Raw genomic sequence first — 70289 nt, 5'->3', positions numbered from 1 at the left:
CCCCTTCCCCGGTGCTGCCATCCCAGCTGCTGGGTCTCCAGCCTGGGCCCGCAGTTGGTCTCTGATGGCTACTCATACAGCAAAGCTTTGGGACATGAGGCCAAGGGAGCAGGAGGGGGCCCTCCATCTGCAGTTCTGGAGCAAAGAGCTGGACCTGGAACACGTATTTGTGGGTGCTGATGGAAACTCTGAGAGCCTGGAGGAGATCTCTTCCCTGATCCGTAGCCTTCAGACAACCTGTTGTAAATCTCCAGATCACTGGCAATTCATTTAATTAAAAAACAGGCTGAAATGCAATGCTACTGAACGTCCTAATTATCGCTGAGCATTTTAGAGAACGAGGGATAACAGTTTCAGTGCTGGCCTTTTTATTTTTGCAGGGTTTCAAAGGCGAGCCGGGAGAGGACGGCCTCATGGTTCGTATTGCCCAGCAGCATCCGCGTGTGCGTGCCCCTTGCTTTACACCACCCTTCAGCTCACTGCAGCAAGTGATTTTGTGTCATTGCTTACGGAGGCCAAAAAACCCCACGGGAAATTACAGATGCCCTAAAATGGATGTTTGTCTATGGGTACCTGTGTCAGTGGGGAAGAAAAGAGGCCACTCTTTGCCCCTTTGGCTACTCTGGAGGGACGTGCCGCTCCTGCATCCCCACTTTGGCTCCTCTGAAGCCTCCTGACACTGTAACTTCAATTCATTAAGGTCTAGCTTGGATAAAAAGGTGCTTGTTATACATAAAATACACAAGCATAAAAAAATATTTATTGTTTACTGGGAGCACAGATAACTTACAGCTGTATTTGTAAGGGAAGCTGAGAAACTGGCATCTGCATTGGTTTTTTCATGGGAGTTAAAATACTCTTGGAAATGTTTTTGTTCTGTTACACTCTATTGTCAAACCAGTATACCAACTGCTTTTACATTAAAACAGGGTGCCAGGGGACCTCCAGGACCAAAGGTGGGTAATAAGCAGTTTCTTATTTGTCTACTTTTAACACAAATTCTTGAAATATTGCTGCATAAGGGGGGTGGAGATGAACATACGTGTTTTGCACTGGACTCGCACTCATCTGTATAGATCAGATTCCAAAATTTCTAAGGCATCACATTAGCCATTGACTTGGAGCTGCAAATGTCTGTCTGAATGTGTCACCTTCACAAAAAGCACAACCCCTGCCCACGTTAAAACCTTGAAATGGGGTGGAGGGAGCCACGGGGGCTGGAAGCTGCTGTGCTGTAGGATTGTGCTTTCTTGCATTTTTTAGGGGGTAAAGATGATCAACACAAGCCAAGCATTTTAGGTTTACAATTAATTTTGAGTATCCATACAATTGGTCTTATTTTCTGTTACGTCCCTAAACTACTTTCTCTTCTGCGTGTGCTGCTGTTGTAGGGTGAGCCTGGCATCCAAGGCAAAAAGGTAAAATGGTGGTGTTCTTTTTTTTTTTTTTTTTCCTTTGCTTTGCTCGGTGCTCGACTAGGGAAACCGTTGCCAGAGACCGATGGAGAAGCCGTGGTCATGGCTGTCTATACCAACCCCTTCCTTGTGTTCCCCAGGGTTTCTCACCCATGCAGCCCCGAAGCATGGGCATGGCTGTGCCTGCAGCCTGGTTTTCATTACCACGAGCAAGCCAGAAGCTGCAATCACATCTGCCCAACAGACAAAGAATAAAATAGCAAATGCCAAACAAAGCAGTAGGTCCTGAGCCTTTTCGCTCCAATAACTCAAGCTGAACCGAGAAGCGCCTGGAGGCTGTTATCTGCCCAGGGGCCCCCGGGATGGGTTTGAGGTTCCTGGGATGGACATCACCACGCAGCACCTCAGTCTCGTGGGGTTTGCCCACTCTCTTAAGGACAGGCATGCTGCTTGGGTCGGGTGTTGAAGACTGCAGGAGATTCACATGTCCGAGCTCTCCACGTTTTCTTCTGGTGGTGCCATCAAGTAGTGGATAAATTACTGCCTTTAGCTGAAGCCAAAGCGCTGACACGGCCCAGCCTTTCCCTCTTACTGCTTTGTCCCAAAACAGATGTGGCCATGGGTGTTTTTCAGGCCAGAGTTTGGCTTAAAAATTTCATAACTGGCCAGTAAAATTAACCTCTTCAGCACCTACAAAGTGGTTTAACTCCAGGAGAACAATGAAGCATGACAAGTGAAAGAAAATCTCCTCCGGCAGATGGGCGTGCTGGTGACTTGTGGTGAAGTTCATGAGGATGGGTGGCAGATTGCAGGAGGTCTTTAGGACCCAAAAAGCCTAAACGGATTAAATATCTAATTTCTATTAAAGGTGGGAGAGCACGTTCGCCAGGGCCTGCTGTAAGCAAATTCTGGGAGATGCCCATCCACTGCCCTGGGAGCAGAGGAAGCAGAGGCAGAGCTGGGTGGGAGCAGAGGACCATGCTGGAGCCTCCTGGGCTCCTTACTGCAGCTTTGTCCCAGCCTCCTGCAAACCTGAGTGGGTCTCAGGTCTGTGCAACGCACAATGGGGTCAAATAACGTGCTGGATCCCAATGATACGTGTGTAAGAGCTCTTTGTATTTCACATTTTATATTTTATTTCATCAGGGTGATGATGGGATCCCTGGGGAACCAGGACTTATGGGCCCTAAGGTACGTTCTGCTCTGTGTGCATCTAATGTACATGCTTGGCAGCATCTTTTGCTGACTGGTTTCTTGGCACAGTATCACAATTGGGGCAGGTTGAGAAGCACATTCCTCCCCTGACATGGAAAAGGAACAAAAAAAAATGAGAGAGAAGCATAACCCACCCCTCTGCCCCAGTAGCTCTGCCCAGAAGTTTGCAAACACAACTTTTTGGTGGAGAATTGCCATTTATAGATGCTCCTCTTGCAAAAGTGAATTGGGGAGCGCTGCTGGGGGTGGCCCAGAGCTGGGGTTCGGGATGTGGGTTTGCAGTGCCCAGATGTAGGGCGCATGGGCTCTCCACGGGAGCCTTCTCTGGCCCCTGTGGTTTTGGGGCTAACTTTGCAGCTGAACATACCACCCGCAGCTAAACGATTAAGCCTGAAAGCTTCATTTTTATCTCAAAAACTCCCCTTTCGCACCTAGGCAACATGACGTCTTTCAGGCCAAGAGCAGAGCTTTGCTCACTCGTGTATGTAAAAGGAAAGATAAAGCAAGAAAATTCTAACCTGAAGAAACCTGCTTGCCATCCTACCCGTATAGCATTTGTCTAAATTGTCTTGCTTTCAGGGAGAAAAAGGAAGCGTGGGTCCCAAAGGAGAGAACGGCACAGATGGCTTGCCAGGACCCAAGGTAAATAAAAGTCCATTAGCCGGGAAGCGGGGCACAGCGCTGCCGAGGCAGAGGGCTTCCGCTGAGTGGGTGTTTTAAGCCTTTGCTTTCTAAAAGGCTCATAAAATGCCCAAACTGAAACAAAACAGGTGGATGTTAAGAAGTATTTTACCTTTTCTTGGTGATTTAATGAAAGCTGGATTCAAGCAGAGATCAGTGTAAGAGTTTTTTAAATCTCGGGTGGCCCTTAGCCATTTTTTTTCTAAAACCATAGTAGCAATGCTGTTTTTTCCCCTTGGGACCTGCTGAATTGAATTCTTCCTGTGAAGAGTCTTTGTGTTTATACAATTTTTCACTTTTTTGAGGGCTTTAATTTAGCCAGCAAGTAGATTTCCATGGGTATGGCAAAAGGTACGTTTTTGAATCCTGAACTGAATTTCAGGTCACTGCTCTGGGAGTGCTACAGCTTTCCAAACCTTCCTAATTTTCAAAAAAAAAATAAAAGGGGGAAAAACAAAAAACAAACAAAAAAAAACCCCAAACATTTGGCACAGCCCTTTTCCTTAAACTCACCCTTGAAAATGGTTTAAACGTGTCGGCTGAAACTTTCCACACGCAAAATTCAGCCTACAGCAAAGAGAGCCATGTGAAATCTCAGCACAGAGAGACGGAGCTTGGCACGCTCGGAGCAGGCCCGGCCCATGGCCCTGATGGGGAGCTCAGCCCCGAGCAGGCTGCTCTGCTCCCTCTGCCGTGAGACTTTTCCTTACCGTCAACTAGCTCACACCCATGTTGTTATTTTTGCAAAATAAATTTGCTCTGAAGATTAATATTTTTTTTGCTAGGAGGAGGAGTTCCTTGTTGGTGCCGTACTTTTTCTTAATCTAAAACACATCTTGGCATCTCATGTAGTCACAGTATTTTTAACACAAATATCCTGTATTTTCCTTGGTCTCTTTGAACTAAAAATGTGATTTTGATTTTTCAGGGTGAACCTGGCGAGAAGGGAGGAATTGGCTCCATCGGACCTCGGGTACGGATGTTCAGGGTTTTGCTTTTTCGGTTTGGAGTTGCATATTTGCCTTGATCTGGGCTGTTCCCCACCACCTCCCTGTGCTTAATATGTGCCTGAATCACTTCAGGATCAGTTCAGTGCTAGAAAATAGAGATGGTATATTTATATATTTTTAAACAAATCGTTATGTAGATACCAGACGCTGCCGTGGGAGATAGCTCTGGGAAATGCAGTCAAATCCCATTTTCTTACCAGTGTGACCATCCTCTGACCCTTTTTTTGCAAGAGGGAAGCTGTGAATAGAGTCATCAAGTGAGGAGGTTGATGCACTTCTCAGTTACACAAATCTGTGCCCTTTTGAGGTTTGGTTGGGTGACGGTTACAGCTGTCAGACTAGGAACTGATTAAATCGATGGTGTTTGTAAGGTGATAATCCCCAAACGCCTGGGTGTCAGGTCTTGGCTTTCACACCACCTTCTTCTCTGGTGCTGCAAAAACTAAACAGGATTCGTCCCCGGTTGCAGGGTCCCCCCGGCCTGAAAGGGGAACAGGGTGACACCGTAGTGATCGACTACGATGGCCGGATCCTGGATGCGCTCAAGGTAAGCCCCGCACCAAGGCCGTGCCGATTCCTGCGCGTTAGTGGGAAGGGACTGAAAAACTGCCGAGCTCCGCTACAGTGACGTTGTGGCACCGTGTCTGTCCCTGTCCTAATTCTCCTTCCCGAGACCTTGGTCTCAGCACAGAGCTGTCCGGGAGGGAAGAGCTTATTGCACCTCAGGGCTGAGGACATTTAGGATGTACCAGCAAAAGCAGTGGCAAAACTCGAGGCTGTGAACTCAGGCTGGGTACCAGGCTCGTGGGATCCGGCTGTGGGATGCGAGTTAATATTCTGCAGGTAAAAGCACCCCGACGCAGCCTGTGACATATAAACACCTGATGCAACGAGTGTGAGCAGCTGAATTACAGCTCAAATACTGCTGGCTGCGGGGTGTTACTCCCACGGCACAGTGCAGAGCCGCGGCTTTCGCTGCGCATCCTCTGGAGCTGTTTTCTCTGCAAGCAGTGGTTGGGATGCAGGAGGAAGGGAAACGGTGCCCGAGCCCTAACCTGCCTGACCGAGCAGCGCCCTGCTACGATGAAAGAAGCTGAATAGAATAATAGAATAAAATCCTTAATTACAGACATATTTGAGAACCATCCTAATTGTTTTATAACAGGCTGCAGGGATACACAAAGTGATGGTAATTACCGTTTGCCAGATGTCTGCATGGCATGTGGCTTTGTGAGTGGAGTTTGTGGAGTGCAGTGGTTGGAGAGGCTCCATCAAACATCTGGAGACTTTGTCTGTGGGGCCAGACCCTCTCCCATGTGCTGCATGCAGAGGTTGCCGAGGGACACGTCATTAAACCTCACTAACTTTGCCGTTTTCCTGCTTATTAGCTGTTTTCAGTGGTTGCGCCCTGACCTGTCTCACGGGCAGAGCTTTGGAAAGGGGTGGCTTTTTATGCAGCTTCCAGTGTGATTAAATGTAACGGTATTTGAGTATGCAACCATGGAAAAAGGTGCTTGGGGATGTGACACTGTGTTGTGTTTCAGCTGAGCGAGTTTTGCTGCTTGAGACAATTTGCAAGTTGCAAAATATTTGTTCATCTCAAGACGTTTCATGGTCTCTGCACCCAGCAGCACCCAAGAAAAAATAGCTTATTTATGCGTGCAAGGTTTTCCTGCTGTTAGTGCTCACGCAAACTCCTTCATTTCACCTCTTTAATTGCACCTCCCCAGCTGGTCGCTGCCATTTTCAGCAGGATGCTTCTCCCCAGCCTGGCTGGCTGGAGAGGGAAGAATGCAACAAGAGGAGCCCAAATTTGGGGCCGCACCTCCAGCTAAAGGCATTTTGCCTCTTAAACACACGTACTGCTGCCCGTGTACACCCAGCTACCTCCGGTTGTGTTTTCTTTTGCATGAGTATCTCCTGTGCTGGAGGGGCCCTCGGGTCGCTTCGTGTCAGCAGAGCTCATCACGGCATTTGGGTAACCTCGGGTCGCACGAGTGTCTGCTGTGGATCGCAGTCGGGAGCTGCTCCCAGCTCATCCCTGGCAGCGCAGGGATGCATCGTGTGCCATATTCATGTTAGTCATGCTCATGCCCATTTTGTTTGCTGTGTTTCAGGGTTCGCCGGGTCCCCCAGGGCCACCAGGCCCCCAGGGCACTCCAGGTCCCAAGGTGAGCCCACCCTCTGCCATGCAGACCGTGTTTCTTAGCTAGCGATGTGGTCATTAGTGGCTCTTCACACAGCAAGTGTCTCCCAAGCCAAACTAAGGCAGGCGATGCTGCCTGTGGGACTTGAGGCTACACGTGGTAAAGGAGATGTTATTTAACCCTTCGTCTGGCTGAAAAAGGAGATTTTTCACACAAAAGCCAAAGTTTTGTTGACCTGTCTGTGGTCTCCAGCCTCTTCCAGAGGATGTTGTTCCAAGAACAAATCCACTCCCAATCCTACACCTGACAGGTGAAATCCCGGCCCTGCCGAGATCTCCTCACTGCACACAGCGGGAGGCAGAAGTAAATGGGAGAAGCAGTTACCAGGAGGGGCCGGCAGTCCCAAAGGCTGTGCTGAGCCGCCTCCATCCCACCCGCCCCGCGTGCCCCTTACTGCCCTGGCACCGTGTCCGAGCGGCACCACGCTGCCCTCCTGCTTCATAAGCAATAGCCAGTAACCTACAGTCAGCTGTAGTTTCTTTAAAAGAAGAATTTAACTTGTTGAAAAGCATTTCTTGGAAGAATGGGATGGGGCAGGGTTTCGGTGCCTCTCAGTGTCTCTGTGTCACCCAAATTCAGATGAGCTGGTAACGCTGACACATCACTGAAACCTCGCTGCTGCTGCTCCCAAGCCTGGCAATGCCAAACCCATAACCACAGCAGCTGGTACACATGAATAACTCATTTCCTTGCAAAATGCTTTCCTGAGGTGATTTCCTGATTTAACTTACTGTTTCTTTGTGTCACTTCAGGGAGAGCTGGGCTTGCCGGGTCCACCTGGGCTGGATGGTGAAAAGGTGCGTGGGGCATGGCTGGGTGGAGCAAGATGATGCAGGAGCCGAGTTAAAAAGGAGTTTACTGCGTTTTCGTGAGAGCTGTTGCTGTGAAAAGCAAATCTCAGCCTGCCAGGAGCAAGCTCTGCCCGATAACCATCAGCTGCATCTCCTTGAATTAATCACCCGTTGGTTGTGTGCTCAGCCATGAATGTGCAGATGCTGCTCGTGTCCACATCTGCTGACCTAAGGGGGCTCCTTTTACGAGTGGTTTGTCAGACACTGTCTCAAATTCTGTGGTAAACCTTCCCAGCCCTAAATGGCTGCGATCCCTGCTACGGCCCCGCCAAATTCTGCTGTGCCCACAAAACTGGTGTATGTAAGTTTTAATGTTAAAAGATGTTTCCGTGAGCTCGTGCTGCGATATGGAGAGAAACAGCAGGAAGGCAGAAATGGCTGTTGTGGTGAGGGGGTTTAACAGTTTTCTCCTAACTAGTTGTTTTCTGTAAACTTCCAGGGTCCCAAAGGAGCGAAGGGTGACCAGGGCACCGCGGGGATCACGGGACAGAAAGGAGAGACAGGAGAAATTGGTTCAGCGGGTCCACCGGTACATCCCTCTTTCTGTCCCCATACGTCTGCTGCTCAGTTTTAACGCATCGATTTCTGCGAACGCTCGGTATACGGCCGGGTTTGCTGAGCTGAGCAACGGCCTGTCCACACCACGTCACTGCGGGGCTGGAGGACGCGGGAGCTTTGGATCTTCTTTGCTGATAACAGCTTATTCAGAAGGTGATCTAAGCTGGTAGCAAAGAGGAGAAAAATCTTTTCTCCAAGTCCCCTGGAGATGAACACGAGCTTTGCTTGAGCCACGGCTGGAGTTTAGAGGAAGACAAATGTATTTTTCTCTCTTGTTTTTGCTTTTGTGGAAGATGCCCCACATCAGCGTTACATCTTTATCTTTTAGGGAGCAGAAGGGCCGAAAGGAGACAAAGGAGAAAAAGGAGACACCGGGTCACCGTGTTTGCAGAATAATCACGTAAGATCCTGGCGCCGTAAAGCCTCCTCGACGCAGGGTCAGGCGACGTCGGGGGGTGCAGGCTGGAGCCGCTGCTTCCATATCCATCGGCGTAGCGGAGGGGAGCAAAACCCAACTGTTTTCTCCAAGAACTTCCAGATGCATCTACATGGGGTTTGCTCGTTAGGGAAGAACGCTTTGCACACCCAGCACTGCAAAGTTACTTTAGGTTTTGCGTTGATGGCTGAGACGTTGGATGCTGCTGTTCCGATTACGTTTTGTTCTAAAAACCTATTGGGCTCCTTGCAGTTTTATAGGATTTCTGCATCCTTTTTTCTTTGTTCATGCCTTTTGCTTTAAAAAAAAGAAGTGGTGAGTTTTGGTATTTTTTTGTTAATGACCTGAGAGCTCTAATTTTTGTTCTTTTTTTAATCAAAAAGGCTGGATTCCTGTGGTCCGTGCAGAAAACGGCATCGTTTTTCATTACATCCATTTTGCGACCCGCCAATACACAGCATAGTGTGGGTCACATCTCTCATTTCAGAGGCTAGCTTGAATCGTGTGCTTATTAAGATTCATTTATTTATGAATCCTACAAGCAGCTCCTTGATTAGAAGATATTTTGATTAAAGCCGTGAAATCAGAGGGCATTAAATCCTGATTCTGGGCCGTGTGAGGTTTCCATTCCCAGACTATCTTCTCTCTGTGCTGATGCTGTGCCCAGCCCCGTTAACATGCCGTTTAATCCCCTTCTGCAGATCATACCCGAGCCCGGACCCCCTGGATTACCTGGCCCTATGGTAGGACTCTGGAAAGCAGCTTGTGCAATTGAGCGTCACTGTAGATTTCTTATCGCATGTGATTAGCCAAGGATGAGGGTGGTTTACTCTGTTTAATCATTGTGGGCTGCTGTGAATCTAGGAAAAAAAATCAGGGAAGAGCTATAGTGTTGTGTGCTGTCTTTGGAGGGAAGGAAGCGCCTGATTTAGGAGAGTCCATCAGTGTTTGTGGCACATTTTGCATATATCCAAGTTGCTCCTTGGGGTGGGGAAAAGATAAGACCCCGTGGGATGGGAAAACCTGTTCCTCCCGTGATGGTGTCTGTATTCCCACAAATTTGCCCAAGTCGATAGGTTTTTGCCATCAATTGCAGCGGGAGAGGAAGCGGGTGGTGATAGACACACGGAGCATTTTTGATGCAGATATCGAAGGTGTTTGGTACCTACGATGCTTCAAAAGGCTGAGGAGCTGTCAAGGGCATTGGGAAGCTCAGGATGCCTCTGATGTGTCCAAGAGGCACCTGGAGAGACCGCGCTTCAAAACCAGGCAGCTTTCCAGGTGGCATTCATCACCCGGGCAGCGTCCCCAGCCCTGCCTGGAGCTTTTGCTGTCACTTGCTTCAGCAAAGCTCTCGCAGCGCTCGCTCCCCAAAGCTCCTGTTGCAGAGCTTTATTGTTGCGTGTTACACAAAGTGGCCCTTTTCAGTTCCTCTTCCCTCTGATTTGACGTTGGAGAACCACATAAACTGCCACCTGTCTTGAAAAGAAATATTTGGCCATTGTCAGCCCATAATTTGAACAAGAAATGGTTTGGGAAGCAAACTTTGGGGTTTGTTTTTTAAATTCTGTTTTTCAAATGCACCATTGTCTTTCCTGCAGGGTCCTCCAGGAATCCAGGGGCCTAAAGTAAGTCAATAAATTAAATGTCACCCACTGTTTCCAGGCTGCCAGTGCATTATTTACAGGCTCACAAAGGCCTTTCAGCTCTGGGGACTGATTTTTTTGTCACTGTTTGTGACAACACATCCCTTGGTTGTGCAGCAGTTGGCGTTTTGGAAAACAAGCTGTTTTTCCTTCCAAACACATTTATGATCTTAAACCCTCCTCCAGCATGGAGTCCCGAGGGCTGGTGGCACATATGAGTCAGGGTTCCCAAACCCACAGGCTTAAACCTGTATTTTCACCTACTTTCTTGCACGGTCCGGTCAAGAGGAAAATGTTAACGGCGGTGTGGGTATGAGCATCCCCGAGGTGTGGGAGGAGGTGGTGGACGTGCGGGGTGGCTGTCCCGGGCAGAGCTGCCAGGTCTCCTTGGTTGATGCTGTTTCATTCATGCAGGGCTTGGATGGTGCAAAGGGAGAAAAAGGCGACAGGGGCGAGAAGGGGGACCACGGCGACGCCGGACCCGCTGTGAGTTGTTTTCCCGTATCTCGTTTCTGGCCGTCAACAGAAACCTGCCGTACAGCAACTATCCCAATGCCTTGTTTCTTTTTTCTTTAAGGGTCTCCCGGGTGCTCCAGGGCTCATCGGTTTACCCGGTACCAAAGGAGAGAAGGTAATCATCAGTGTGGGACGGGAGTGGTGATGATGTGGTGTAACCCTAAAATAGGGGCTGATAAAATCCCTGCTGCAGCGGCCCCAGACAGAACTGCACCACTGGCACTATCGGGGTGCGTGGCCAGGCGCTGCCTTGAGTCCCAGGAGCTGCTGGGCGATCCCATGCTGTCACTACCACAGTATTTCCCCAAACTGGATATAAGTTTGCCTGCAACACCCAACTCAATACGGCACGTCCTAATTTTTATTTTTACAACTGCAGGGAAAGCCGGGGGAGCCAGGATTGGATGTGAGTATGGAAAACATTAATTGGTATGTAGAAATGTGAGCAACATGCATGTAAAGGTGATCAAATTGCTTGAGATTGTTGGAAAAATATGTAGCTAACACTGTATAGATACTGTCCCTTAACCATGGTGCCTGCAGAAGTGTCTGTAGGAAAGGGCTTAATTCAGGCCTGTTGCCAGACCACTTCCACTGCACAGCAGCAACTGCTCAGCTGAAGATGCCGCAGGAGCTTCCCTTTCCAGTTGAGAATATTTATATTGGATTCAGCGAAACAAAAATCTCCAAAATAGATGTAATGTTACTGGGGTAGGTAAAGAACTAGCTTCTTCACCATGGGAGGATGGGTTGATCGCTGGAGATGCCAGGATGTTCACACACTAAATTTACAAACCTCTTTTTTTTTTTTTTTTTCCCCCTCCCCAATTGTTGTGATAGGGTTTCCCAGGTCTCAGAGGAGAGAAAGGAGAGAGAAGTGAAAGAGGCGAGAAGGTGAGTGGGTCATGGCTGTAGAGATGCTCGCGGGGGCAGGACCGGCCGCTCTTTTGGGCAGGCAGCGCCTCTTGCCTGGGGTGCCGGTTCCCTCCCCAGCCTGGCAGCGTTTCTGGGGTGGCTGCTCTACGGCCTGGTCTGTGGCACAGGGATTTGCATGGCCCCAGGCCAGGACATGCAGTTAATTCCTACCCGCTTGGAAGTGCTTTCTGCAAGCCTGCTCCCCCAACCCCAGCACAGCCGTTGTGGGGCAACAGAGCAGCCTGACAGCTCCAGGTTGTGAAGAAGAATCACTAGCTTTGGTTTATAGACCTTGGAAATAGATTCAAGTCAAAGGGTTTGTTACAGGGATCCTTAAATAAAAGGGTGCCCAGCTGGAGGCAGCAGCGGCTGAAAGCTGGTGCTCCCACTTACCGCCAGATACCAACCTGGTTCCTAGCAGAACCCAATCATTTAGTCATTCTGTTATAAAATTATCTAATAAAATATCTCCACCCAGCTTTAACTGAAGATTTTCACAGTGATTTAATTAGTCAGTGGAGGTTACACTGATGCAAACGTCCCTACTCTGGGTGAGGCGTGGGACCCTGCAAGTGCTGTGCGCGTTAAAGCCGAGGTGTCACCCCTCCTGTTCCTGATATTTTCCTGTTGTGCCAACAGGGCGAGCGAGGAATCCCGGGGAGGAAGGGAGCCAAAGGGCAGAAGGGGGAACCCGGCCCTCCCGGACTGGATCAGCCTTGTCCCGTGGTACGTCTTGTATTTCACTCATCCGAAGCGCGCGTTGCCGGGACTGAAAGGGGACGCGGCTTTGGAGGCAGGGAAAGGGAGGGAGGATTTGGTAGTTCTTTATTTCGCAGTAAATCAGAGCAGATGGTTATTGTTTTCTCACTTTTCTTAATGGTTTGTTTTATCTGCGCTGCTGGAAGTTCACTGCTCGCTGTAAGGGCTCATCTGGCTGTAAGGCCAGATGGGAGCAAGCCACAGCAGTAAAAATAAAGAATCTTTGTGTAAAGACCTTCTTATTGTAGTTGGGAACAATGGGCTTCAGTGAGGCTCTTCGGGAGATAGCGTGCCCTCGTGAAGCTGCCGGCCTGGCTTTTGAGTACGTTTGAAATCAGGGAGTAACTCAGTGCAGTGGATGGGAGGTGGTCTGAAAACACGGTCGCCTCCAGCCCTTCACCTCCGCAAACCCAGCGAGGGACGAGCCCGGCTCCAGCTCTCCCGCGTGGGGCAGCGGGTGGGAGTCGATAGCATCTTAGTGCTGCCGAAGGTGAGCGATGTATGAGCTGGAGCTCCCCGGGCTGCCAGGAGGTGCCTCTGGGAGCAGAGCCCTCCCCGTGTTTCTCAGCCTGAGACAGCAGCTCGTGGCTCAGGTCTGTCCCTTCTCGGACACGTCCCAGGCCACTGGTGTGCAGTGTGTACGCAAAGAGGCTTTCTAGGAAACCTCCTGGGGGCTTGAGCCTGAGGAAGGTGGATCTCCCAAGTCCACTTCCAGAACCTCTCATCCCTTTGATGGGGCCCAGAAAAAAAAAAATCTCTACTGGTTTATAAGAAGTTATCTGGCCCAGTAAAACATACCTCCTTTTCATTACTGTTTTTCATATGACTAAAACCAGAGACATCCCTTCCCTAAAATGCTTTGAGGCTGCAGGATGGAAGAGTGATTTGTATCCACTATTGAACTAAAGCTACTTAAATGTAGCTGTTAGCCCTAACGGCTGTTCAGGTGCACCTAACTAGCAGTGCCAAGTACATGCTCCAAAAAACCCATTTCTTTTCTAAATGTGACTTTTTCTCACCCTGCCAGGACAGCTCTGGCAATCAAAGCTATTGTATAGCTCCACTATACCAGCAAAAATCTCCTTCAGTCAATATGCTTTATTTTGCTTGGAGATTGAATGTGAACTACAATTAATTATTTAATTTCTGATGGATTACCCTTCCTCCCTCAACATGCTGGATGATTTAACCCTCATCTTTTTCACTGCGCTGTTACAAACATGAACCTCTGGTTTGTGTATAGAAGATCTTTCCCAGATGACAGACCCTACGTGTCTGTGAATTCCCGACCGTAAAACATCTCTGCTCACTTGCTGCGTCATCACAAATGGAGGTGTAAAGTTCTGGACCTGTCCTTCTCCTCCTCCACTGAAACATGTCTGGCTGTCTGAGCAACTCCCATGTCCTTTATCATTCTCAACAAGCAGTTATTTTTTCAAACAGGGAGATCGTAGCATTGCAGGCAGCAAAGGGGACCCAGGTTTACCAGGCCTGGACGGGGTGAGCGTGCCCTGCCCTTTGGTACGGTATCTGCTCTCTTTCTTTCTTGCATGGCTTGTGTGTGTGTGTTTCTGCTGTGGCCAAGCCCTGTCCCGAGGAGCGAATCCCTCCAGGGAGAGGAAGGACACCAGGCAGCAGAGCTGGAACAACATGTTTGACTTTGGCACGCAGGGAAGGACACCAGTGTGTTGTGCTGCCCTCCTCCCAGTTAACAGTACTTTAGATAAGGAGCGTAAGCCATGGGAGATCACGTCAGGGATGCTTCCCCCTTTATGTAACAGATGCTACGCATCAGTTCTGGTTTCTCTAAGCACCTATGGCCCAGTTTGGTTCCTCTTGTGCCTGTGCTTCTGCAGCCCTGCCAGTCCCATTCCCTGCTGGGCTTTGAAAAGCTTTCCCCAAACAAACGGCCAGTTCTGCGGAGCGGTGGCTGGGGGGAGTCACCGGCACTGTGGGCAGGAGAAGGGCATTTGTGCCAGCACGTAACTCTGCCCTGCAGAGCTCAGGTCGAAGCCCAACGCTTACGCAGGGAAGGTTTGTGCTCTGCTCCCCGACACGGCAGTGCACGACTAGCTAAAAAGAGGTCATTGTTTTATTTTCATTTTTTTAACCATAGAAAATGCTGCATGTCAGATGATTTGCAGTTGTCTTCAGAGAAACAAAAGGGCAATAAGCTGTCTCTCTTTCAAAAAGTTTAATTACTTTCATATGTGTCAAAGAAACCAATTACTAGCAGCAGGCCTGCTTCAACTCTCCATATTTACTCCCCAGAGATGTTATATTTACCAACTATTTCCCATCTTAACTATATAGAAAACACAAGACCTATCTGTAGTGAAGGCATTGTAAACTGCAGGAGGTGATTTCTCCAATACATAACTACCAGTCAAGGAGCACGAGCCTTACATGCAGGTTGCAAAGCTCTTTTTTAAGTTGACAAGTCATTTTGGAATGACTTGAGTGAAACATGGTAGAAAGGCGTGGAGTTTTATGCTGGCCAAAATAAGTATTTTGAGTGCACGGGAAGGAGAAAAAGCCCAGGGCAGAAATCAACCCTGTGACCGTCGGTGTTAGGATGTGCTTTAACAACAGGTCAGGATGTTTCTAAGTCAAACAACTGCTCTGCACCTTGTCCCCTTTACCTTTCACTCCCAGACAACCCTGGCAAATGTACAAGTTGCACTTTTTTTTTTTTTATGAATAGTTATGGACCAAAATATTGGCTGGTGTGAGCAGAAAAACGTATATTTTCTAACTAATGTTATAGGAAAGCACGTGAAAATAACTTGACCTGTTATGCTGTGAGTAGCTGGAGAGGGTAACCTTACTTCACTGCATCGGTTTTATTGGGCATAGGCTATTTTACATATAAAATCAATACAGAATACAAAAAATGTGATGACTGACATTTACAATAAAAAATGTAAAAATGCATTTTGACCTGTACTTGCACTAGCAGTTATCTCCGCTGCGTACACATCCTCTGGCTTCCCCCCCCTAGTTAATTTGGAGGTGGCTCTGAAGGAAGGGTCAGTGCATGTGTGCTCTCTGTAGCTCTACATACAGAAATTCATGCAATCAGAGATCCAAGAGCCTTAAAAAAATCCAGCATCAGAAAAGGCAGCTGAAGTCAGCTAGTTCTTCTAAAGTATCTTGAAAGAGTTGGTCATACGTGGTCCATTCCTCTTCTAAGGGGCTCCTTCCTTTTCACTGTTTTCCTCCTCATAAGTAAGCTCTTCTGGCTTTCTGATTTCTCTGTTTGTTGTATCTCCATCAGAAAAAGACAAATATTTTCACTCCCTTTGCATAGTCCACAACTCATCTTATTTCACTCAGTTCAGCAACTCAAGATTTTTTACAGAAACTAAGTACTGCAGGATTGAATTTAACACACTTAAGGTATCAGCCAGAAAAAAATTACATCACTGTCCCCAAACTGAAAAGCACATATTAACAAAAAATACATTTCTACATCATGCTTTCCATAGATAAGTTTGGTTGCAAAAACCATTATATAAAGCAGATTATAAAGTTAATTAACTGAGGTTCCAAATTTTTATATTTGTTCACGTTTTCTTTTTTTGTTTAAAGGAAAAAGGATGTGTGTGGGTTTTTTGGGGCGGGTTGGTTGGTTGTGGTTTGGTTTTTTTTCTTTTTAAGCTGGGGTGTATTCAACTTTGTGTTGTGCGTGACACACGGATTATATTGCCTGCATATTTATTTTTGTGCATATACAGTAAATGGGTTTTGCATGGTAATTAATGGTGCTGCTAAACCTTTCATTGTTGTGAAGACTGAGCTTCGGGTTTTTGGGTCTGACACTTAAGTCGCTGCCAACAGAAATAAAATCTGTAAATTCACCTTTGCAGGGACCAGACGGACTGCCAATAGCAGGATGTTGGCATAAGGTACAGTAATAATACTAATTGTACATCCTTGAGCAGATCCTGAGTACCTTTGTTTGCTGCACGGTGATTGTTTGTACTGTTGCACTGCCTTTGGGCAACAGGGTATCTGCCTGGCAGGGATAACGTCATGCCTTGGGAGAGCAGGAGTCCATCTAGCTTCGTGTCCTGTTCCCCACAGCTGTAGACTGGGGCTGGGAACACCGCTCCAAACCCTTGCTAAGCGTGAAAAATCATTCTCGTTAATACTGTTGGTAGCAATGCTTTTTTTCCAGGCTTGCTCAGGCTAGTTCTCTATTATGGCCCGGGCAGTTTAGGAACCGCTCGTGCAAAGACTGCACCGCTCTGTAAAGTGTGTGCTGGTGTGACTTAGACCATCCCCTCTAGCTGAGACTGTCACAGCTGGTTACCTCTTTGTCGCAGAGTTACAAACATACATTTCCAAACAAAGACTTTTCTGCCATTGTTGTTATAATCCACAACCACGATGCTGCTTCGGTGCTCAACTCAAAAAAAATCTGGGTGTGGGTGGTCAGGTAATTCGTACTCACACCCCCAGAACAGCCAGGGGTTGTAAGCGCTCAAGGCAGCCCAGGAGAATGAGGAGAGCCGTGTGCCCCCATAAGATGAGGATCTGATCTAGACCTGGAGGAGGATGCTGTCACCTCATTCTCCAACAAGGGTATGACACCGAAGCTCAGGGGAATTCCTGACCCAGTTTCAAACATGTGGTATGTGGACACAGTTCGAGTTAATAGCAAGCATGTTACTAACTGGTTGCAAACCCTCCGTTAGAATGTGAGCACGCCCTTAGCATATAAAAGTTTTAATTCTGTGGTGAGTTGTTTGGACACACTGTTAATATTAAAAGAAACTTGAATGCCAATCCTTATAATATTAAGATTAGTAAGTGTAAGGAATGGAGCGTTTCTCTTTGATTAAAATGTTTGTCTGTGTGTTCTTTTTCAGTGATCTCTAAGCATGAAGCACAATATGTACATAATGTGATATATTTTGATCTTTTTAATTTTTGTATAAAAAAAGGGAAAAAAAAAGACTTTCGACAGTAATATATTGACCTTTTTTTATACTGGATTCTGTCAATTACGGACTTTGAAAATATTGTAAAGCTCCCAAACCCGTAAGATAAACACGATAACATCAGGATTTAATAAAGGTGCCACTGACAGTAGCTGGGGATGAACAGTATTCACTGCTAACGTGGCTGCGTGAACTAACAGCACGGAGACAGCGTGTTGCCTTGTGTGCCTTATTGCATGAAGAAGGGAGAAATCCCTGTCCTGATCTGGCTCTCAACTCTGTTTGCATTGCACATGCACATTAAAAGGGTGAAAAAACCTGGCTGAAAACAAAGAAAAAAAGGATGCAGCCCTAGAAATGAAAGCAGCTGCTGTATACCACCTGGTCAAACGAGAGAAGGACTTGCAACTTGCAAAGGAAACACAGCTCCGTTCATTGCTACCTGCTGTCGATACGATAGAAACAGCAAATCTTTGGCTAAACAGAACCTTGACTACCTGTGGATATTTCTGCTACTATGAAGAAAAGCTTTTTTTTTTCTCAAGAGGAAGGACCTCTGAGTCCTGTTCTGGGATCTGGGGCTGAAGATGTGCAAGAGCTTTGTTACTGTGGAACCCAAATTCCCCAAGAAACCTCCGCTGAAAAATTTCAAACCACAAAAACCTAGTAACACTTTCAGTGTGGAGTGTTGCAGGACAGGGAAGGCTCTGCTGTAGGCTTTTCTTAAATTACAGAGCACATAATGTTGCTGTTGGGGTTCCCAAAATGTGGGAGTTTGAAGTATTTAATTGTCTTGGTTTGTAGGGTTCATTTGCGTTTGATTTTTCTTGGTTTATGTGGTTTTAATTGTAAACTCTGTAACGCTGCACACTCCTCTCGTCCTCCTCTTCCTCTCTCCTTTTTCAGTCTCTTTCTTTAGATTATCTCGGGCACATCCCACGCAGAGCAGGGTAATGAATACAAGGAGGATTATGATTTTGGTATCTGCATATGGCGTTAAGTGAGATCAATTAAAAAATTGCAAATTATTCCACAGTTCATATTTTTAAAGATGTTGAAAAAAACAGAGATTGTGCAGTAAAGAGCCATAAAACATTATTTCAGGGAGAAAGAAAATGGCTTACAGCTGAGTCTGTTCAGCTTACAATGAAGATCAAGAGGCAACCAGATTCCTTTACAGGGGGAGAAGATACTTTATATTAACAAGTTCTTAAACTGAACAGAGAAAGATGTACAAATATCCGTGCAATGGGTAGACACTGAAGCTACACAAAATCAAACATTACTAAGCCATGAATTTTTAATGGTGAGACTGGTTAATCCTAACCAGACCAGTGATGTAATCCCCATCACTTTAATGCCTTTTTGATTTAACAGATCATTTCTGGAGGAAATACTTTAGCCCAATGCAAGTTGCTAGGCTCTGTGTTAGGAGTCTTAGGTGAAATTAAGAGCCTGACCACAGTAACAAACCAGATGGTATCAGGGCTCTTTATGGCCTTGATCTTAGAGAATACAGAAGGGAGTTACTTTTGGGGCACTGAGTAGATCTGAACCCTCTGTTAGACCCTTGTTCCACTGCATCTCTTACGGCAGCTACTGCCAGAGAGGACTTGAGAGCGGGATGCGACTGTCCTGGGGCAATCTGCCCTGTACGAGCTGACCTAGCGCTAAGGTAGTTCTTGCTCCAATATCCTGACGAACAGGAGGAACGTGCTCAGTGCTCCACGAAGGTAGGCTGACGTTTGATGTCTGTGAGTTCTTATCTGTGACCAGGTCCTAGGTGCCCTTGAGCTTATCCTTTTAGTCAGCTGGGAGCATGTTATCTGTTGGTAAATGCTGAAATGGCCATCTCGCTTGGTGGATGTGGACACAAAAGACTTACGGCTGTAGGCAGTGAACTTTTGTTACCTGTCTTTGTTAACTTTTGTTACCTGTCTTTGTTAGCTGCTTAGGGTCTGCACCTACACATTGCTTGCTTTGTGGCTATACTTTGCATCTTTACCAGTTACTGACCATTTTCTTGGTCACCATATAGATTAAATCCATGTAAATTCAGATCAACTAACAAATCAAGAAACAAGAATTATGTAACTCAAACCAGCAATGAAAATGCATTTTATTTACTTCCATTTCATGTTGTTAGCTATCACTTTTGGTGTAGGGGTTTTTAAAGGCATAAGGAGCAGCTGAACAAGCTCCCACTGGCTTTTAGTGCTTTTGAAAAACCCCTTTACTGTCCCAAATTAAAGCTAAAAATCTTCTTCTGTGGAAGGCTGAAGGCAAATCTCTCATTGATGTCACCGGGAAGATCTGTAATTGTTCCCTTAATGTACAGTTGCTCTTCCCATCTCCCCCAGTCATCTCCAAACTAAAAGCAACTCACTACTCCAAACCACACAGTGGGCTTCTACGCTCAAACTCCTGCACGTGTCCTGTTCATGGAACCTCTATTGATATCAATGAGAGTTCAGTCCCCAGAATGACTGCAGAAAGCACAAGAATCTGGAAGTGTCCACAAACAATCTACAATGCAGATAGAAAAGTCTTGTTTTACATACGCTGGCAAAAACTAAACAGCTTTCTATCTAGCTCCTACTTGAAGAAGTTTGATATCACTGAAGCTACAAGACAAGCTAACCTCCAAAGCTTATGAAATTATATTAAAATTTATATTTTCTCTGAGGAAATACCCCGAAGTCCTATTATCTTCAGGTAAACAAGTCAGTATTCCGTCTTCAACTTGTGGAATATCCAGTGCTTGTAGGCATCAACTGTGACCACTGCCAGGCCTGCAAAACATTGATACAGAATACCAGAATAGTGCTTTACCTATTGCTCTGCACGGCAGCCGTCCCCCTCCCAACACAGAGCCTCTGCTGCCACAGAACCCAAGACATTTGTTCATAACGGAGGAAGAGAGCTCCTTTGGAATCAACTAAACCTCTTAACCAGGGTTGTTCTTCCCCATCCCCGAGGCACAGCCTGACCACTCACAGCACTTCATGCCAGCCAACGAGAAAGGCTAGAATTATCTTCCTCACACAGGACCACGGCTGGTACCCATACCCATCAACGCTACCGCCTCAGCTGCCAAACCTTTTAGTGATCATCTTTGAAAAATCCCAGGCAAATGCCCTCTCTGTGTTGGTTTATTCTGCATCCTGAATACGGTGAGTCCAGGACATACAAAGGAGATCTGTCTGCACCTGGAGCAAGGCTGAGATGTTCAGGACTTACTGCACTCGTACAGATCAGCAGCCTGTGTGCTGGAGCTTCTCTGGACTTCTGCTGCTGACATTTCCATTAGAAATGCTGGCAGGTACGGATCCTGCTGTCCCCAGCGCCTATTGCCACTTCAGCTACGAGGAACTAACCAGTAGATCTTCCAAGCATCTGCTGGTGGTACATCTGCTCCACCAACCCCTTCCACCACCAAAGCAGCTGAGACCTGTGGAAAGCAGAGCTCCCGGGAACAGAGCGAGGCACAGATCCCTGGGCAAAGCTGCTGCGGGGGGCTGCAGTTGTGATCTGCACTTGAAGTCCTTCACCTCGTCCTCAGCGGAGATCGGTGCATTTGGCCTTTATATTCTGAACCCCGGTGTTCCTTATCAATCACATCATGCAGATCGACAGACTGAATTAGAGGAACTGTTGATTTTGTACTGATTGCACAGAGTCTCAGAGGAAATCTGTTTAGACTCCCATGTGCTTTCCACACATGCGTATTGAGAAGAGTAGGTTGTGAAATGTTAAATTGTTTCAGAGCAGTCATGATCTTATTGGGAAGGGTTAAAAAAAGACGTGCCTTGCTCAGCAAATTCATGCCAGATCAGTTGATATCTGCTCCTTCCATATGAAAGTGTTTATGTAGGTCTTTTTGAATACTTTGAGTTTGCAAATAGCTCATGAAGATAAATTTCACTTTTAGGTAGTACTGACAGTCTCACTCAAAGCCAGTAATTATCGCAGCCTCTCACAAAGCGTAGTGCATTTTTTTCCCCTAGGAAAGCGCTCTCTTTTTTTTTTCTGGTTTGAAAGAATGCAAGATTGTTTTACGGGAATTCAGAAATGCAGCTAAGTGTTACCACTACATGTCAGCAGCAATGAAGATGACTGACAGGGAGGCAGCTAATGCTTACGAAAGGCAGGTCAATAGAATTATCTTGATCATTAGAGTATTTAGTGTGTTAGCTTCAGGGATTCATCAATAGACAGTCTGGTTAACATACTTAAGTTACTGATCTTGGAGGAGTCTGAAGCCCAGCCAAATTTATGTTTTATCTTTGTTTTCTAGTTTACAAAACAAAATTCCTTAGTCTAATGTAACTGACCATGAAAGCAGGGTGATTGCCATTATGTTAAGATAACAACGGCTGCCCGCTGCCCAGGAGCAGAGGACAAGCAGCTTCCTTTAAGGCTTCTTCTATTTATAATTGTAGGTAACGACCATCTTTCCAGTTACTGCCAACATCCTCTCTCTAATGTACTGTAGCCTCACCAATTTTGGAAACAAAAGTTCCCAAACTGAGTCCTAAGGGCACAAGAACTCACTGCAATCCCTATAAAGCTGTCCATCCCCAAAGCTCTGCAGGCAGGACCACCTTGCCACAGCACCGAGCAGATCCATTACGTGACTAACGCTCGAGCTTCTGCTCGCTGTGGTCGTGGCGGTGGTGTCAGCCCTGGCCCCTGGTGCTCCAGGAGCCGGCTGTAGCGTGGGGAGCTCCATACAGCTGCTGGGGGGAATGGATCTGGGGGGGAAGGGAACATGGCCACATCACCCCCATGGCTGTAACTCCGGCTTGGTGCTGAAAGTGTGCTGGCGGCTCCAGAGAGGCCCCTTGCCAGAGTGGCCTGTGCTGATGGGGACAGGTGAGATGAATTAGGGTTTTGTAGCTGAACTGTGTGCTAGGCCAGTGAGTTCAGGGATGTTTCTCTGGATTATGAAACCGGTGGCAGAGAAAACCCATCTGACTCCAAACTGAAACTGTTTCCGAGCCTTAGTGCACTGGGATTTTAGTTTGGTTTTTTTGGGTTTTGTTTTTTTTTTTTTTAAATCAAGACATTGCCACATGCTTTGTTTTATTCTCATGGGGGGAGTTGCCTTTCTTGTACACACTGCTTCTAACACTTGCTGTATATATAGTGGTGATGAATTTATTTCCATATGGATTTTTCTCCTGTGTATTTAAAAATAAGAATGTTTCTTCTAACGATAAGAGACTTTCTGATGTGTTTTCTTTTTAGGAAACCAATAGATGAAATATTTAGGTGAGCTTTTGTCTTCTGTAATTTCCTAAATTCAGCATTTGAAATCCTTAGGCAAACCAGCAAAATACGTGTGAGGTTTCAGCAGTTCAAGGCATCCTATGCAATGATGAAAAGTATTCTATGGAGAGTGACACAGGTCATTACCTGTGGTTTTAAGATTGTTATAGTAACCCAGTACCCAGGAAGCACGTTTGCGATGACCAAGGCTTTCATGCCAGCAAGCCTGTGTTCTGGTTTGGCTCCTTCTCCTCCCCTCACGTGCAAGCGTAGTGTCCTGCTTCAGCTGCTGTAACTGAGCACAACTGTGCTGGCTGGAAGTGCTGAACTAGATTACACCAGCCAAGGTTTCAGTCTGCAGCGTTTACTGTCTCGCCAGCCCACAGCTCAGAATGAATCTGTGAGTTTTTATATGTTGCACATGGTTTTGCAATCAGCCAAATATAGGAGACTCTTGGGCCAGAACTAAAGAGCTCACTCACTTGTAATGTGTGCCTTAATTATAATATGAAGATGCCAGAAATTTCCAGCTTTATTGTAATGGTAAATAACCATCCTCGGTCTATATAACTGTGCCTTATTAGCCTGTAAATTTAGTATGTATTATAAAGTAGAGCTTAGGTTTCCTGGTCATTGAATACTGATTTAATGCTGCCCTCTAGAGGAGATCTTTTCTTAAGCGAGAGAAACAAATTTTATGCAAATTTTATGCTGTGACACTGTCCCTTAATTGCCGGCATACATAGGGATGGATGCACCTTTTGCATAACTATATATGGCTTGAATAGATATTTGTAAAACTGGAGCTCACGGACAGAAACTTTAACCTTTTTTCCAGCTCTGGTATTTCTTGGGAAATACCATCATATTCTTACTTCCTTTTTGAGTCCCAGTGTTGCCCAGACAATTTAAAAGTGTTATACAAATAAAATCTATCTGTAGTAGCTTACCATTCAAGTTTCCATTTTAAAATTTTAGAAAGCAGAAGCTTTGAATTATTTTCTTTACAGGCAACTGATTTATATTTAAGATATGCAAAAATATTAGTAGTAACAAATGATAAAAACGTAAAAATTTTAAAAGTGTCCCCAAACCACTTATCCTGGACAAACACAGTATGTATGTGGCCAATTGTAGATCAGTGAGATTGGTTACAATTTGCACCAGCACAGCTAGGAGCAGAGTTAGTCTCGGTGTCCGAGGATGGATGGGGTAGAACCTCGGTACTGCTTTACCCCATTTGAAGGCCTTAAGTTCTACCTGGTAAGTATTTGCTGAGATGCTTAATAGCCCGGCCAGCCTATTCCAGTTGTTTAACCAGGAAGATTTGTCAAGTGAGAGATGAAATATTTGGAGAGATTTCAAGAGGCCCAAACCACTTCAGCTTGCCAGGGCAATCACTATGGCATACACTGACCGTGGCAACCTTACAGGACAGCATTTGTGTAAGAATATTTCTTGGACCCTTTTGCAATAGTGATTTAAAAAAACAAAGGAGGGGGGAAAGAAAACATCTAGTCACTCTAGGTAGTCCAGTCTCACTGGAGTGACCTGCCTTTTACTTGTGTCCCTGGCACTGCGGTGAACCTGACCGTAATTAACGCAGTTCAAAATAATTCACAGCTCCGCTTCGGGGAATTTATTGCACACTGAAGAAAACCAGTGAGTAAAAATCCATTTCTTAAACTTTGTTTTCCTTGATTATAGTTTACATTTGTAAGCTAAATTACTTTTAGTATTTTCACATCCCCAGGTGAACTACTGCAACTTTTCTGTACGCTTGTGTACCGTTAGATGGCACAACAAAAGGGGATGTCTGTCTATTGTGACAGTAAGTGCCGAAAACCTATCGCTTAGAAATGAATGGAAGAAGGACTTAATAAATTGTATGACTCTCTACTACTGTAGAAAGCCTGGGGGAAAACCACAGAAAAGCTGAGAAACATTAGTTTTCAATGCATAAAAAGTGGTGTTATTGACAACAGAGTAGAATAAGAAATACATTATTAACATTTGCAGTTTTCCTATGTCTAAGGACAACAATCGATCCCTGTTCGCTAAGTTCTGGTAGAAGTTGCCTCATGGAACAGTCAGTTCACTTGTGTGTCTGTGTGTGGTTTCTTATATAATGTAGATGTTAATCAACGGCAACTTAAAATGGAGCCGTCCCAAGTATCTGTAAATGACACTAATGCCACTTACTGCTTTTTTATACACTGTTAAACACCGCGTTGTGTGCTTAGCTTTGGAAAGTGCATTTTACATGACACTATTAAGTAAAGGTAGGTGCATATCAGACTTACATTTCTGCCATTCCATAAAAAAATCAGGACCTGGTTTTGCAAAGCAGAAGCACCCACGTTACCCACTGAATTTCCAACTTAGGCAGAAGAGGTAGTAAATTGCTGATAGAATGAGAGTTGGAGGCCTGTTGTGTTTGCTGGTTAGTCTCAGAGTGCAGTTTTATATGACAATTTCATAATGTAGCAACTTTTTGCACTACTATTTGGGCTTCTTTGTTCTGGTATCTTAAAAACAATCAAAAATATTCAATATGATTAGATGTTCAGCTCAAAAATACCACAGTCAAAACTGAAAGCCACCTGCTCTGTTGCATTAAATTACTTAGGACAGAAATGTTTTTAAGCTGGCATGTACACTAGCATTTCTGAAACAACATAATTTGAGAAACTATACCTGCTGGTATTTAAAATCTAAATGAAAATCTCATTTATATGCAGTTTAGAAAAATACACGCAATATGTGCTTTATCTGTCCATAAGTGTTTTGAAATTATGCTGATAGGGCTTAATCCTCTACCATGTTATGCAAGTGTCCCTATTTATGTGAGTGGTTGCATCACTCCAGTAAGGCTGTTCAGAGGAGACAGGGCTATTCGCGTGTGTGCGCAGTTTGGACACCCTGCAAAAACTAGTTTTGTTTTGAATGTATTTACATGGTGTATTATACAAAGCTGACTAAATCTCTGTAAAATGTATCACCTTTAAAAAGAAATATATAGAGATACTAAAAATACAGAAAACGTACCTAACATCTTTATTTGCAAACTCTCTGTGATTTTTTTTAATCGTGTATGTGCCAGGAAAAGTATTCTCTTTACTCATTTCTTTGGGGAACAACTACTTTAAAAATGAAGGCATTAATAACAGTATTTCTTATCCATTGTTTTAACATGTTAAAATGGTATTAATTAGCACTGCATCATGTATTTCTACTTTAAAGCTGTAATGGACAGTACATTAGCTTGAGACCTCCAATAATATTTTTTCTTGTGCTTTCTGTAATAAAAGCAAAGACTAGATTTTTTAAAATGGTCTCTCTGTACAGATCGCTCTTACAATTGTGTGAATATGTATAATGAACTCTGCATTTGTAACCAAGAGTAAACTTTCCAAATTGTAAATGTTCAGGTTGTTATTATAAATAGCTACTAAATATCTTAACCAGACAAGAGTTCAAATAAAGATTAACAGCCATTATTAACCTTTCCTCTACTGTCTTTTGTTACTTAAAACCTGACTTTCATGCAACAACTAAGTATGACCTCCATAGTTCAATCTAAGTTCAAGTACATAGCAATTTGGTTTTGTATTCTCCGTATTACACAAAATTTAAATTGCTCCTTTGTTTATCAAATAACTGCAACTACAGATAATTATTGGTGTCTCTGTTTAGTCAGCAACAAAGTCTGCCAAGTGTGTAGTTTTAAGAGAGTCTGCTCCATTTTCTAGTCTCCTTAACAGTTATTGTCAGTTTAAAACAAAAGAATGTGAACTTATACTTGGAAGGAAAAAAAAAATCTGGCATCTTTTAGAATGAAGCTTGATTGTGAACTCAGTTATGGATACAACACCCGCAGTAGCAGAGGACTCAACCCATCCCAGAACATCTTTTCTGGTTCTTTATCTTCCTATTTTTCTTTAAGTAATTCCAATCTAACAGGAACAGAGGAATAACCATTCTCATCTGATGATAGCATTTCTTCGTTTAATCCGAACTAGTGCCTATACTAGGATTGGCTCTTAAATACTCAGTCAGATCTACCTGTCACCGACCAAACACAGGAGTACAACAACATAAATGGCTTGGTTTTCCTTTTGCTTAAATAGTGAAGTATGTGTTGAACAATTACTACAGTTGTAACACCTAGGCTACCACCTCAAATTATTTTTAGCTGTAAAAGAAACTTCCTGGATGTGTAAGTATTTCAGAAGAGAGAGTGTTAGTTAGCATATAGCTGTAATAATGATCCTGAAGAGCCCTCGAAACCATGTTATCACCTCTGAGGTGCCTGGTAACCGGGTGGGATCTGGGGCTGTATGCCACCCCCTGCGGTGTAACACCCTGAGCTAGTTTCCACCTGAGCTGCCACCAGCCTTGCAGGAACCCAGTGGATGGAGCTGCCCCTGTTTGTGCTATGGGACCTTGGAGATGAAGTCGCCACTTCTGATACTGTAAGTGAAGAGTCCAGCCCCGCAGCCGGAGGAGCCCCAAGGCCCTGGTGAGTTACTGCTGTTCTATTGTGTAATCAGCTTGCCCACAGCTGTGTTGTGGTTGGTTTTTGGGAGGCCAGGGGCTGGGCTCTGCCACACGGGAGGCGTAGCTCCTGCTGGATGCCCCGTTAAGGCGCTTTTTCCCGCAGCCGTGAATCCCGCGGTAACCGGTACCGCTGTCACACCGCCCGCTCCCCCGCAGCCCGGCGCGGCCCGCAGGGGGCGCCGCGGCGGCGGGGCGGGCCCTCCCCGAGGGCGGCGGCTCCTCCCCGGCCCGGGCCCCTCCGAGGCGGCGGGAGCGGCCATGAGGCCGGCGCAGCGCTCCCGGCAGGAGACCCTGGCCCTGCGGCGGCAGCTCATCGGGTAAGTGCCCCGCCAGCTCATCGGGTAAGTGCCCCGCCGTCCGCCCCTCGGGCCGGGAGAGCGCTGCCGCGGGGCGCCTGACGCGGCTGCAGGGCCCCGGCGCTGCCCGCCGGCTGCTCCCGCCCCCCGGGGCTGCCTGCGCGGCCGCCCGCACGTCGGCAGCGGCGAGCTCCGGCCCGGCCCTCCGACACCGCGGCTGCTCCCGGGGCTAAAGCTGCCCAGTGCCTGCCTCGCCGGGATTTTAGGTTTAAACTAGCAGCATCGCGGGTAAAGCCGGTGCTGTTGGCGTGCAAAGCCTGATTTCACTGGTGTAATTAACAGTCATTAGTGTTTCTTAAGGAGGGGGGTTACAAAACTAAAGTATAAAATCTGTATGATACCTAGAGTGCCTGTATAAACTCTAAAGTGCTTAGGAAGCATTTCCTGCCAGCTTGGCTGAGAGCAGACATGGAGCTGAACTAACCCACGCCCGGAGGCTCGGCAGCGGCACTGCCCGGCCATGCTGCGCTCCGCAGAGCTTCGGGCTCACCCAGTACTACAGCCTGTCTTTCAGAAAACTTATTACACCAAAAACGTGACAGAATTAACACGTCTGCCCGGTTTGATAGAATTAAGACTCAGTTCCAAACTTCTGATTACTTGTGTTGCTTCAACTGACCTAAAAAAGTTCTTAGTTCTGTAGATGGCTACCAGGAACAGCAGCGGAACTGCTGCATTTAACTTGTGGGAATGCTTTCGTATTGTACCTTACTTTTATATATATACTATAATATTAAAAAATAAGGCTGCTTTAACCTTTATGTGTTTTATGAATCCAGAAGTTGGGCTGAAAGTAAATGCCAGAATTAGAATTGTGCCAGTTACACACACCTGAAGAATACCACTGTGTGTATTTAACGTTTTTGTAACTGATTTGCCCTGCCACTGGGAATAAACACCCAGCCTCTGTAAGTGCTTTCTTAGCATCTCCTGAACAGTCAGGATAAGCTTACAAAAAACCTGACTGTTTTACCATTGCACTGCTAGCTCACACAGGCAGTGCAGGATTCCTGTAAGGGAGGGATAGCAAAGCAGTTTCTCATTCTATCATTGTCTTTTGTTGTTCATTTGACAATGATTTTGTATTTATGGTTAAATTATTTTATTTTTGTATCAGCAATCTTTTACTAAATGAAGCATGCAAGTTTGGCATTGCCCTTCAGCATCAAATCTCTGCAACTCCTACTCAGGCAGACGTGTTTCAATTCTACTTGTTTGGCAATTGATTTAAAAAGTCAAACAAAACAAACACACTTAAGTAGACCCAGCCTCCGAAAATCACTCAAGGTTTCAGCTGAGGTTAGTCAAGATTTATACAGATGTAACAATCACCCGTGCCACAGAATCTGGAAAATCAGGACCTTAGCAAGAATATAATAAAAACAACCACAAGGTAAGAGACATCAAAGAGGTATTCAGGAACAGCGTAGGCAGTAAGGAACCCCAGTTCAGCCTGGATGTAACTACAGAGTTAACTCCTATCTGTGTGCTGCAGCTAGACTCCTAGTAGAGGATTTTTCAGTTCTGGAATATGTTGTTTCCCTGCAAGTCTAACAAAATTTGACTTGATTTAGAGCACAGGGCCTTGTTCTCTTCCCCATCCCACGTGCTGTTTTAGGGGCCAGAAGTAGGACACAGCATGTGCTGGCAAACTGGGGAAATGTCCTTCTCTCGATTAACTGACTGAACTGAAAATATTACCAGCAGAATAAACTATGCAACTTTTAGAACTCACTAAGATTTATTTTGCTTTCTGATGCTTTCCCTAGCTCTTCTTGCAAGCTGTTTTTTTCTAATGATCCAGTGAAGATTGTGAAGGCAAAAGGCCAGTATATGTATGATGAGAATGGAAGACAATACCTTGACTGCATAAACAACGTTGCTCATGGTAAGTTAAAAGTCACGTTATTTGATACCATGTTTTTCTAAGCAGAACGAGGAGTACGTTTTACCACTGTTGTATTGTGTTGGGGAAGGGGTTGTTTCATTAGAAAAGCAGAAGAAACCTCTCTTGAGCCTATAGTTCGGTAAATTACGGTTCACATTTGAATTTCTGTACGCATGAATGTGCTTTCCAGACTTGCTTCCTGTTCTGTCTTCCTAGAAACATACTTATTTAAAACTTACAGATTTTTTTTCTTCCATGAAAGCTCAAGTAAAGCACCTGTGAGACCAACAAATGGCTTGACAGTTTGTTCTATTTGTAAAAGTTGCTGCTAAGGGTACTGTCACAGGACCACTGCTCAGTGTGGAGCCTTATCTGTATAGTCTGAAGTAGCTGTTTCTTTCTTACAGTATTTGAAATCTCTCTAACCCGTCAGTGCTGTAGCTGCACCCTAACAGGGCTAATAATTCTTTGATGGCAAAGCTTACCTGCACATACCTAAACCCCTACCTAAATTATTCGAATGTCTAAATCCAAATACCAAATTAGACACTGCTTGTTTTAGCATATCAATTTCCAGTATTCAACTACAAACCATAAAATACAGTAATAGGTAATTTCAGACTTTGAGCAAAAAAAAAAAACCCTAAGTGAAAGCTTTCACAGCGTACCGACGTTGTCTTCTGCTGCCAATATCATTAATGCCCCACTGATGAAGTACGATCAGTGATGATACCTCTGTACTAACAGAGAACTCTAAGCGGTCAGTTAATGAACACGCTGCATAACGTGGAAGAACTCTCAACCACTCTCCCTGCTCTCTTGCAGTTGGACACTGTCACCCTGATATAGTAAAAGCAGCCCATGAACAAAATCAATTGTTAAATACAAATTCTCGTTATCTTCATGACAACTTGGTTGATTATGCAGAGAGACTTTCAAAAACGCTACCTGAGAAGTTGTGCATCTTTTATTTTTTGAATTCTGGGTAAGTTGGGTATATTAGACTTGATACTATGTTTTCACTAGTTACAGACAAGTAAAATACTTCATTATCAACAGCAAACTGCATGATCTGGTGTGGATAACTAGATACTGACAAAAAACATGGTTTGGGGTTTTTATTTTTGAAAAAACTGTAGTCCTTTTTAGAACTTCACGTTTAGCAAGCTCTCTATTGGAAAAATAAACTAGCACTTTAAGAAGGGTTTTATTCTGTTTATAAGGCCTTTGACTACAAAACCTTAATGTAAATATTTACTGTATTAGTTTCTGGTCTGACTTGTCTTCTGAACTTGGAATTACTTGTATCATCAAAATTAAATGTAACAATGCATATTTATGCTTGGGTCGGGGGTTGTGTTCCCAGCAAACTACAGCTAAAAAAAAAAAAACAAACCTGTTTCCAAAGTAATTTCTATACTTCAGCTTTTTAAGATGGATTCTGTTCTAGTGAACAGTCCTACCTAATGAGTGCTGATTACTAAGGGATCTGTGAGTAATGTGCATCGAGTTCTGTCTGTTCTCTGCAGATGCAAACAGCATTGCAAGGGAGGTCAGATTTCAAAACTCAGACATCCACAATGAAACACTTATCAAATTTTTCAATTGTAGATCTGAAGCTAATGATCTTGCCCTCAGATTGGCACGACAGTATACGAAACATGAAGATGTTATCGTTTTAGACCAGTAAGTATATTGGCAATTTTATCTACTGTGGGGTACAAGGCTCAGTTTTGGTCTGTGGTCAGAGCATTTCTGAAAAACCTGGTGTAGTAGAAAGACTGTAACCAGGAAGTTGAGGGAAGTAATTTTCTTCCCCCTCTGTTCAGTATTTGTGAGACCAGCATCCAGGTTGGGCTCTCCAGTACCCAACAGATGTTAACATACTGAAAGGAGGCCAGCAGTGGCCTGCCACAATGGGTAGGGAGCTGTAACAGGTTAGGAAAATTGGATTTGTTCAGCTGTCAAGAGACAGATCTTACTGTAACTACAACTATCTAATGGGAAGGAGCAGAAAAGATAAGAGGCAGGCCTGAAGGTGTATGGTGACTAGAACATAAGACAATGGACATAAATTTAAACCTGGAGGAATTCTCATGAGATGTAAGGAAAAAATCTTTTACCATGAAGGTGGTCAAATATTAGAACAGGATGCCTAGAGAGACTGGAACCCCCATTGTTGGAGGATATTCAGAAGTAGGCCAGACATGTCCCTTCCAGTTGTTCTGCACTCTTGTAATACTGCTCATGCCTTACATTGCTGTGATTCTAGTCACTGACCCTGGCAAACCAGTGCCAAGGAGTACTGTCCCTCCGCATCCCCTGTATTCACATGTGCGAAAAAATCCAAGTATTACTAAGCTGATTGATAGAAATCTCGGAGCTTGATACTGAGGAAATTACTGTTTAGTTCTGCTAATTGTTTTTTAAGTGCTTACCATGGACATCTGACATCCTTGATTGACATAAGCCCATATAAATTCAGAAATCTAGAAGGACAAAAGGAATGGGTCCACGTGGTATGTACTTCCACCTGTAACTATCAACTACTTGTCAATTTAATGAAGCCTTATTTACTATATACTGAATAAAGGATACTGTTCCTTTGCATAGGCTCCTGTTCCAGACACATACCGAGGACTGTACAGAGAAGACCACGAAGATTCAGTAACAGCCTATGCTAATGAAGTGAAAAATATTATTGAGCAAGCACATAAGAAAGGAAGAAAGGTAAGAAGTGATTTCCCTACCCATTTGTCTTGCCTTAGAAATGAGCATGGCTGACTGTCAATGCCATTCAGGATTACTGAGCTAAGTGGTATGGACTCATCAAAAAGCAAAGATCACGTAATCACGCAAGAACCATCTCATGACAAAGAGCTTGCTAATTGTTTATACAATTTCCACAACTTTCTGTATTGCATTCAAAACATTACTGCTACGTCTGTTTCAGATTGCTGCATTTTTTGTTGAATCTCTGCCAAGTGTGGGTGGTCAAATCATTCCACCAGCAGGCTATTTTCAGAAGGTTGCAGAGTAAGTGGTCATTCATTATCTTAACTTTTTAAATTCAACATGCTTACTAAATACAGATTATAAAGAATTTCTCTACCTGCTGTAGCCTATAGTTTGATAGGCAGGAAACAGCCTATGCCTTCATGATAGAATGTAAACTTTGTATGGCAAAGACCTACTTTTAAACACATGATATAGAATATAGACCTGTACAAGTTTGTTTCCTGGAAGTTTGCAAAGTAATGCTTTCTGTGTGTTCTTAAACAGTAAATATTATGTTCTGTTTCCTCTTAAGAGACAGTAAAATCTGTTATGTTACAGGCACGTGCACAAGGCAGGAGGTATATTTATTGCTGATGAAATTCAAGTTGGCTTTGGCAGGGTTGGCAAGCACTTCTGGGCATTCCAGCTTCAAGGAGAAGATTTTATACCTGATATTGTCACTATGGGGAAACCAATAGGAAATGGGCACCCTATTGCCTGTGTAGCAACAACAAAAGAAATTGCAGAAGCATTTGCAGCCACAGGAGTAGAGTATTTTAATACAGTAAGTAAAAAGTTGACCAAACTCTCCTTTCTCTACAGGAGTCTGAATATTAAAATTACATAATCATACAGCATTTTTATTAATCTTTATCACCCACATAGTTACTGTTTATATTATTTGTATCTTTCTAGTATGTAACTATTTACTGGTTCCATCTGATATAAATGGCAGTATGCTCATCGTATCACTGGGGCTACACTTCTAGTGACAAGGTTGCATCTTTCTTCCCTTTCCCTGTACTCAGTTTGGAGGAAACCCTGTTTCATGTGCGATTGGATTAGCTGTGTTAGATGTGATTGAGAAGGAACACCTTCAGGCTCATGCCACAGAAGTAGGAAACTTCTTGATGGAGCTACTTAAGGAGCAGAAAATCAAACATCCCATCATTGGCAATGTCAGGTATGAGTGCCTTATTTACATTTTTAGCTGCTTTTTGTTTGGTTCAAACAGCTCAATCCAACTGATAGAAGAAATTCATTAAATCTGTGTTCTCAGCAAAAATCAAGAGCCTGCTGTACATTAGATCAAAACAACTTGAGCTTATCAAAAGTCTGATATACTTTGCCACTCTAGGCCAGTACTGCTTTCAGTACTGCTTTACTGATTTATTAGTTGCTAAAGGAATTCACTTTCCTGTTTGAACTCTTACTTTAAGTGCACAAGGAACAGAATTAATGAGCTGGATGGAAAATACGCTTAACACCATGTCCTGCCCTGCCATTCTGAGCACGTAAAAGTCTGTACTGTGTTACTACATATGTTCAGAACAGCAATACCTTTTCTATCACTAGCCAAAATCAGGTAATTCTCATGCAGTAAAGGTCTGGTCTCACAAAAACCTTTCTCAATTTTTCAGTTCACTTGCAGTTCCTTCCTCTGACACAGACAGACTATTTTTTATTTCTTTTAAAGGGGTTCTGGCTTGTTCATTGGAGTGGACTTAATCAAGGATCAAGCAGAAAGGACCCCGGCCACAGCAGAAGCAGAATATCTAATATCAAGGTACAAGGGACAATCATGTGGTTCCTCAATGTGGGAGGCAAGCACACAATTACAAAGTAACCTTGCCACTCAATAGTTGTTAAAATATAGCCAACTGGCAGAAAAAGAAACCAGCCCAGGCAGAAAGGCATTGTCTGGACAGCCTGCATGCTGATGCTTGCAAGTTTTTCTGAATTACAGGCAAAGGTAAACATAATTCTTTGTTATTGCTCTTTCCAGACTTAAGGAAGAATATATTCTACTGAGTACAGATGGGCCAGGAAGAAATGTGCTTAAATTCAAGCCTCCCATGTGCTTCAATATGGAGGATGCAAAATTTGTTGTGGACACAATTGACAAACTACTAACAGGTAGTACAGATCAAAACTGCTTTCTACAGGGTTGCTGTTGAACTGCCTTGAGGTCAATGCTGAGCCTGCTTTTCAGAGGTGCTAAAATAGAGCCAAGATGGTAGATGCTGAGCACACAGGAAAATGAGTCTTAATCAATGCAAGTTTAGCCTTCACTTCTAAATTATTCTGTTTAACGTTCTCTGTCTCATCTATTTACTCCACAGATGCACATGCCTTTTAAAATAACTTTGCTCTGGCACAGGCTGAAGTGTTTACCTATCTGAATAAGGGCAACTGGTAAAAGCTGTCCAAGTTTCAGTCTTGAAAGCCATAATCTGCATGCATTCGCCACTCAGCTTTTTATACAACTTCTGCACACTGTATTAACCAAGTTAGTACAAAAACTTGTCTCAAAGTCATAAGCTTGCTAAGTTGTTGCTTATTCTCTCTCCAGATATGGAAAAACGATGCCTGAACCAATAGAAAACATCCACTTGTTCTACCTGGGTGCAGGTACTTATCTACACTCACTCTTTACTATTTAAAAGCCAGGGTTCCTAAACATAACCTCACAAGCACTGTCACTGGCAGTAGAGCAGAACCAAGCTTCCTCAGAGATGCTTTTACTTGAAGTTAGTTTGCAGGACTTTCCGACAGTCTAGGAGCATGGACCAGACTTGCATACATCTGGCATTCACAGCTCCCTTCTATGAGTCTGACACTTCTATTAGCACTGTATGTGTTCATTTGTTTGCAAGCTAGGTCCAACATGTCCCAGAAATGCGGACCACTAGAGAATGCTATGCTTGCCTGGGAAGCTTTAAAGAGTGACTGGGTTTAACCCTTGGCATGCAAATGACATGCACAGCAAGATAAAACACAGCTTTTTTGCTAGCTGCTCAGTGCCTTAAGTCTCCAGATAGCTGTTGCAGCTGCATACAGTGTCTAGTTAGTCACCCGCATAACTACCTCTCACCAAGTCTCCCCTTAACTGCCCTTAAGGCCAGGAGCACTGTACATTCTGCCTGCCACAATCTGGGAACCTCCACTTACACTAACAGCTTTATGAAGAGCTATAAACAGCACTTTTACTACGAGTCCTGTTTTACTTAACATTTGATTTTGAAATAGTATTGCCTTCTGTTCTCCTCAGCATTTTTGACAACTTTGTAGGATCATTTCAGGTTCATGGCTCTTATCTCATACTTAAGCATCAATTTACCCCGTACTCAGAAGTCTGTGAGATTCAGCAGTAAGCCAGTCCTGTTAAAGACTTCTAAGCCTTGCAAATCTTAATTATCTGTTGAGGTCCCTCTATAGTTTGCTTACAGAGAACATCCAGCTGCAACTCATTTTGCCACACACTTGAGCACAGTGTACACATACAGTTAACACCTCGATAACAACACCCTTTGGTACAGTTGTTAGTACTTCTTCAACCTACTCTGACTAAAAGACAACCTCGTGTTTTTTAACCAAGTGCCCAGTAAAACTCTAGGTACCTGGACAGGAATGTACCCAATGTAATCAGTGTAATCACTGGTGGCCTCAACCCCCATACCAGATTCACAGTGCCAGGGCCCTAAGCTAAGGAGAAACATGCTTTTAGTTCAGTGCAATATTAGTATAGCAGGCACAAGAAAAATGTGTTAATATTTTATTTAGCAAGTTAATGGAAAGACATACAGCTGTTTGTACTCCTTATTCTTGAGAACAAAAAGATTACTCAACAATGCCAGTTTAACTTAGAGACCTAGTGACTTAATGTGCTTGTCCGCAATCTAAACTAAGCAAGAAAAACGCCTTTATTTTCTACAGGAAACCAAGAATGCAAAAAGCCTCTTACTAAGTACAGTACTAGTACAACACTTACATATAATGTAAGCGAAAATGAGGCAATGAAGTAGATTCCTTTTAATGATGCTTTTACAAAAAAACCCATAACATTCTTTTCTTTCCATAGGTTTCAAACAATGTTCAAGATCTACTACTAAGAAACATTATTCTACTATAATAATGCACATTTACTTTTCATCCTACCATGTCTTAGACCAGATAAGTTACCTTTGATTTTGTTATTTTCAGTTATCTTGTTATTAGTAAAAGCTTTAGGAGAATAAATTTTACAAGAGCTTGTTTTAACTCTGACAGAAGTATGGAAGTGGCTTTTATTTAAAACAGCATATCTAAACCTGATTATAGAGGAATATATTTCTAGTAGCTACTATAAACTACATTTTCTAAATTCATGCTCTTTCAGGTTAGGACTTTTTTGAAAATTAAGATGAGCCAATGGGTTCTCTTATTTTTTCGGATCTGCTGCTACCTATGCAAACACCATTCTAGCTGCCAGTACACCCAGTCCTTCCCAGGCTCCTCTGACCAGTTTCAGTAGCCACTTTCATAACAAGGTCCCTAGTAGCACTATAGTAAACAAACAGTCTCAGTGACCAGATTAGGTCAAAAACTTCAGTCCTGAATTCTTAACATCAAATGCATGAGGAACAGACAGCCAAGGGCCATGGCTCCCAAACTGGTTCTTACAAAATATTCTGTCCTCAAGAAATATCCAAGTAGGATTAGTAAATTAAAGGTACATAACAGCCATAAGCAACAACCTTGTGTACAAACCGTTGCTTTCACCAGGCAACTACGTGTTCTTTGTGTCACAAACTTTTCATGCAAAGAAGAAAGGGAAAGCCAGCTCTGCATTTAAGTACCAGCATCCTCAGTATCTGCTTAAGGCTACATCAGCTGTCAAGGAAGCATTACCTGAGAACCTGCTTCCAAAACACACCAACATAACAGCCAGCTGACAAACAATACATTAGCCAGAAATACTGCAGCAGCATGGTCCTAATACTATGCAAATTCCCTGTTAGAGGGCAAACTGTTTGCTAGAAAAATATTCTGCTAGCCCTTTCTTCATAAGAAAACAAGTAAAAGGATGCAATAGAGTAAAGCATTTCCATTTTAAATCCTGAGACAGTAATACTCTTAAATACTGTACTCATTTGTTTCAGTGGTCTGCAATTTTTTTATTTGCAAGTGAGTTGGGCATCAGGTTACATACTCCAGCTGTAAAGTTGTCATGTCAACTATCAGATTTAAAATCTGCTGCATCTCTTTTATACTTAAGCTTTCCACTTAACTCCAGAAAAGTCTTACAGACTTCTAACCTTACAGCAAGTTTTTCTTTTTAAGGACAGCCAGCAGGGAGCAGCACATTATAGTACCTACAGGAATAGCTGCATCCCTTGTTAAAAAAATTAAAAGGTTACTAGTAACATCTGTTTATGTCTTATCTTAGTTGCTTGGTTTCATTCCACTTCTGGTTCCCATTTGTTTAGGTAGAATTTAATACAAGAAAAAAAATGTCATATTTCACCTTTAAAAGTGAAGTAAAAATCAAATTGATTACTGCAACAAAGATTAGAAGTTTACTTTGTGCAGCAGCACTTACTACTTATTTGTAAATCTGAGACTGGGACTATTCTGCAGCAAGACAGGCAAATCACATGACAGTTATTGCCCTGAAGTAGTGGTAAACTATTCAAAAAAAGGAGAGCATATTTCTATCTGGTCACTCATCTCTAGAGAAAGAGCTGCCTCTTTAGGGGCAGCTTTGTCATTTTTCCTCCCACTTTAGTGGAAGGTCTTTAGCCTTTTTTGATACATTAAAAAAAAAGGCTGCAAAAATTCAGACTTTGCATTGGTAATTTAACGTTTGTCTAACCTGTCTTTCAAGGCAGGTATACATACAATTAAGAACTTGTAAGTCTCAGACTCAAGACAGTGAAACATGAAGGAAGCGCAGCTAGTGTCTTGCACACCTTTTAGCTTTCTCCTGCAGTGCTAAGACTCCCAAGCCCTACGTGAAATCTATGCCTCTGGCTGCTCCTAGCAGAGCCCTACACTGCAGACACTGACAGAGTTATGCTGAGCCTCTGTGCTTGGCTAGAACACGAGCCAGCACCATGCCAGCACACCCTCCACAACAGCTGGGGCTTTCCAGCCGAGTTCTCTTCCATAACCTCCAGGCAGAAGTGACTGCAGTTTTTAGCTGCCACTTAACTGCAAGTGAACACAACTACCCATACAGCCTTCTAGATTCAAGAATAAAAACGTTTAAGCACAACTCTTCATCTATGAAGGTACTGCCATGAACTAAGGTCTGGGAACAGTATACTGGCATTTTACTAATACGTAAGCTGAAGAATGGCACAAGACACTAGATTACGCCTTTTTTATTTCAAAAGCTAGGATAGCTTCAATATCCATGTCATGGTGAATCAGAACACATGTAAAATACCTTACAATACATTAGATTCCAAAAAGGTACCAAAAAGTACAGTAAAATTAACACTTCCATTACAGGAAATGTATGACACAAAAACAATACAAAATAAAAAGGTGGAAAGTGACACTGGTTCCCTAAGATGCATCTCATTCTGTACAACTGGAGTAATGCAGAGTCCATAGTTAACTCCAAGAGGCAGTCCCTAGATGCAGAGCTGCAGCTTTAAGCAGACCCTCAAAATCAGTTTCAGTTTAACCTATTAATAAAATCATTAATTAATATCTTCAGCAAGGCTGAAATTTACACACCACACTGTCTAGACAACTAGTTATCTGTAAGTATTCAACAAGTAAAACATTTCCAGGGAGCTCTTCCAAGTAAGATGCACATTTAACAGGCCATAGAAATTTATTGTAAAGTTAAATTTGGTACAGAACTGAAATATCCATCTACAGCATTGTATACAAAACCTATGCAGCCATTTTCCAAAAGAGACCATGCCACTGCATACCTGAATAAGTTTGATCAATATGGCTTGTAGTTATTCTGATGACCACCACGTCTTGGTGATTTCCCATAGTTTGCACTGCCTTGACCTATGAACAAGAGAACAAATGCATTAAACTGCTAATTAGTTACGTTTGCTTATACCCAATACAGTTCTCTTTACTTACTGTAATCATAGCCTGGTCCATATCCATAATACCCATATCCTGAATAATCATAGCCTCCATAGCCACCATAACCTTGCTGATAGCCGTATCCTTGATTCCCATAACCCTGGTTCCAGTAATTGCCATAACCTTGATTCCAATTTTGACTTTGAGCTATAGAAGGGAAAACCATCCACAAAATCCCATTTTAGTACACACAACTTATTTAGAATGTGTCCATACTAAAGTAGTGTGTGCAGTACTTACCGCCGCCTCTTCCACCTCTGCCTCTTCCTCCATAGCTACCTCTTCCTCCACCACTACTGAACTGTTGCTGCTGGTATACTTCTTTTGGCTGTGCTACCTTGATCTCGCACTGAAAATAAAAAACAAGGAAGTGTGTATACTGTCTTACAGCAGCAGCACCCAACCTAACCACCTAGGAAAGCCAGAGGTTACTCTAGAGGCAAAGGAGGTATACATGCTGTGCTCCGTGGGGTGACCAGGACTAATGCATATCCAGAAGCATCTGATTATTGTGCCACCTCAAAGGTAAGTCACTGTTGGCCATTCAAAGCAGGCCACTGCTTTCAGACTATTTTATACTGCCTATTCTCTACCACCAGCTTCCCCATGGAAGAGAAAGGTAAGTCATTATTGGCCATACAAAGCAGGCCACTGCTCTCAAGAGTATTTTATACTGCCTGTTCTCTACTATCAACTCCCCCATGGGAGCTGATATGCCACCTCAGCATAGCCACCACTCCTGTAGGAGCCATGAGGCTGCCCTCTATCCTGGCACAATCTCCAAGTTGAGGCTTTTGCTATTGGACCACTTCACCTGAGCTGCACTGAATGAACAAGGCTCTGAGAAATGCACCAGAACGAGTTTTCCTGGCAGCCTTCTATACACTGAGCATCTGTGTTGGACTGTAAAGTACACTTACCAACACTTGAAATCATCACTTATAAAATACTAAGAACAGCTAAAAACAACCAGAATTGACATTTCCAAGACAGGTTCCCAAGCTGCAGATCAAGCTGTCAGCCAGCCTTCTAGTTCCTGAATCTGTGCACACGCTGAGATGAAAGCTACTGCTGCTGTGAAAGGAACGACTCCCTGTGACAGCAGCACCTGAGCAAGCCTGGCTTGGAATTCTTCACACAGGAGCTTTAAGGTAACCTGCTCTTTTTATTATCACTACAGCACAAAAGCCATAGTTACAAGATACACAGGTATGATTCCTCAGCTCCCTTTGCACATAAGCATTCAACTCTCCTCAAAACAAACTTTATCGCTAACTACAGTGTCTTGACAACTACGAGTGCATTAGGTTTGCCAGTTTATTCTGTGCTGTCAAGACCAGTCTTAAACTAAGTGCAATCTAAGTCACTGTGTCAGGCAGTATGATCAGATTTAATAGAGCTCTGAAGTTAGCACATGGTCAGCACTGGCCATGGAGCAAGGGAAGAGGGACACCCCCAGTCAGCACACATCATTTGCCTCCAGTCCTCTTCTCGTTAGCTTGACACATGAGCATCTCTTAGCTATTCCCACAGATGAGCAGTCAGCTCTTCAGAGCATCTCATACTACTTTTACAGTAGTTCACATAACCAGCTGACCAGGTATAAGTGGCCATAAGCATTCATTTACCCTCTGGATCCTTGTACTGGGTTTACGTGACAAGGTTTTAGTAGCAGGGAGGGCTTCCGAGAAGACACCAGAAGCTGCCTCCATGTCAGACAGCCAGTTTCAGCCAGCTGCTGACAAAGTTAGTATCTGTAAGCCTTGAATTTATGCAAGTGCTCTATGCTGAAAACAGATATGTATCTGTTGAAATGGCTTATATTGCTAGACTGATACATGAATAAGCCAGTTTTTCCACATATATTTAATGAATGCAATTAGATATTTTACATACAAAAGCCCCTAGAACATGGCAAGTATTAAAGCCACAAGTATTGGCAAAGAACCTTGGTAGCCTCCGTGACTGAATTTATGGCAAAACACCCTTGTGGTAAACTGCAAGCTGTCCCTATTGTAACTTTGGTAACTTGAATTCAGAGGTCTACAAAATGTCTTTCAGATTATAGATGTAGCAGCGTTATGCTTAAAAACTTGGGCAAAAATTTACAAGTCAAAGTTTTACCTTGCTTCCACTGACGTTATGGAATTTCTTCTCCAAAACCTTCTTCACCGGATCCTCTTCCTTGAAAGTGATGAACACAAACCCCCTCCTTTTGTTGGTCTTTGGATCCATTGGAAGTTCAATTGCTTCAATCTGAAGACATGAAATACTATTTTCAGATTTGTATTTTAGCAGAACAGTTGAGTGCATGGCATTTGGGACAGTAAAACGGAAAGTCAGTTTCCTATCTATGCATATTATGCAACACCAAAGTTGCAATATTCTTCCTACACTAACACTGGCTTTCAGACCAGAGGCTTCAATTTTACAACTCCTTTTTAAGAGTTTTAACATAAGATTAAATGGTTTGAGTTAAAGACAACAGTATCTAACTAGCAATGGAAGCACTGAGTGCAGTATGTGCCTTCCTTGCTGTCAAGGTGGGCAACCTCTGGATCAGTCACAGAAAGCTTGATACATCTGAAGTTAATTTAATTTGCAACTTGCAAATTATTAGTAAACTAAACAGCAACTGGAGACTATATGTTTCAGTGTTTACCAACATAACATTACATACCTCTCCAAACTCTCCGAAGTATTCCCTGATTTTCTCTTCTGTGGCTTCTGGGTTAAGTCCGCCAACAAATATTTTCTTCACTGGATCCTTTTTCATTGCCATGGCCTTCTTGGGGTCAATTAGTCGTCCATCTAGCCTGTGTTCTTTCTGTTCCAGAACCTGAAAAATAGTTTGAAGGGATTAACTCAAGCTCAAAAGTTTCCCCTAGAAGTTAAGAATCTGAAATATGAAGCTTAAATTCACCTTTTCAACACTCCCAGGTTCTTTGAAGAGAATAAATCCAAAGCCTCTGGATCTTCCTGTGTTAGGGTCCATCTTTATCGTACAGTCGGTTACCTCACCAAATTTGGTGAAGTAGTCTTTCAAGTCTTTTTTGCTTGTATCCCAACTGAGGCCGCCAACAAACATCTTCCTGAAATTTCAAAGAGATAAGAGCTATTTAGATTCAGGAACTCCTGTAAAAAAGCACATGCAGCAAGACGCTCACAGCGGTACACAGCTCAGCAGCATTGTCAGAAACAGGACCAACTGTTTAAAGTTAAACACTTTTGCATCTTATCAAAAGCTAGTGATACTATAGGAGCGCACACGGGTGGGCTCCCCCCTCTCTTTTTGAGGGAACACCACAATGCACCCCAAAGCTTATTACAGGCTATAAGAAACAGTTCAAATTGCCTAAAATATTCCTTGCCAGTAACTTATGTTCTTTCAACAGTAAACTGCTACTTGCAACAAAGCAGTACTGATTATCAAGTACTGCCAACTCAGTTTTTGGAAAAAAACTAGGATCACTGCTACTGCTTTGAAAGCATTCAGGATAGAATAAGGCATCAAAAGCAAAATACTTGAGCTCTTTTAAGATTTGGACAAACAGCTGTAAAATTTGAGTCCTAAAACGATCTGCAGAATTTAAACCAGGTATGTGACTGTTCTTGGGAGGTCATAGATACAACAGATGGGACTTTGGACCTGCCTTAACTACTATGTTGTGCACTTACTCCTGCCTAGTTACTGAACCTAGTTCTATCTTCATCAGTACTACAGGAGTATCTCAACTATTAGTCTTTACTTTCATGAAAGGCCAGTACAGTACTTCCCTGCCCACCTTCCCACACTAAATATCCTCTGAAGCATCTTGAACTAAATAGTAGTGAAGCACAATACAGAAGTGAAGCTAATAAAACTTAGGTCAGTCAGTAAGGCACTTTTCAAATGCCTCACTTCAAATGAAAACATTAATAACATGGCTGTATTTTCTATTTTCAGAGTTTCCAAGGTAACAACCTAAGCTTTTAAAGGCATTCAAGCCTTTTCATCTAACTATAGACTAAAACAGTTTAAGTTGTCATTACTCTGTTTAGAGGCAACCTAGATTTGGCACTAGAAGCTAGCAGCACTTTAGAAACTAGACCACGTGTAAATAAAATTGGCTTTTGGTGCTTATGTGTAACTTTGATTTGCTAAAACTAACACCCATTTATGTTCAAAAGGCAACACGAGGAAAGAGAAACTGCAGGTGCTATGTTTTTTTCCTTAAACTGGATGAAACCATATCCTTTGTAGGCTAAATCCCTATTTTTTCAGAAGATCAAGCTGTGCACTCTTAACTGACAAGTGCAGTGTGATACACAGGGTCCAAGTAAAGTCTGTCTGCTTCTTGCAGCCATTACAAGACAGCCTTACAGAAAAGGCCTTTCAAAGTTTACTAAGCCTTTCAATAACAGGTAAAAGAAAGATAACTTGATGGATTCCTTCTCATCACAACAGCTTCCTGACCAAGCATGACTGCTATAATCTGTACAGACTGACAGTGGTTTCCCTGTCATCATTGACTACTTACAGAACAATCAAGAGAAATTCAGCGGTTGGGGGATGACAGGGATTTGTCTGTCTGGAGGCAGCTTTAGCTGCTTGATGCCATCAGGTTGGGGTTGTGGTACCCACACAGGTATTGCACATGCTAAATTCACCTCTTACCACAGCAGTAGATATTACACTTTGTAATTTACAGTTAAAGAAATGTAAAAGACCTGTTTTGTAATTGGAATGACTGATACCTACATATATTTCAAAAACACAATATAGAGCCTTCAAAATTAAGGCCAAATTCCTAGTATTTGGCTTTGCCTTCAGAGGCCACACAAACTCGACAATTGTGCTCTTAACGTGTAGTCTCTTTTCCTCCTCCTGAGTGTAATAGTGCAGCTAAATCAAAGCATGTTTCAGCTCTTAACAAAATACTCTAATGTCAACATCCGGAACTCTGCCTTGGACAGCTCTTGTTTTAGTACAGTCCTAAGTTTTCCACATAGGTCAATCCCTCTAAATAACTGCTTTTCTTAAAAGTTTCATTTCATACGGATTTGAAAGACAATTAGACGTGGTGCTTAGGGACATGGTTTAGTGGTGGGCTGGGCAGTGTTAGGGTAACGGCTGGACTTGATGATCTTAAGGGTCTTTTCCAACCTAAATGATTCTATGATTTGGGGTTGAAACTTGTCACCTCCTGTGCAAGAAAGGGAAAGAGTATCACTCACTTTTCAGGGCAGAATACTAAAAGGCCTGGTTCTCAATCCTTCCTAGTGTCCAGCCCTGGCTAATAGGAAACTTCTGCAAGTTTTACTGCTTCCCTTACAGCCAAAATCTATTACGCTACTGTGGCTTCAGCTCTCTGTTCAATCTGACGGAACCGACCCTCCGATTAAGGGCCCAGATATAACAAAGGCAGTTCCAAATAAATACAGGGAGTAGCCTGAATAACAAAGACCCGCTTGAGAAACAGGCAGGTAATTTTCAAGTCAAGCACGTATATTCATAAACAGACCAACCACGACTGTTATACACAAGGATACCACTACCAAAACACAGTGAAACTACACTGACTCCTCCAGAAATCACTCGCAAAAGGTTAACTGTTTTCTGACAATGCTGCGAAGTAGCACACCGAAATCGCTCTTACTGGTTTAAACACACCGCACGTCGTCTCAATCATGCCGGTTTTCCTTTACTCCCTCCAAAAATATTATCTAACCCCGACTAGCTTCTAGAGCTAGGGTTTTTTTTAATATGCGTTACACAAAACATGTTCGCATTTACACCGACGCCGGTGCGATCGGTCATGCAATCCCAACAAAGTTCGAACCAGCCCATCCCCCCGACAGAAAGCAACTCCTTCCATCCGCTCCTTTCGTTAAAAAGCGAACGGAGAAGGAAAACGCGGGATGCGAAGCGAGCCGAGGTAAAACCCTTCCATTTTACAGCGTGAGACGGCAACAAACCCGCTCCCCGCCCCTCCCCCAGCCACCACATGGCGCCAACAAAAGGCAGCTCCAGAACAAAGGAAGCGCTGGTGCTGCAGGGCCGCCAGCTCACCGCCCGCCCGATCCCTCCGCAGCGGGGCCGCCCGCCGCCCTCCCCCGCCGGGCGGAGCGCAGCCCCGGGCGGCGGAACGCGCCCGCCTCGCTTCCGCTCCCGCCGAAGGGCCGCGCCGGGGCCTAGCGGCCGCGCTCCGCCGCCGCACATGGCGCCCGGAGCGGGGGGGGGTGCGCCGCGGCCTGCTCCCGCCTCAGCCCGCCCAAGGAAGCGCGGCGCTTACCCCGCGTCCTCCTCGTTCTTGCTGGCGTTGATCTGGTCGCCTTCGGCTCCGTTCTGGCTGGCGGCCGCCCCCGCTGTTCCCGCGGCCGGTCCGGCTCCCGCCGCCGCCGCCGTTCCCGCCGTCGCCGCCGCTGCGCCCGCCGCCGCCGGAGCCCCGCCAGTTTCGGCCTGCTGCTCCCCGGCGTTCTCGGCCGCTTCGTGCCCGTTCTGGGTGGCGCCGGCGGCGGCCACCAACTGCTGCTCCGCTTCGGACATGCTGCCCCGTCCGCAGAGGCGAGAGGGACGACAGGCGCCTGCAAGAGAGAAGGGCGGCCCTCGGGTCAGAGAGGCGGCTCCCCCCACCGCGCCGGTCTAATCCGGTCCGGTCCCGCCCCTCCCCCCTTTTCCGCCGTCGCCATCCCGCTCATACTCACTTTAAAACCCGCTCCCAATAAAATCCGGGCCGGCCGGAATCGGATTAAAATCCCCCACGCGCTGGAGCTGACACCCCTCCCCGCGGCGCTCGGCTGCTCCGCACCGGCCCCGCCGCCACCTTCTCCTCCCCCTCAGACACGTACTCTCCGGCCCGGAGCCTTAACGCGTGGCCGCCTTTATACCGACGGAGCCTCAGCCACACAGCAATAAGGAGCTTCCTCGTTGGCTGCCGTTGCCTGTCATTCACGCTGTTCGGCGGTTCCTGTTGGCTCTGCCGCGGAGGGCGGACGGGCGGAGTGAGGCGAATGGTGGCCCGCGGGCCTGGGCTGGGAGGGAAGGGAAGGCGCGCGCGGGCCTCTCGCCTCAGCGCTGAGGGCGGCTCGCCCCGTTGCCGGGGGATCCTGGCCCGCCTGTGAGGGGGCGGAGGGCGGCCGTTGTGCCGTTATCGCCAGGGCAGCCCAGGAAAGCACCGCCCACCCTCGGGGCCCGCGGGTTCGGTGCGTTGTCCCCGTGTGGCGGGCAGGGAAGGGCCCGCTCCGGCGGCCGCATCGCCCCGGCGAGCGTTGACCGTCCTCGCGAGGCGCTTCCCGAAAATGACAAGCGTGACAGGGAGGAAACCCAGCCCCTGAGGCTGCCGGGCGCGATAGTCGCAGTCAGCGCTCTCCTAGCGCGCTTCCCTCGTTCAGTCACGGCGGGACCCGAGCCGCGGCGCCGCCCAGACCCCTCCCGCCGCACCGGGCAGCCGGCCCCGCCAGAGCCCGGCTGTGGTAGCCCAGGCCCTCGGGTCCCACACGGTAAAGTTGTGGAAACACGCCTGTGACTTGAGCGCAGTATTTACTTAGAGCGTTGCACTGGTTTAACTTAAGGCGTGGTATGTGCACTGAGTCAGTCACTCCAGTACGAGAGGTTTACTTAATGTTTCCAGCTCTGCTGGTTTTGCAACCGAGAGGGCCAGAATTTGTTGTTTTTAATGGAAACTTAGATTTGGATATTACATAACTGTGGGAGCTGGAGCCCTGAGCATGGGCCTAGGCCTTAATTCCTTTTGCCCAAGGATATATCAACCTTGTTGACAAAGTTGTGTGTGAAATGTGCAGAGACAACTGCTCCTTGTAATCATACTTCAAATTCTTGTACAGTATACCACTCCTAATATCCCATTTGTCTATGTCAAAGGGACAGAGTTTGGCTTTTGGATAGATAGCCAAAGCTTACTGCCACATCTTAAAAAAAAAAAAAGTTAAGCACTTTGCTTGTGGGCAAAAAGTAAAAATTATTACCTAACTTCCTGTAGTAATGAATGCATACGTTATTACTTGCTTGCTCCACCCTCTGTCAAATATCTCCTCTGGCTCAATTTTCATGTTTTCATCTGCTATTACAATTCCGAAAGAGTGCACATAGCTGCTTGTGAATAAAAATCAATAGTGGTGACACATTTTGTTGTTAAGTAATCATCTGGTCTAGGATCCAGACTGTCCTTCAGTGAATTGCTTTTAGAGCAGTTTTTGTCCTCTACAGATTCATTTTCTGAAGTAGGAACTTGGTAAAACAGGGGACATTAGGTTTGGATTTGTAAGCTTTGTAGTGGTACAACAAGCAAAGCATTAAAGATGAGCACGAAATAAAATCAACATGGTATGTCAGAGTAAGGGCCTGATCTGCATTGTTCCCCACCCCCCATAAAAACATTCCATTGCTTCAGGCTATAAGCCAAACCTCTTAAGGGCAAGATGAAAAAAAAAGGAAATTACGCTTAGTATTGGGAGATTGTATGAAAAATAGCCTCTTACTACAGCCAAGAATTTCAAGCCACTCTCTTGCTTTGGTGCTTGTGGTACTTGCCATGAGCATCACTTTAACTGGTCCAAGCTGAGCTTTCTGCTTTGATACCCATGCGCACATGCAGCAAGGCTGCCTGATATTTGTTACTGGAATTGCAACTGTTTTTCCTCATAATTTCTGGATTTTAAATCCTCAGCCGTAGTGGCTATTTGCTTTTGTAAATCCCCCCCCGCCCCCACATTTTTACTGCTCACAAATGGAAAAGTATTAAAGCACTCTAAAAATAAGTGCCCAACATGAGTAATTTCAAGCATACACAAGCGTAGTGTAACGTGTGTGATGTGCCAGCCAGGTGCTCTATCCATGGAGGATATTAATGTGTAGGTATTCTGCCACACTTTTAGCCCAGGCTACAATAGCTCAGAACTTTATCTTCAGAGATGTTTATCTCAGCCTGGTCTGCTGACAGGGTAGGGTACACTATGGACAAGCTCTACAACCAGCTCATTAGGCTAAAGTTTGTGAAACAATGTTATATGAGGTCAGGTCTAGTAAAGACAGTACGAAGAGTACCTAACCAGTACACTTGAAAATTGGAATGGCCGCAGGACAGGTTGTATATGTTATCTGATAAAGATACTCATCTTTATAATAATATATTTTAAATTGTTTTTCTTGTATTGAACTTCATCAAATAAAATGCTAGAAGGAAAGAAATTTTTCAGGAGATATTCTTTATCCTAATTTACACCACCTCAGAGGAACTTACCCCACATCCAGCAAGCGAACTTACTTTGTTTTTTTTTTTTCTTTCTTCAGGCAGCTTTGGCTTAGATGGTAAAACCATCAGGTCTGTACCGAAAAGGTATGATTTGTGATTAAAAGCAACTAAACCACTGTCCATCAGCTGACTGCATTCATTTATACAGTGCTGTTAGCCTGCTTCAGTTGGAAAAGATCATGCATTTGCTGAAGTCACTACAGGGGTCTAAAGCCAAACTGGTATTTCCAGGTTGATCTAACTGGGATGGCTGAAGTAGTAAATGCTACCACCCTTGTGCCCCATCCACCTTTTTTTTTTTTTGCAGACTTTTATATATGCAGCTGAGGCAGCTGGCTGCAGAAATACATGTGTGCTGAAGTTACAAGTTTATAGACCAGCACCTGAGAGTAAACTGAAATTGGCAGCAGTTTATATGAGTCTGTCTTGTAAGTTTGGGCTCAGCTGATGGACGTAACCTGAGTGCTTTTGATTATATATTTATTACTTAATTTCTTTGCAAGCTTCACTGCCCCAAACAGCTCCTTTATATTTCATCCAGCCTTGCTAAGGACTTGAATGATTGTCGTTTCATTGCGACTTGTTGATATAATTTATCTCTTTCCCACACCTTATGTCTATCTTGTCTAAATTGATTGTAAGCATCTCAGGTCACAGACTGCCTGCGATATACAAAATACCGTGCTATTGGAAGCTTCTGTCTGAGTTAGTCTTTATGCACAGTATAAATGCATAAATTTTATTAATAATAATAACTATGGAAGTAATCCCATTGATTTTAATGGTACGGCTGAAAGTAAGCACTCAGAATAAGAAGAGCAAAAATGATGCCTTATGCTACATGGAATTAAAATGAAAAGAAGATGCATTTAAGGAAGCACTGACAATATAACTTCAAAAAAAAGCCTTATTTAACTGATTGCCTCTTGTAATTTGCCAAATAAAAGATTTTTATTGGTTTATTTATACATTCATTTATTCATTGTGGAGAGCATCACACTGACTACTTATCTCTGAGCTTAGTGGCCTCAGGGATAATCCAAGCCAGTATTTATGTTAAACATTATGGAGAACAATGAAGGAGTGAACACACGCAAGTGTTTCTGCTCCAAAAGGTTAGGTAAAAGCCTAATATCTATCTGCAGTATCTATACACAGTGTCTACATAGAGATGAGGAGGAGCTTTATAGACAATAAGTTGTCAATGTCAGCTTCTACAGGTGTTCAACAGGAGCTCATCCTGAGCTACAACGCGGGATAGAGCAGGAAGTTCTTTATTTGAAAGCGCAGTAGTGGAATTCGGTTGTACCGGCTGGCAGGAAATAGGAAATATCCAGGTACGTGGGACCAGATCAGTGTGTGAATGGGCTTGCAATTGAAGAGTAACAGTTCTGCGTGTGATAGAGAAGACTCATTGGAAAGATGTGGAGAACTAACATAGTTAAAGTGAAGAACTAAGAAAAATGGCATTGCAGAGCTTTCTGCATGGAAGCGAATACTTTATTTGCTGAGGCCAGAGAAAAGGATGTCAACAATAACCAAGATAAGGAGAGCTCGAGCAAGATTCCCAGCCTTGTCAATAAATAACAAAGATCATGTCTTGGCTGACATCTCCACAGCAGTTTAGACCAATCTGAGCCCAAACCCCACGTTCCTGGCTGTGAGGTTCCACCCACTCCTATGCACAGTTGGCTGTAAAATAACTCAGTAGAGAAGTGGTTGGTTATTAGGCAGATGGTTTGTCTAACACACGCTCGTTACCAACACTTTAAATTGCAATGGAGACACCTGAAATTTGAAAGGAGACAGTAATGAGAGGCAATCACATCTATATTTGCCCATTAGGGTGTTTAGCTATGAGCTGGAAGGGAAGGGAGGCGAGTCAAGAACAGTGCTCACCACTGCTCTTGCAGAAAAGGGAAAGAAACACCTGGTATGGTACTGACAAGCCAAACTGAAACAGTGACTGGAGAAGAAGAAATAGGTGAGAATAATTGCAAAAGCTGAGGTAGGACACTAGCTGTGCTAAATGTAACTGAAGGCCAAAGAAGAGATTGGTTTAAGATAGGTTGAGAAGCTTTCAGATGACAAGAGGAAGCAAAACCAAGTCTGAAAAGGTATTAGAGTAGAACCAGACAAGAGGTGCGATTGGAAGAGTTGGAAAAGTGAGATGACAAGAGGCGCTTCTAGCAAAGGCTTTTTGTTTTTTTTTAATGTAAAAGAGACAAGCATATCTGTGTGGGTGCTGGGGGGGTCAGAGCAGACTGAATGACTAAAGCTGTGAACAAGTGAAAGAGTGGGTGTGAGGAAGATCAGGAAATGAAATAGGGTGAGGTTAATAGGGCAAGTGGTGGAGTTACAGAAGAGGTGTAGATATGAGTTTTGTTGTTGCCGCTTGTAAAAAAGGGAAGCATCAAGACAATATTTTGTTAATTTTATCTTTAAAGAAAATGGTGAGATATAGCAAATAGAGGAAAGCAGAAAGGAAGGCTTGACAAGGGTTAGTCAGCAGCAATGAAAAGCAAGCTAGGATTACAGGCGTGCAGATAAGCTGCAGAAGTAGAATTGTTTAGCTGTAAGGCAGCAGAAATGGAGGAGAGAGCAGGCTGGCAGGAGAGGAAGTTCGCTTGATCACAGGATTTCCGTCAGAGACACTGCAAAAGCAAGCATGGATGAAGCAAGTGCTGAAGGTAAGGCGGTACTGTGGGTAGGTATGAGAGTTCATCATGAGAGACAGAACCAAAAAAAAAAAGTCAGTGGTGGATGAAAGTTGTGTGTGTGGTAAATGTATAGCTAGTAAATTACTACTAAAGCAAATATATTTTTCTGTGCTTAACATCAAAATGCAAATAAAGCTAAAAGACACGCAAGCGTTTTTAATCCATGCAACTAGTTGGTATTATTTCTTTAGCTTTTCTTCACTCTGTTATGTTCATCATTCTGTTTTTCTTTCCTTCTGTTTTTTAACAATCTACAAGACTTTAGTTTCTCCACCTTCTTGCAGTATTGGAGTACAAAGCTCTGAAATAATATTTTTCCTTAAAAACTTATTTATCAGTTGTTACTAGAATGCAAATGCACCTGCAGCCACAATCTTTCAGTGTTGTTATATTCCATGCCAGCTAAAAATAAGTGAGACAACTAAGGCTTGTTAAACCGCTTAACAGATAAGATACAGCAGCAAAGCTATGCCCAGAGAAGTATTCAGAACTGTAACGGTTCATTACATTGTAATTATAGTTTTACTGTTGTTTCTTTTCTTAAAACCACATCCCCAGCTTACAGAAGTTGGGGGAGATGCTTTTGACCAGCCCTTTAGTTATCAGAAATAGTTTTTCAAGCACTATAAAGATAATAAACATCAGATAATGATATTAACACAGGGTTGTAAGGTCAGGTTTATGGAATCCAAGGCTTTAGAAGAAACCTTTGAGATTCTGCTACTGTAAAATGGTACGTCTTTGTTAGCGAATACATAATGTTATTTTCTCTTAACATGCGGGGCCACTTTAAATTTGTAAGCCTGCATTATTAAACCATCCTGGGAAGCGTAGCAGGAGGAAACCCGGGGTAATTGGCTGCAGCTCCAGATGCAGCCGCCCGCTCATTGGAGAGCGGAGGATTCTCCGAGGTACTAAAATTAGACACTCTCCGCCCTCCAGAAATGATTCTGGAAACAGCAAGGAGGAGAAATTCTGACACAGACAGAGGGCCCGTGGTGGGGAGTGAAGCACACAGGACCCTGCTCCTTGCAAAACTGCAGCGTTTAAGGATGCACAGACAGACTTTTTGTTTTTTTAACTTGTGTAACTGAAAAAAAGAATGCACACAACAAAGAAACTGCAAGAGATTAATGTTAGAGGTGTTTTACACGGATATTAAATTCAACATTTCTTATGTAATAATAATTCTGAAGCATTCATCCAGATTGAGGAAGCTTTTGAACTGCTAAAGCTAAGCTAGGGCTGTTGGACTTGTGCTCATTGACTTTGTAAAGAAAGAATTCTTGCCGAATTAACTCTAAACTAAACTAAAAAGCCGGTGAACTCCTTCCACTAGCTTTTTTTTTTTTTTTAATAAAACATGTTTATCCATTATCTCTGTGTAGTTGCGGTGTTTACAATGACTTCAAATTAAATATTGGAGAAGGTATCTCTGTTAAAGAAACAAACGCCATGTGCCTGTATCAGTGAAGGAAAGTCTGTATCTGAATTACTGAGTCTTGTGCACTTGGAACCTTTATTTTTTTAAGGTATGTGAATAAAAATGTCAATCTTTGATTTTTAAACATGTTTCAAACTGGCTGCAAGGAACTAATTGCATAGTTTTGTTTCTTGTTTCTATTTTTACATTATTTATATTACTCATGATAAAAATTAAGTGGATTTTCTTACACTAAAAACAGCTTTTGCAGTAAATTTGCTATTTCCTCTGCTAACCAGGGTACACAGTGTCAGCATTTGTGGCTCTTAAAGTGTCTCCTTTCAGTCTGATTTCATTAAAAAGTTGAAGCCTATATACCTGTGTTTTCTCTCCGTCCCTCTGTCAGTGTCAAGAACTCGGACGCAATGGCCAGTTTCAGCTGAATTCACGAGCAGGCCAGAGGTCTTAACAGCACCACAGCTCCATAATTTTTGAGAAATGGGTAATAAGAGGGGATGAGGCCCAGATGAGAGGAGGCATGGCTGCGGAGTGAGCTCGGTAGTTATCAGCGCCCTTCGCCGGTCCGCACCCCGATAGTGCTGGGCCAGCTGGCAGGCTCTCAGCCCAGGGAGCCGGCCGCAGCACGTGCAGCCCTGCCCGGGGTAAACAGGGTGGACGGGGAGGCCGTACCTGGGCACCCAATGTTTTGGCTTCCAGGTCACGGGCCAGGCTATAGCACGGAAGATCATGTTGGACAGATGATGTCTGTACTGTAATTGCTCCAGGCGGGCGCGACCCCGGAGAGCTGGGGAAATATGGACCAAGAGTATTGGCACGATGGTGGTAAAATCTGGCAAAAGTCCCCAGGGAACGCGGCTTCCGCAGCTCCGTTTATGGCTCACCTCATTACAGTTTAACTCGGAAAACAGTGACTGTTTCTTACTCCTTACATGTTTGTTTTTGTGATAAAAATTAAGTAGCACTGGATAGACACTGTAATTCAAACAAAAAAATGCTGAAAAACTATATTAGAGAGCTGTAAATTCAGGTTAGTACATCTGGTATGCCGGAAGGTTGCGTACTGTAACTCCCGATCCCGGTGATGTTGATCAGACATGTAAACAGGAAACCTTGTGCATGCTCCCACAATAAACATTGATATTTAAATAACCTGAAGAAGGGCTTGCGTGCTTATTCTTTTTTCCAATAGATAGCGTTACCGCAGTTTAGGAATGTTTACTGTAAGATCGTGCCTCCCTGAGCATGAGGTAAAACCGATATAAAGCTTTTATTGTCACAGAGAAGTGAGATTTTTGATAGCTCCCTCCAGATCACGCTGCGCCCTTCCTGATTCTCGTGTCACACGAGGTGCCCACAAACACGTAGATGTGGCCCTCAGTTATTTGCCGGAGCCCGCGGCTCTCCCGGCCTGCGGGGCTCTCGCCGAGGCCGGCGGCCCCCGCTGCCACCACAGCGCCGCTCCCGGCCGCCATGTTGGATCCCCCTCCCGGCGCAGCGCACCGCCGAGGGCCGCGGAGGCCATCTTGTGGCCGCTCCGCCCGCCGAGCCGGCCCCGCCGTCGCCTAGCAACGGCGGCGGAGCGGGGTGGGTTGCGTGGCGACGGGATAGGCCTGGCGGCGGCGGGATAGGCCGGGCGGCGACAGGTTAGGCCTCGCGGCGGCGGGCTGGGCTGGGCTGGCCGGGGGGACCGGCCGCAGCCGCTGTGTGGGCAGAGCAGGCGTAGCTGGTGGCGTGGCGGCGGGTCTCTCGGGGTAGGCAGGACTGAGCGCTTCTCCGAGTCGGGCGACGGGGTCTGCGGAGAAGGGCGAGCTGCTTCCTCGGGTCTCTGCCGAGTGTCCGCCGGTGTCGGTGACAGGGTGCTGCGGCTGCTCCGAGCGCTCCGCGGTGTGTGCTTGCAGCCTGGTGCCCAGGCAAAGGCAGCCCCGGCCGTCCCGCGCTCAGTGCTCTGTCGTCCCGGCGGAGGCAGCAGCCTGTTCGACCCAATTTGAAAGCGAGCGAGGAGGCTCAGAGGTGCAGAAAAGATCATCCGGATGGAGCAGGCAGGTATAGCTGAGCAATTACATATTAATTTTGCAGCTGTGAGGTGGCCACTCAGCTGTGTACCCATGTCTTGTGCAGTGCAGAGGGAGAGAGACCTGGGGCTGTGCTGTGCAGAGGCAGAGGGAAGAGGGTGAAAAGAAGGACAGTGGTCACAAGTCTGTAGGAGACCCGACTGCGCCAGTTCCTCTATTCACAGAACAATTTTGTATCCTAATGGCTTGCTAATGGCCTGATCTGCTCAGTTAGAAAACTGGCAGTTTGTCTTGAGTCCATAAATATAAGAATTAAATAACAATTGAGAAATACCCTGAGGCTTACAGGTGGAATAGATCCAAGTAGTAAGTCCCACACCACAATATTAGTGCATAAGAATACAGATTTGGGGTTTGGTGGAACACAGGGTTGGTGGATGGTGGATTTGGGAGTGCAGTGGGCCCGTGAGCCCAGCTCGCTCTGGCACACAGCAAAGCATATTGTAACACTTCTCTCATACTTGTCTGAGCTAATTCATGAGATATTAGAAATAGAATAGTTAACATTTTACGATTGGCTAACAACATTCCATTTTTGGCTTATTTTTCTACAAAATGCTACTGCACTGAAAATAGGAGTGTGAACTACTGAGTGCTAACTAGCCCGGAGAAAATCTCCTCAGGTGGATGTTGTGAAATGGGGGTGACCCTCTCTATTCCTGGAGTACCCGGTAAATGTCACTGCAGGTGGCTGTGCAGCTGACAAACTCCAAATACCCTGAACTGATGTCATTGCAGCACAAAAGGAGCACTTGAATTCTAATTTAGAAGCCAAGATGGAGATGTTAATTCCTGAACCTCAGATTTTTGTGGAAAGAACTCTGGCCCTCATCAAACCAGATGTTGTTGATAAAGAAGAAGAAATAGAAGATGTCATTCTCCAATCAGGATTCCTGATCATTCAGGTAACAGACTGTGTTCCAGAGGAAATAACTTCGCTTTATAAGTCAGAACAATATTTATCTTAACTTTCAGCAGTCAAGCCTGTAACTAAAAGCTAGTGTGTCCAAAAATACATTTGTGTTTCTCATATATCATCAACCACTGCTGCCAGATTCTGTAAGGGTATGTTTTGTTGGTGCATGGGATGGAACAGAGTAGACTGACTGTTTTGCTGACCACAGGAAAACAGACTTTGTTAATAAACTCAGGTTTAGCAACCGTGGACTCTCTGAAGTAACTCTTCGGAGAACGTAGCGTTCAGGTATCACAGAGTTTCAGACAGCGTTTGCCGAGTGGATGCTTAGAGATTTAATTGAATTGGTTGGCTGGCCAGTTGCTGTCTGACATGTTTTTTTTTTGTTTCCACTGTTTTTAATGTAAATGGACTTCATGGATATTTAAATACATTACAAATGTTTAATTAAAATAGGCCTTTACATTTTGGACCTGACGTGGAGGCCTTGGGAGTGTTGTCTTGAGCACAGGAGTCAGACCATGTGCTGCTGGGAAAGGTTCAGCAGGGCTTGCATTAAAAGTTGCCCTTAGCTAAGCAGCCCTCTGTTGTGGGGCTGTTCGTACACTCGCTCTATAAGAGCATTTAAAAAAAAAATACTGCAATAAGTCAGAATCGGGGCAATAAAACAGGAGGGGGCTGGGCCGCTGGAAGCCGGGGTACGGTCCTCGCTGTTAATTGTCGTGTATAACCGGACCGTGCTGGGGCAGAGCCCGGGGCGGCCGCTGGGGGGCGCCGTGCCCTCGCGCGTGCCGGCGGCGCCGCCCCCGCTGCTCCTCCCGCTCCTCCGGCCCCGCGGGGCGCCCTCGGCCGTGGCAGCCGGCCCTGGGCACGGAGCGAGGGGCGGCTGCGCTTCTAGGTAGAATTTTAAGATTATATTTTTTTTTTTCCCCTGGAAATGTGATAATTTTTCTTGTAAACGCCCCTTTTCCACATCTGTTCTTTTTGATTTCCTCCCTTGCCTTTCTGATTGTTTTATTTATATAAAATGTAACAGAAGATGACAGAAATTATACAATTTTTATTTATTTTTTTAATGACAAGATATGTATACCGTTTTCTGATGTCTCCAGTGACTTTTGGCACCAAAGTTATTAGGAATCTGAGTTTGTGGTACTGTGTTGCATAAGTTTATGCTCAAAGAATGCACTGTAAAAAGATTTTCTTTACTTCTCTTTTTTGTGACTGCCCTATGCCTTCTGATAACCTCCCAAATTTGTCCTAATCCTGGGCACCTGCAGGCTGGGCAGCTATTGTGAGAGCCATAACACATGAGCACTGAATGAAAACCACAACAATTGCATAATTAGTGGTGTGGGCTGAAGAGAAAATTGTTTAACAGTATAAACCTGATGCTGAAGCAGCTGAGTAATTAAATCCTGCCCTTGTAATGCTCTTCACTTTTTCTCTGCCGTGCTCTGACTGAGCTTTAAGTCATCTAGCAGATTTTAAATGCTGTAGTTTGTGTAGGCTAAAATCACGTCTTACTCCAATGGCCTGTTTGTCTGCTTAATTAACTTGGAAGATGCTTGTTCTTTGTTACTCTGTATCTCAAAGAGCCTCAGAGCTGGGAGAATCAGATTAGGCTGGGACCTTACTCTGTGTCTGTTCTCCTGCACTTGAAGAGACCAGAGGACTGTATCCTATCTGAGGTAACAAGCTATGTTAATTTGGCAAGGTTTGTTTAATTTTTTTTTCTTTTACACTTTACAGAAACGGAAACTCCAATTAAGCCCAGAGCAATGTAGCAACTTTTATGCAGACCAATATGGAAAAGTGTTTTTTCCTAATTTAACAGCCTATATGAGTTCTGGACCTTTAGTTGCTATGGTTCTTGCCAGACATGACGCAGTCTCACGCTGGAAGGCATTGCTTGGACCATCGAACAGCGAAAGAGCTAGGAGAACTCACCCTGACAGGTAACACACTGATGGACCTTGGTGAAGTCAGTAGAATTTTGTCTTTCTCCTAATTAGGACCAGAAATTCTCTCTTTTTTTTTTTTTTCTTTTACAATGGAGATTTGGAGTGGCCTGTTATCTCTTAAATTGTGTGTCACATAGATTTTCACCTTTTTTTTTTTTTTTTTAGTAAGTAAAGTTCACCCATTTTATGGAGAATGCTGAATGCATGAACATAAATTTTAGGCAGCTACTTATTGTGTTTAAAACCAAAATCAAGCCAATGCCTTGTTAATTAGCTCATATATATTGCTTTTATACTCTCTCAGACTGTAGAGACTTGGAAGGGATTTGCAGTTGCCTACCAAGCAGTTCTTTCTCTTGTTTTAGCTTAAGAGCAATCTATGGGACTGATGATCTGAGGAATGCGGTTCACGGAAGTCTCAGCACTTCCTCAGCAGAAAGGGAAATTCGATTCATGTTTCCAGAAGGTAAAATAGTGCAAATGATATGTTGCCAATCTCTGGGAGGGTAGTGTCCTTCCAAGTTATTACTTGTCTCTGTCCAGATTCTAGATATAATTGGATTTAGAAGGGGTTGGGTTTGTTTTCTTTATGAAAATGTGACTCTTTTTACATATTTTCTGCTGCAAAAGACATACCAAAATGTATCTGAAGAGCCGTTATAGTTAGAGGGACTGCCTGAACATTTCAGACTCTGGTCTGGGAACTGGAGCAGACAAAGCTGGTAAATGAGAGGAAATGGGAAGCTCTTATGCTTCAGCATGTCTTTCTGACAGTGTCAGCCCTGGGACTCCTGTTGAGTTGAGAAGACTGACTCTCTTCTTGGGCTCAGGCTGAGTAATTCCTGTTCAATAGCAGCTGGATGCTCACATGATAGTGCAATCCCCAAGTTATGTGCCAGAGAAATGGGCCATAGAACCTGGAAAAGCTGGGAGAGGATCTCCTGTTTGTAATGTAACAGTTGAAAGATGGCTTTGCTCTTTGACAGAAAGATGCAAGGGAAACTGCTAGAAAAACTTGTCTGTTTTTGTCAAGTGTATCAGTTAGTTTAATAAAAGATGTTGCACTTCTCTACCAACCTTACCCATTGTAAACCATGTCTCTCCTCCTCACCCTAATGACAAAGCTGGACTTGAGGTGAGATTTTTAGGGTCTTCAGAAGACAGCTTCACACTGCAAAAAGGAAGTACTAAACATGGGATATATTGTTTCTCTCATGCCCCCAATGCATCTTCAAGGATATAGGTTTTCCGCAGGTGATCCGATTTCCTCCCCTTTCGTAGTTATTTATAATTAGTAGGATGACCTCAGGGACATTGTAAAGGGGTTCAGGTGGTTTCTTTGCAGTTTGTTGTGGGAGAAGCTATAAAAACCATTATGTATTATTAACTTATTAAGGAAAACAGCACCTTATATATAAACACCCTCCAAAAGAATGCCTTTTTAAATCACTCTACAGACTACTTTCCACCTGTGGTTACTCTTCACAGTGATCTTGGAGCCAATTCCAGTTGGACAAAGAGCCAGGGATTACTTGAACCTTTACGTAAAGCCTACGTTACTAGCTGGGCTCACTGCACTGTGTAAGGAGAAGCCAGCAGACCCAATGGTATGTACAGTATATATCAGTATTGTGCTGTATACTTTGTAATACATTTCCTTTGTATTAATAAAGTCCCTGTATATAGGAAAGCTGCTCTTTTGTTAAAGAGCTGTGCTGTTTTAGCTACCTGTTAGTGAGCTAATCGAATAACATTTGCCTTTCAAGAAGTTGGTGGTTTGTTAACAGATGAAATGAGGGCCAGGACTAAATGAAATCAGCCTTGATGAAATGACAGGGTTTTTAGGTGACTCCTGTAAAACTCTTTTGAACATGCAGTTGTTTCAGATGGCTGGAAAGGTAAATGGGTACTATCATATGATGTCAAATACAAGTTCTTTATTTACTGTTTCTGAGGTGAGTTTGAGATGAAATAACTCTCATACAATAGATACTAAGTGAGATTAGATGCTAATCACACTGGTAGTAGTTACCAGTCGAGTAAAATACTGTAGAGTTCTTAGCAAGGCTGTCTATATTTTGTCAGTTATGTTTATTTAAATTAATATTATCAATCCTACTTTAGGATAAGCTATTATTTTGACTATACAGTGGGTTGCTGCCCAGTTCACCAGGAAAATAAATTATTATTCTTCTGAGTAAAACCTATCTTGAATAGTCAAACTGACCTACAGAAAATTCTGTCATCTTGTGACCCCTTTCTAGTTATCAAGCTGATGCATCTTGCCCTCCTCTCACATATTATTCCTTTTAACCATGCATGTCATTGAAATTACAGTTCTTTGTGGAAAGACTGGAGTTAATTTCCTGTTTGTTTTTTGTTGTTGTTGTTTTTTTTTTTTTTTAATCCTTAAAAAAAAATTAGCTTTCTTTCATCTGGAAAAATATGGTAAATGTTTTTTGTATTCTTAAAGTTCAAGTCGTTCACGCTAGTACTTCTTTAAGAATGCAGATAATTAATCACTGTGACAAGTTACTGGCAGTTGTGGTGGATTTTACACCATTATCAGGTTTTTAATCGACATTGCATTTTTCTAAAAGGTACATTTCAGAAAAAAAGCCTGAAAAATAATTCAGGGCTGTTTCTATGAACTATGTGGCATACATGGGGTCTGATTAAATGTACTTTGACTGTTCCAGCTTTGTAACCTGTTCACTTTATCTGTATGTCTGGCAGTGTTACCATAGAAATCTAGAAAACAGATGAAGTAGTCTTTTCATCTGTCCCTTTGCCCAAAGGCCAGACCAATTGTATCTAACCATTCCTAACCAATATTTGTCTGGCCTGTTCTTTAGCACTCCAAATGATGGAGAATCTACAGTCTCCCTAGGCAATCTGTTTCAGTGCTTAATTATACTTAGTTGAAAAGCTTTCACTAAAAGTTACGCTAAATCTCCTGTGCTCCAATTTTTAGCCCACTACCTTTTTTTTTTTTCCTTTTAGTATCCCCAGAGGACATTAGAGACAATGTAATATCTCCTTTTTTTTTTTTTTTTCCCCTAGTATCCTTCTAGGAACTAAAGAACTGAAATTGGAGTGATTTGGCTCTTCATTTTTTTTTTCTTTTTTTTTTTTTTTTCCTTTCTGAAGACAGCATCAGAAACTATCCACTCAGAAATACTGGCTAACAGCACAGAGGTTGTCTCAGCCAATTCCCTAAGTAACACAGGATAAATTTAATCAGGCTCAAATAATTTAAAAAATTTCCTATTTCCCCAAGTAGCCTTTCTAAGGCCTTTTGTGTTTTGGGATTTGGTGTGTGTTTGTTTGGTTTCCATTTCTGTCTTCAGTTCTTCCGGTTCTGCTGTTGCTGACTAACCTGTGAGGACTGTCATAGCGCTCTCTCTGCTCATTGTCTCTCTTTGCAAACCAATCTTTTTGTACCTGGTAATAAAAGGAGAGTGTTGCTTACCTTACTGGTCTACTATTCTATCAGTTCTTTCACTTCACAGTATGGTATGAAGTTTGTTGTACTTAGCATTCCAGAAACTAATTGTCAACAGCCTTGTGAAGTAAATAAGGATGTGTTAAAAACTTCTCTTTACAAGTGGAGAAATCGAGGCAAAGGGTTAATTTGCCTAAGGCCAGGCTGAGCCATTGGCAGATGAAGTTAGGAGTCATGGCATTCCTACCTCCCACATTCTTATTAAAATACAATTTGCTGGAAAACCTACAAGGTTAATTTCTAAAAGTAACCAGTTTTGGTTTTAAGTTTTAGGTACTATAAGGTGATCTCAGTGCAGAAGACTGGCACTTCTGATGAATGATTACTAGATAAAGTATCTGTAAGCGTTGTCAGGAGTAATATTCCATTAAGCAGTTTCATGCATATTGTACAGCCTCATTCCAAAACAGAGTTGTCCAGATTATTTGAAATATGGCTTAAATGTTCTTGTACATATGCGATGACAGACATTGCCTGGAAAAGCTGCCTTCTAAAGGCCAGTGTGAATTGTTCAAAAGCAGTATAAGCTGTGAAGATTTAAAAGCCAACTTTGAAAAAAAAAGGGTCATTTGTATGTCCACTTTTTCTGACAGCTCTTTATTCGCAGCATAGTAGGAGAGTGTCTGTATCAGAGATTTCAAATGATGCTTTTTGATATTCTCCCATACACTTAATAAAGAACAACAGAAAACTGATGATGATGTTTGTATTTTCTTTTGTTCCACAGACTTGGCTTGCTGACTGGTTGATTGAACACAATCCTAATAAACCTAGGGTACAATATCAGATCACTGAGGAAGAGCATCAAGGGTGAGAGCCCAGTGGAAAACACCTCAAGCATTCCAAGTTACAGATAGATGTTTTAATTTTCAGCATATCCCTTGGCTAGTAATCAATATTATCTGCAGTAAATGTTATTGTCATAACTACCTGTGTCTTCATGGGGTACATAACCTTACATTTAACCAGGGTTTAATAGTTCTAGTAGCTTTTCTATTGATGTAGTGAATGTAGAATTACACAATAAATTTATGGTGTCAGGTGACTAGAAAAAGACAAAATTCCCATCAGGTGTGCCTTAACTGCTATTTTCCCCATTTAATTTGGTTTGACTGTTTGAGGAGAACCAAATTGCTTACACCAGTGCAGATTCCCAAATGACATACAGCTGGCCTGTGCTTTGTGAAACTGAAAGTTGTGTTTCAGCATTTTTTTAGCAGACACAAATTCTATTGTAAAGTGAGGTACTTGGACGTAACTTAGAAAACAGTCACTGGAGGCATATTAGCAACCACAGAATTTTAATTGCTGATTACATCACTGAGCTAAGGTCACTTTTGAAAATTATTCACTTGAGCCTGACGTATTTTGTCACAATGTAATCTGAAGGATTTATTTGAAGGTACATTTGAATGTACCTTTCCCACCTCAGCGGTGAAAGGCACAGTGATTATAAATCAGTCTTTGATTTCCGTTAGAAGTCACAAGAAGGTGCATTTTAGTCAAGGACTAATGCTGTCTTCCAACATTTGTTTGAAAGAAAGCTGCTTAATTGGAACAGCTCACCTTAAGGGTGCTTTCTGTGTTCTGCTCTTAAAGGTATGCTGATTTCTGTTGTTTTCCTTGTATTGTTGTTTACCCTTGAACTTCAATGTGTTCTATTTGAGAATTCCAGAGAATGGGTTAGGGGCCATGCTATTACCTTTTCTAAAGTAACTGGACCGGTTTGGGGCGGGGGCACGTGGGGCTTTTTAATTTCCTTAAGAGCTGTACTTGCACTGTTAACTTCAAGCTTTGTATCTTATGGTTTGGCTGGCTGGGATGGAGAAAACAATGTCGTTTTCACAACTCTGAAATGTTGGTATGCTTGACTAATACTAAACAAACAAGCAATTTCATAATTTGTTTCATGAAAAAACTTGCTCTCTCAACTTGAGTAATTACCAGAAACATAAGTCATTTCTCTGTTACATTAAACTTTGTTCAAGCTAATTGTTTATCTTCTCAGTGGAATAAACCACTATTGCCAGCCCAGAGAATAAACATTTAGAAAACTGGTCCCTACAGTACTGAGATAAAAATCTCAGGACTTTTAGGAGAAGGGGAAAAAAAAAAAAAAGCCCAAACCCTCAAATATGAAGAAAAAATATGAAGTAGTTAGAAATACAGTAAACAGATCTGTTTACAACTGATTTATTTTGCCTATAATGATTGTCCCCAGACGTGTCTGATTGCTCCAATTACAGGACAGTTGCACTTTGTGGTTTCCTGTCAGCCAACCCAAACATTTCTTTTTTGAAGATGCCAGAAACTAAAATCTGGTGAATTCACAAGATGTTCTCCTGTATTTTACTAGTTACTATGGCATTTGCTTACTTATTTTCATGTGATACTGCTTGACAATAAATATCTCCTTTATGTTACTGCTGGAGTTTTCAGTTTTGCTTTTGTGGCAGACCTGTGTTATATTGTACCTATAGAAGTTCGTAACTTCCATAGAGGTGATGTGGATCCTTACCAGAAGAAAGGGCAAAAGTAGCTGATGTTGCAAATGTTACCTTTATAACCCATGGAATATAAAGTTTCAGTTATTCTGGTGTATGTCTGTCATGGATTTATTCTCTGACTGGTGTTTACTTCCATTTTTCTAAGGGAAAGGTAGAAAGAGAGAAGACACCTTTATCCCTTGGGTACCATCCTGACTGACTGTAGCTGCACACCCAGGACAAGTATTGATCCAGCAAATCTCACAGCTGAGTTCTTGAGGAACCTGCATTGATAAGTAGGATGTGGGCAGGTCAGTCCTGGGAATGTAAAATGGACAACCAGCCTAGTCCCCTGGGGGAGCTGTGGCACCACAGGAGAGGCTGCTGGAGGGTGTGCTGCTTACATTTCTTTTGGTCTTTAGGTTTTTATTTGGCCCAGTGGGATATAGGTTTAGCAAGTGTTCTCAATCTGTATCACAGAAAATGTAGCTTTGGAAAACACAGATGAACTGAAAGATGTCAGCAAGGTCAGCTACTCTGTGGGAACAAGTGACCGGTCTTCTCCCTCTGTGGAGTAAAAATAATTACCTTGCCTATTGAGTTTTATTGGGTATTTTTAACTTTGAGGGAGTTCATTTTAGTTTTACTGCCTGAGTGCTGGAATAGGGCTGTGTCTATAAAACTAGCAGTTCAGTCTGTTTCCCATAATTCTGTTTTTTCAACAGTTTCTCCCGGAACTTTGCTTATCATATGCTTGCTATCACCTGCACTGGAAGTTATTCTTGGAACTATAGAGATGGAGCTAGTCTGAAGTATATGATTGTTCAGCCTTCCTGTCTCATAAGGGATTTATTATCTTTAAGAGCAGTTAAACTGCCAGAAACCTTGAACATACTTTAAAGATGGCAGAAACCTCAATCAAAGCCCGTTCCTCATTGCCTACATAAGTCAGAGCATTCCAGCATTCTGAGCTTCAGAAATGAGTTGCTGTTCAGAGCTTAGGACTTTCATTCAGCAACTTTAAGCAAAAAAAAAAAAAAAGTGCTACATGGAGATTTGCAAACCCTTGTCTTTCTCACGTAGGAAGAGAGGATTTGTCTGTCTTCATTCAAGTTATTAATCCTGACTGTCCTTTAAACAACCATTGTCTAAGCAAAATTGGTACATTGATGATAAACTGATGGACGTTTGTCTCATGGCACTATATGAAGGGAAAGAGTGACTCAAACTCTTTTTTCAGTGCTGTGTTAAAATGACAGATTCTATTTAAAGACACAAGGGTCTTAGTTAATTTTAATTCATTAAGTTGGAGCAGTCAGATCAAGATAATTTGTGTTATTCTGGACAGCGAATGTTGGTTGTTTTTGGCGCTACCCAACAACAGTGCATCCTCTGAAAATACTGTGGTGAAAATACTGTGGTTTTTCAATTTCCTTTTTAAAAAAATCTGAAGAGTAATTATTTTTATTTTGTTGGAAAGAGAGACTCTTTGCACATCATAAAAAGGTAACTTACAATTGTTTTTCCTTTTAGATGCTGGTCAGTAGATTAGTTCTTGGACTAGAAATAGGACTTCAGTCCTCTCTACAGATTACCTGCTGCTTTGCTTTACTGAGACTTAGCTCAAACCAGCACAGCAATGGTGCAAGGACCATCACAGGAAATAGGTACTTTCTTGTTCTGCTGTTAGTGAAATGGAAAAGCCTGCTATCTTTTGGACGGTCAATCAGGAGCAGCTGCCCGTACCTAGAAATCTTCTGTATTCTGGATGAGCTTCTCTGGGTGTGGCGTGTGTCAGCAGCATGACTGATCTGTTGAGTCTCCTTGGGAGGATGCCTGTCAAGTTATTGTTATGGTGCCTCCTGCCAAGTGATCATGGAGGTGCTGCCATCAGCTCAGGGGAGAGCCCATTGTTGGTCTTCTGAGCCAGAAGTGAGGCATTGTTGTACCACTAAGCAGTTGGTGGGAGAAGAAGGCAGCTTGCAGACAAGTGGGTGAATGATACTCTATTAATGATAACACTGAAGGATTAAGAATTCTCTTCAGTTTACTGCTTGTGAGTGTTTTACAGCTGAGGGAGGTGAGGCTTTCGTACAACGTACTTCATCTAACTTACATTTGTCTTGTATGGCATCATATTTTTTTTCCCTGAGAACACCTGACTGACCAACTCTTGCTTAGCTGCGGTGCTATTCTGAAGCATGATTATTTAACAAAAAAAAAAAAAAAGACAATGGTGCTGTATATGCAACTTTTTTAACATCGTATTTACTTTATTTAAAAGTCTTCTCACCTGGGATGTCTTAGTCAGCCTGGATGGATCTTCTGTATTACTAGAGAGAATTGTGAAAGGCAGTCGGGTGCAGTCTGTCAGCCCCAGACTGCCTGGGCGAGCAGTCACGCATGAACTCACCCTCAATTCCAGGGAATCTTTATGTGCAAGAAGCTAATTTGGCTCTAAATACACTTGCCTACTCTGCAAACCACCCATGCTTCTTTATAATCTATTTATAGTCAACACCTAAGCTCTCATTTCCTTGCAAGGAGACAGTTGGGTTTCTGTGTTATTTCCAGAACCTGCACTGATTGTCAGGTTAGGAAATTCTGCGCTTCCAAAAGCCATGTCTTATTGCTCTGCTGGCTGTCGGTTCTTCTCTCTTTTACGTGTTGTGAAGTTTTTTCTTGCTGGGTGGCATTCCTGTTGCAGTGTGAATGACGGCAATGTTTTGTACGTATTTAGGTTTGTGTCAGGCCTCATCCCTCTATGTGAGAAAATTCCCAGGAGTATTTAACGTACGCGTGCGGATAAATCTCCTGCATGCCCCATAAAGTACTTTACTATGGGCCAATATAAAGCAGTCATTACAGGGTGATGTTTAAACTTCTGAGATTAACACCATCTCTCAATTGCACTTACTTATTTTTATAATGTGTAATTTAGCAACTGAACCGTGAAAAGTTATGGCATAGCAAGGTCTTCTTAAAAACAGTGGTTCCAACTGTGCTTTCAGTTTGCTTCATTGTAAATCCGGAGCAATTCCATTCTCTTTGTAAAAAGAAAGAAGGAAAATCAGATCATTTCTGGGAGCTGCTCAGCTGGTACATTATACATACGTCTGAAATGTATTGTCAGCTGTTGGCATGGCCCATTCTCCGCTCCTATTGAAAGCAAAGAGTTTGTGCCAGATTCCTCTGGAGCCAGACTTGGACAATGCTGTTTTCTGCATGCAGAACACTCTGTCATTTGCCATTTTGCTAAGGGAGTTGTGCAATAGTGTTTTTGCCTGGATGAGGAAAGTTTGATCAAGCCTCTCTGAAAACCAGATGCTTTTTTCTGTGGCCACCACACATCTAAGATAGCCGTGAGATCATTCCTTGCTACTTACCACCTCCAACTAAACTATCCCGTGAGGCTATTCCAGAATACTTTTTTTTCTTCAGAGGTCTTCCATGTAAATATACCGAATTGACCAGCAAAGTTTTGACCATGACTGTCTTTGTTTTGCAAATTTCTCTTGTAAACAGGCACCATGCTGGCTTCCCTGAATAGCACCGTCGCTGCAATTGAATGGGAGCAACAAAGGCGTAGGAAATGAAATGTCCATTGGATTTCCTATTCATGTAAATGACAGTTTATCATACTGATTATTAGCTTCATGTAGATAGGACCTGTGATGGTTCTTAAGCCTTTTATTGCTTTTTTTTAAAAATGAATTGCCATAAAGCATTGCCTCACCTGAGCCCTGACTCACTGTTGAGGCGTTCTCCAAACTTAGTGTTATAATTGCTATTAATTCATCATTACATGTGGCAAAGAGTGTCACCACACTACAAAGCAGCTGTGATGTATCTTTACCAGTTGCTCATTCTCTCTGCAAAATGTTCCTTTTTAAGACTACATGGCATTCCTGGAATGAACAATTTTAAGTAATCCGTAAACATAGTTTTAATAACGATACCTAGTTTCTTTATAACAGGTCTCCTCAGTAGATGAGGCAATGCTGTACAAGGGAACCAGCAGTACACAAATATGGTACAAGTGTGAAGGTCAGGGACAGAGAAGTGAAATGTCTCTCCTCAGGTCGTCCTTTGGAGCAGCAGCAGGATCAAGAATAAAACCCATCTCTTTAGTTCCAGCTTTGTGTCATATCAGCAGTCATATCAGTATATCTTTTCATTAAAAAACACCTGCTTGTAGTTAAGGAGATTCGTCACTGTGTGCTGGATCTGTAGCCCAACCTAATGTCCTCTGAGTTAATGCAGAGGAAGTCCCTTCACTGTCTTTTTTGGAACAGAAAACAAGTCAAGGCTACCGAGCTCTGAATTCAGGCTTGTCCACCAGTGTGCTGTGTGCCTGTGTCTCAATTTTCCCATCTGAACATGAGCAAATATTCACGTGATCATCCAAAACCTCATGGACTGCTAGGCTGAACAGTCCCATTTCTTACAGCGTTAGGGCTCATGCACCTATTGCCTGCACTAGACTTTGGAGTGGAAATGGAGGTAATTGCACAAGCAGATGGTTACTGCTGGTGCACTGATGGGATCTCCGTGTTTAAGTACCCACTTGTAGGTAGGAATGGGGAGTTTAACACCTGTGTTCTCAAGGTTTGCCAGTTGTCTGGGACTTGGATCATTTGGCATATCATGTTTTGAAATGTTTCTTTGGAAGTAGTGACTGTTACCTGAATATGTGTAAAGAATTCCTCTGTGTGATATGATGTTTTAATGAAGAAAGTTGCTATTGCTGTAGTAATGCCTGATACAAGTCTGTTAATGACTTCTGGACTTCCTAAATCAGTGATGACAAATTAGTGGCCAGTTTTCTCCCAGTTCAGCCAAGGCTTCTTTTTAAAAATAACATGTATTGCAGAATAACCTTAAAGAATCAGTTGATCTAACATCTTATAAGAATGCCTTATAGTAAAGGAAAAGGTGGTATTTTAGCATGTCTCTTGCTAAGGTATTGCAGTAATAATTAGATGTAAACTCAGTTTAGTGGGAATAAATTGAAGCCAAAACAACATTTCAACTGAAAATAATCATAAGAAAACTTTTACGTAACACAGCTGTGGGAGAGGGAAGCTGGGGAGCTGTGAGAAGTCATGCTTCATCTGTGGAAGGGAAAATGAGCAGAGGCAGCAGAGTTCTGATGTCGAGTCTGTCTGTATTGAGCCAGCAGGTTTGGAGGGCAGATCTGAGGCTGGAGTAATTCAGCTACAGTGATACAGAAGAGTCTGGGACCGAGAGGATCCCTGTTTCTCGGCTCTAGCAGCATCTCTGACTGTTTTGTTTTCTGTTCTGCGTTGCTGTGTACAGCCACTAAAGGCAAAGATCCAAGAAGAAAAGGCACAGTGTGTTTGCTTACACCATCTTTTGGAGCTGCAAAACAAAGAGAACAGGTAGAGAAAAGGAAGGGTGAGTTCCTCTTCTCTGCAAACTCGGCTTCAGCTTCCTCTGTTCCTTTCACACTGAAATAAAATGCTTCCCTATGCCTCCACCTTGCAAATATTCTTACTGAACTCAGCTCAGTGACGATCACAGGTGTGTGTAGGCAGGGCTGACCTGCACAGAGAGAGCAAAGACTGACAGACAATTAAAATTTCTAGCTATTTTTTTCCCCTCTAACTGCTTTTTTTTTCTGGGTACAAACAGTCGATGTGACCTTCACCAGCTGACGTGAGGGAAAAGGTATAAGGTAAAGTATATTTTAAAAATGAATAGTTTTATGTGTGCTTTTATAGATTTACTGTAGATGATGATGTTGGGCCACGTCCTTAGGTACAATAATCTGGTGTAATTCTACTGAGGTGAATGCTATTATAACAATTAGGGTATGAGCTGAGAACGTAATGTCCCGACAGTATGAACTGGCAGCTTTTGCTTTTCACTCCCTTGTACTGACAAGAAATTGGATCTTTATTTATCTGTGCAGTTCCAATGAAAATTAATTGTTTCATTGTCACCTAGTAGTATTTTGCAGTTCAGCTACAGGTTTTTTTCCTTATGGTTGAGAAAGTTTAAACAAGGAGAATTTTCAGAAGTCACCATTCATATGTGCCAACCCACCTGTGCATGTGAAAGTGGTACCTGGTGCCAAGTGGGTTTTCCAGAAATAAAATGTGTCTTTTCTGTGCAAATATGTGTAACATTGAGTTGTTTCTGCTCACAGAGGTTGTGGGATTTGCACACCGGTCTGGAGATGACAGATTGCTGATGGGAATTTGTTTAATCTTTAGAGAAAAGATTGTCTTCCAAAAGTTTCTTCTTACCTTGGTACATAGTGCAAGGGGAACATGTTGAGGCATGCCCTTTTCTGTTTGCTTTCAACAAAAATGGGAATTCTTTAGTTAAATTACAAAAAAATTGAGATTTCCTTTTTTTCCCCTCTCAAGTATGTTTTGGTAACTGAAGCACATTCACACTTGGCGAGATGGGCCTGTTTTGCAAAAGAAAACCAAAACATTCCCGTGCAGCCAATATTGCAGCTCCTCTGGTGTCTTAAGTTCAGGCCACAGCAGGCGGTGCAGACACCTAAGGGGAAAGAGGTAACTTTCTGGATCTTTTCTTTGGAAGTAATAATAAGATGAGTCACAATTAACCCATTCAGCTAAATTAGTAAGGCTCTGGGAGATGAGAGAAGAGATGGAGCGGGGAGTCTTTTAAGCGAGGTTGCAGCAGAGAGAGGTTGCCTTGGGGAAGTCTAAGTCTGGGCAGTCCTGTCTTCACCATCGGTGCTGTTACACCTGACTTGACTTTGTGGAAATCAAGATTTTTTGGCATCACTCTCTAGTTTCAAAGAGCTATTGCTTTCTCAAATGA

The 70289-nt window shown here is 43.4% G+C and overlaps 3 protein-coding genes across 6 annotated transcripts; 2 read left to right on the top strand and 1 right to left on the bottom strand.

Moving 5' to 3' along the window:
* Nucleotides 1–14420: 14420 nt before the first annotated feature.
* On the bottom strand, nucleotides 14421–45965 carry HNRNPAB (heterogeneous nuclear ribonucleoprotein A/B). Of its 4 annotated transcripts, none has more exons than XM_068408755.1 (9): nucleotides 45794–45965; nucleotides 45382–45673; nucleotides 42030–42198; nucleotides 41787–41945; nucleotides 41231–41362; nucleotides 39347–39455; nucleotides 39101–39253; nucleotides 38938–39022; nucleotides 14421–15477 (listed from the first exon to the last, which is right to left on the bottom strand). In XM_068408755.1, the coding sequence occupies exons 2-8, from the start codon at nucleotides 45633–45635 to the stop codon at nucleotides 38952–38954; spliced, it is 1047 nt and encodes a 348-aa protein (XP_068264856.1). In that variant the 5' UTR covers nucleotides 45636–45673; nucleotides 45794–45965; the 3' UTR covers nucleotides 14421–15477; nucleotides 38938–38951. The 4 variants fall into 4 exon arrangements, with proteins under 4 accessions (XP_068264856.1, XP_068264854.1, XP_068264857.1 ...); XM_068408753.1 differs by lacking the exon at nucleotides 14421–15477 and adding an exon at nucleotides 19242–19947; XM_068408754.1 differs by lacking the exon at nucleotides 14421–15477 and adding an exon at nucleotides 38359–38682.
* On the top strand, nucleotides 27222–36254 carry PHYKPL (5-phosphohydroxy-L-lysine phospho-lyase). The gene is made up of 13 exons (XM_068408752.1): nucleotides 27222–27303; nucleotides 29112–29230; nucleotides 30056–30215; nucleotides 30842–30916; nucleotides 31662–31749; nucleotides 31844–31960; nucleotides 32184–32266; nucleotides 32567–32792; nucleotides 33037–33191; nucleotides 33705–33794; nucleotides 34014–34144; nucleotides 34581–34639; nucleotides 36090–36254. The coding sequence occupies exons 1-12, from the start codon at nucleotides 27245–27247 to the stop codon at nucleotides 34607–34609; spliced, it is 1332 nt and encodes a 443-aa protein (XP_068264853.1). The 5' UTR covers nucleotides 27222–27244; the 3' UTR covers nucleotides 34610–34639; nucleotides 36090–36254.
* Nucleotides 45966–55372: 9407 nt separating the features above from the next.
* NME5 (NME/NM23 family member 5) lies at nucleotides 55373–61861 on the top strand. The gene is made up of 5 exons (XM_068408758.1): nucleotides 55373–55501; nucleotides 57265–57470; nucleotides 57842–57942; nucleotides 58965–59083; nucleotides 61709–61861. Exons 1-5 carry the CDS (start codon nucleotides 55373–55375, stop codon nucleotides 61793–61795), a joined length of 642 nt encoding a protein of 213 aa, XP_068264859.1. The 3' UTR covers nucleotides 61796–61861.
* The last annotated feature ends 8428 nt before the right edge of the window (nucleotides 61862–70289 follow it).

This window comes from Nyctibius grandis, chromosome 10 (genome assembly GCF_013368605.1).
Source record: "Nyctibius grandis isolate bNycGra1 chromosome 10, bNycGra1.pri, whole genome shotgun sequence".
Classification (NCBI taxonomy): Eukaryota; Metazoa; Chordata; class Aves; order Nyctibiiformes; family Nyctibiidae; genus Nyctibius; species Nyctibius grandis.
The sequence above is the reverse complement of the archived record's forward strand: the minus strand, read 5'-3'. Positions and strand labels throughout refer to the sequence as shown.

Excerpts from the sequence above, each read along its gene's own strand:
- PHYKPL (XM_068408752.1), top strand. The coding sequence starts at position 27,245 with ATGAGGCCGGCGCAGCGCTCCCGGCAGGAGACCCTGGCCCTGCGGCGG. Across the intron at positions 30,216-30,841 it reads TTTTATTTTTTGAATTCTGG|ATCTGAAGCTAATGATCTTG; the intron begins GTAAGTTGGGTA and ends TTTCAATTGTAG. Across the intron at positions 31,961-32,183 it reads CACATAAGAAAGGAAGAAAG|ATTGCTGCATTTTTTGTTGA; the intron begins GTAAGAAGTGAT and ends CGTCTGTTTCAG.
- HNRNPAB (XM_068408755.1), bottom strand. The coding sequence starts at position 45,635 with ATGTCCGAAGCGGAGCAGCAGTTGGTGGCCGCCGCCGGCGCCACCCAG. Across the intron at positions 41,363-41,786 it reads ACTTCGGAGAGTTTGGAGAG|ATTGAAGCAATTGAACTTCC; the intron begins GTATGTAATGTT and ends TCATGTCTTCAG. Across the intron at positions 39,456-41,230 it reads ATAACGTCAGTGGAAGCAAG|TGCGAGATCAAGGTAGCACA; the intron begins GTAAAACTTTGA and ends TTTTATTTTCAG.
- NME5 (XM_068408758.1), top strand. The coding sequence starts at position 55,373 with ATGGAGATGTTAATTCCTGAACCTCAGATTTTTGTGGAAAGAACTCTG. Across the intron at positions 57,471-57,841 it reads AGGAGAACTCACCCTGACAG|CTTAAGAGCAATCTATGGGA; the intron begins GTAACACACTGA and ends CTCTTGTTTTAG. Across the intron at positions 57,943-58,964 it reads TCGATTCATGTTTCCAGAAG|TGATCTTGGAGCCAATTCCA; the intron begins GTAAAATAGTGC and ends TACTCTTCACAG.